This window comes from Schistocerca serialis, chromosome 2 (genome assembly GCF_023864345.2).
Source record: "Schistocerca serialis cubense isolate TAMUIC-IGC-003099 chromosome 2, iqSchSeri2.2, whole genome shotgun sequence".
NCBI classification, from domain to species: Eukaryota; Metazoa; Arthropoda; class Insecta; order Orthoptera; family Acrididae; genus Schistocerca; species Schistocerca serialis.
Window position 1 is genome coordinate 1,055,155,920 of NC_064639.1, and position 72,089 is coordinate 1,055,228,008.

The window sequence follows — 72,089 nt, forward strand, 5'->3', positions numbered from 1 at the left end:
GATCATTCTGAATAAAAAAACGAAAAAATTCTTACCTCATTGAAGTCACCGGATATATCTGCTCTTACAATAAATTTTTCCGGCACAGCTCTGTGCAATGCTGGCCGACCTACCTGTCATTTATGAAAGGGGGCAACTGATTTTTCTATTGCAATAATCGGGGTGATCATGGATGGGAGAAATTAGTAAATTCTTTAAATTGAAATGAATGGTTGTTTAAAAAGTTACTTTTTATGAGGAAGATTATTATTACGAGAGTTTTAAAACATTTACATGCGACTTGGGATAACATTACTACATATGCGCGAGGCTGCTTTTTACCTTATGCAATAATACTCAGGCTCCGGCATCGCTGCACCGCGACCGGGCCAGCCAACACGATACATCATACCAGACCAGAGCAGACTCCAGACTAGCAACAACTTACTGCTACAGCTACACAGTTCCTACTGCAGTCAACACTGCTCTCTGGTCAGAGACCTTGCATATCGCAGGCAGAGCATGAGCAATACATCGAAATTACATCTGCTCGGACCTCTTACAACTTATAAAAGCAAGTGTTCCGGACCAGAATCTATACCAAACAGGTTCCTTTCAGAGTAAGCTGATGCAATAGCTCCATACTACACAATCGTATGCAACCGCTCGCTCGACGAAAGATCCGTACCCAAAGATTGGAAAGTTGCACGATCAGACCAATATTCAAGAAAGGCAGTAGGCATAATCTACTAAATTACAGGCCCATATCGCTAACGTCGATATGCAGCAGGATTCAGGAACATATATTGTGTTCGATCCTTACGAATTACTTCGAAGAGAACACAAAATCAAAATCAACACGAATTTAGAAATTATCATTCTTATGAAACACAACTAGTACTTTACTCACACGAAGTGTTGAATGCTATCGAAAAGGTATTTCAAATGGATGACGTATTTCTAAGATTTCCAGAAGGCTTTTGATACCGTACCTCACAAGCGGCTTGTAATCAAGTTTCGTGCTCATGGAATAATGTTTCAGTTATGCGACTAGATTTGTGATTTCCTGTCAAGAGAGGTCACAGTTCGTAGTAACTGACAGACACTTATCGAGTAAACCAGAAGTGATTTCTGGCGTTCCCCAAGGTAGTGTTATAGGCCCTTTGCTGTTCTTTATCTATGCAAACAATTTAGGAGACAACATGAGCAGCCGTCTTAGGTTGTTTGCAAATGATGCTGTCGTTTACGGTCTGGTAAAGTCATCAGAAGATCGAAACCAAATGCAAAACGATTTACATAAGATATCTGTATGTGCGAAAATAGGCAACTGTGAGTTCATCCAGAAGAGTGCTAAAATGAATCCGTTAAACTTTGGTTACCAGATAGATCAATCAGATCTAAATGCTATATATTTAACTAAATGCCTAGGAATTACAATTACGAAGAACTTAAATAGGAAAGAACACTTACAAAATATTATGGGGTAGGCGAATCAAAGACTACCATTTATTGGCAGAACATATCGAAGAAGCAACCGATCTCTAAAGAGATTGCCTACAGTACGCTTGTCCGTCCTCTTTTAGAATACCACTGCGCTGTGCGGGATCCTTAGACATAGGATTTACGGAGTACATCGAGAAAGTTCAAAGGAGGGCAGCATGTTTTGTGTTATCGAGAAACGGGGGAAAGAGTGTCACGAACATGATACAGACTTTGCGGTGGAAATCATTAAAAGAAAGGCTCTTCTCAAGAAATTTCAATCACCAACCTTCTCCTCCGAATGCGAAAATATTTTGTTGACGATCGTCATAATAAATGTATTGAAGAATTTTTCGTAAATTTGAGTGGCTATTCAGCAGTGAACTGCACTACCCATTGCAAAAATGGTTCTCGCATATTTAGATTTCCAAGTAACTCCGAACGAAGAAAAAGATGGGCCATAAATTGCCGCAGAGACAATTGGGAACCAGGACCTGGCGCTCAGTAGTGTATTATGTTTTAATAATAAAAGTAATTATAAACATGAAACCAGCTGTATACCGTTGCGTTTCTTCTTCCATTCGAAAACTACACTGAAGAGGTTCGTCTCAAAAGTTTTCGATTCCTGTGATATTTTGTATTGGCAAATAGGACAGGAATATTTTTTGCGATGTATTTATATGTCATTATCACAAACATACATATACAAACTGAATAATACTGAAACCCATCTCTTATACAGTTACGGTAGGACGAATAATAATTAAGATATTATTATAGCAGACTGATTATTGTGAGGGAATCTGTACAAGTAACATAACCTGTCCTGACGAACACAAAATGAATGCTGGATAAATGATAGATGAAACTATTAACAAAAGTTCTAAGCAGTGCAACATGAAACTATACTTCTTCCCGCTCTGTACAATAAAAATGCCGCATTTCATAAAGTACCTACGTATGATTAAAAAATAAACACCACTTTTGCAAATGCCTATATTTGGGCAAAAACTAATAAATAGGCACAGGCTGTTACTACATAACAGCCTTATTTGAAGACATTGGTATCTAGTTCTTACCTCATTACATTTAGTATTTACAAACTACCACGCAAGTTCGGAGCCTGTGTTTATATAGCCGTGCAATGTTACATTCAGTTTTTCTTCTATATTAAAATGGCATTCTAAATATCTCTATACACAATAATTACTGTTCAAAACACTTCATACATGTAATATCAAATATTTTATGAGAAATGTTGCAAAAACATGCGTGAATACGTTAACTACCCACTAGGTAAATATTGGCAAATCAGTTTTCGAAATAAAAAACGCCTTCTCTTGCTGTACTGTACTTTATTCTCCCATAGATGTTTCGCATTTTTTCACTTTAAGGTACAGAGCAGAAAAGAAAACCATGTTGAATGATCAAGTACATACGCCAAACAACTCATTGTTTACACTATAGATGAAATAATAAGATTTCACTATAATTATCATAATTATAATAATAATAATAAAAAATAATAGCACCCAACCTCCTTTGCATTCACTTGTCACGCACCTCTTCTCTTTCTCTCTCTCTCTCTCTCTCTCTCTCTCTCTCTCTCTCTCTCTCTCCCTCTCACACACACACACACACACACACACACACACACACACACACACACTCAAAGGCATTAGTTTTCAGCATATTCTTTGTTAGGTTGGCAACATGTACGTAAATAAATCAAACAGGATAAGATACACAGTGAACCCAGGCTAGTTACGTCTTCAAGTTACCGTTTTCGATCAAATGTCTATATTAGTGACAGAAGACTGATAGTGCATCACACCAGCAAGGGCAGACAAAATAAAAAGTGGAAAGAAAAATGTTGGAAACATAAAAACATGCTTATGTTTCGTAAATAGAGCGTTAGTACGACCTCCAGCATATGACCAGATGAGAGGAAATGCAATGCCAACTAAAAACGCAAGTAACTTTAAGTAATCACTTATTTACACAGAAGCGAGATGTGAAATGTTTTATAATGTACGAATGATACATATCAAAAGGAAAGTGTGTCATAACAGTATAATTATACAGCCCACTGATGATGCCTTTAAGTGAAAAAAGGCGAAACGCGTCTGGGAGAATAAAATACAGTTCAGCAAGGGAAGGCTCTTTTTATTTATTTACAAAACAAATATTTCTGTGCTTGCTGCGGAGGATGGCCAAGCAAACAAACTCGTTATTGGCGAATCAGAGTTTGGGAAACATTGACGGACGATTCAGCCTATTATTCAGGAGCTCTAGGTGGAGGGCAACATGACTGCCAGCCCCCAAACAGTCAACCGCATTCCAAAGCGACCGTTGCGCTCCAATTTCTGTCCCGTTAGCTTATTACTTTTAGCTCAGGACAACTGGTGTAGCATTATGCCGGCACACTAACCCAAACCCCCTCCCGTGCTCCCCCCCCCCTGTCTCTCTCACTCTCCGTCTCCCTCCTTCCCTCCCTCTCTATAGAAGATTCGTGACCGAAATCGGTGAGGGGCGCCGATGAGTCACAATCGCAATGGCCCAAGGAAATAAGAAGTGATATGAAAAGTTTTAAGGAGTGTCATTAAGTCTAAGAACCAAATAAACTTAAAACAAGTTAAGCAAGCCGGACTTATTCGTAGAGCGTACCTCACGTTGCGCTAACTCACGAGACAGGGAATTGAGCCAAGCGCAATTAGACTCTATGAGCGCGACTGACAACTTTTTACTTTGTGTACTTGGCAGCACGGGTGGGGTTTTATGTTGTTGTTGTTGTGGTTTTCAGTCCGAAGACTGGTTTGATGCAGCTCTCCGTGGTACTCCAAGCTGTGAAAGTCTTTTCCTCTCCGAATAACTACTGCAAGTACATCCTTCTGAACCTGCTTACCATATTCATCTCTTGGTCACCCTCTACGATTTTTACTACCCACACTTCCCTCCAGTACTAATTTGGTGATCTCTTGATGTCCCAGAATGTTTTCTATCAACTTATCCGTTTTTAGTGAGGTTGTGTCACAGATTTCTTTTCTCCTCAATTCTGTTCAGTATCTGTTCATTAGGTACATGATCTGCCCATCTGATCTTCTTCATTTTTCTGTAGCACCACATTTCAAAAGCTTCTATTCTCTTCTTGTGTGAACTGTTTATCGTCCACATTTTACTTCCTTACAAGGCTGTAATCCAGACAACTACCTTCAGAGAACAGTTCCTAACACTTAAATCTATTTCCCATACTAAAAAATCTCTACAGAAACGCATTTCTCCTCATTGCCAGTCTATAATCTCTCTACTTCGGTCATGATCAGTTATTTTCCTGCTCAAATAATAAAACTAGTGTACTACTCTTAGCGTCTCGTTTCCTATGCTAATTCCCTGATTATTCCGACTACGCACCGTTGCCATTGATTTGCTTGTGTTGATGTTCATCTCATATCTTCCTTTCAAGACGGTGTCCACTCCTTTCAACTTCTCTTACAAGTCCATTGCTGTCTCCGACAGAAGTAGAATGTCATCGGTAAACCTCAAAGTGTTTATTTCTTCTCTCTGGACTCTAATTCCTACTCCAAATTTTCTTTGTTTCCTTTACTGCTTGCTAAATGTAGAGAGTGAGTAATGTTGGGGTTATGCTAAAACCCTACGTTACTCTCTTCTCAGCACCTGCTTCTGGTTTTATGTACACTACTGGCCATTAAAATTGCTACACCACGAAGATGACGTGCTATAGACGCGAAATTTAACCGACAGGAAGAAGGAGCTGTGATATGCAAAGTATTAGCTTTTCAGAGCATTCAAACAAGGTTGGCGCCGGTGGCGACACCTACAACATGCTGACATGAGGAAAGTTTCCAACCGATTTCTCATACACAAACAGCAGTTGACCGGCGTTGCCTGGTGAAACGTTGTTGTGATTCCTCGTGTAAGGAGGAGAAATGCGTACCAACACGTTTCCAACTTTCATAAAGGTCGAATTGTAGCCTATCGCGATTGCGCTTTATCGTATCGCGACATTGGTGCTCGCGTAGGTCGGATTCCAATGACTGTTAGCAGAATATGGAATCGGTGGGTTCAGGAGGTTAATACGGAACGCCGTGCTGGATCCCAACAGCCTAGTATCACTAGCAGTCGAGATGACAGGCATCTTATCATCATGGCTGTAACGGATCGTGCAGCCACGTCTCGATCCCTGAGTCAACAGATGGGGACGTTTGCAAGACAACAACCATGTGCACGAACAGTTCGACGATGTTTTTAGCAAGCATGGACTATCAGCTCGGAGACCATGGCTGCGGTTACCCTTGACGCTACATCACAGACAGGAGCGCCTGCGATGGTGTACTCAACGACGAACCTGGGTGCACGAATGGCAAAACGTCATTTTTTCGGATGAATCCAGGTTCTGTTTACAGCATCACCATGGTCGCATCCGTGTTTGGCGACATCGCGGTGAACGCACATTGGAAGCGTGTATTCGTCATCGTCATACTGGCGTATCACCCGTCGTGATGGTATGGGGTGCCATTGGTTACGCGTCTCGGTCACCTCTTGTTCGCATTGACGGCAGTTTGAACAGTGGACGTTACATTTCAGATGTGTTACGACCCGTGGCTCTACCCTTCATTCGATCCCTGCGAAACCTACGTTTCAGCAGGATAGTGCACGACCGCATGTTGCAGGTCCTGTACGGGCCTTTCTGGATACAGAAAATGTTCGACTCTTGCCCTGGCCAGCACATTCTCCAGATCTCTCACCAATTGAAAACGTCTGGTCAATGGTGGCCGAGCAACTTACTCGTCACTATACGCCAGTCACTACTCTTGATGAACTGTGGTATCGTGTTGAAGCTGCATCGGCAGCTGTACCTGTACACGCCATCCTAGCTCTGTTTGACTCAATGCGGAGACGTATCAAGGCCGTTATTACGGCCAGATGTGGTTGTTCTTGGTACTAATTTCTCAGGATCTACGCACCCAAATTGCGTGGAAATGTAATCACATGTCAGTTCTAGTATAATATATTTGTCGAATGAATACCCGTTTATCATCTGCATTTCTTCTTGGTGTAGCAATTTTAATGGCCAGTAGTGTATTTTATTGTATTCGTGCAAGCGAACATCGTTTCATTCTCCAGTTCTGCCTCTAAAACTGTACATATAAACTGTGAATACCTCAAAATTCAAAACCTTAACTGCAGATCGACGCCATGTACGACGTTGCATAAAGCAGGAGAAATGTCAGGAAGGACATCAAAGTCGCTACCGACAACTACAAAAAGTTAGCCTCTCTTCATATGACAATGACAAATATAAGCATGTGTGCAAGGATTTGAATTAATCACGCCGATGTGAAAAAACGTTTCATTCGTAGCTGTTGTCTGCTACAGGACTCATTCTTCACGATGCTGACAAGGATATATATTTAAATGTACTTCACAACTCTTGTTTCTGTTGCCTGTTAACTTGAACTATATGTCAAGGTCAGCTGTTGGCAGCAACTCGTATCCTAGCAAGAGCAAACTATCTTTCCTATTATTAGTATGCTATTCAGTCTTCTAATTTGCATTATCACAGCAGTTCCGTAATTTCTCGATGTTGTTGTTGTTGTTGTCTTCAGTCCTGAGACTGGTTTGGTGCAGCTCTCCATGCTACTTTATCCTGTGCAAGCTTCTTCATCTCCCAGTACCAACTGCAACCTACATCCTTCTGAATCTGCTTAGTGTATTCATCTCTTGGTCTCCCTCTACGATTTTTACCCGCCACGCTGCCCTCTAATACTAAATTGGCGATCCCTTGATGCCTCAGAACATGTCCTACCAGCCGATCCCTTCTTCTGGTCAAGTTGTGCCACAAACTTCTCTTCTCCCCAATCCTATTCAATACTTCCTCATTAGTTATGTGATCTACCCATCTAATCTTCAGCATTCTTCTGTAGCACCACTTTTCGAAAGCTTCTATTCTCTTCTTGTCCAAACTATTTATTGTCCATGTTTCACTTCCATACATGGCTACGCTCCATACAAATACTTTCAGAAATGACCTCCTGACACTTAAATCTATACTCGATGTTAACAAATTTCTCTTCTTCAGAAACGCTTTCCTTCCCATTGCCAGTCTACATTTTATATCCTCTCTACTTCGACCATCATCAGTTATTTTGCTCCCCAAATAGCAAAACTCCTTTACTACTTTAAGTGTCTCATTTCCTAATCTAATTCCCTCAGCATCACCCGACTTAATTCAAAGTTTTTATTTCTTCTCCATGGATTTTAATACCTACTCCGAATTTTTCTTTTGTTTCCTTTACTGATTGCTCAATATACGGATTGAATAACATTGGGGACAGGCTACAACCCTGTCTCACTTCCTTCCCAACAACTGCTTCCCTTTCATGTCCCTCGACTCTTATAACCGCCATCTGGTTTCTGTACAAATTGTAAATAGCCTTTCGCTCCCTGTATTTTACCCCTGCCACCTTTAGAATTTGAAAGAGAGTATTCCAGTTAACATTGTCAAAAGCTTTCTCTAAGTCTACAAATGCTAGAAACGTAGGTTTGCCTTTCCTTAATCTTTCTTCTAAGATAAGTCGTAAAGTCAGTATTGCCTCACGTGTTCCAGTGTTTCTACGGAATCCAAACTGATCTTCCCCGAGGTCGGCTTCTACTAGTTTTTCCATTCGCCTGTAAAGAATTCGTGTTAGTATTTTGCAGCTGTGGCTTATTAAACTGATAGTTCGGTAATTTGCACATCTGTCAACACCTGCTTTCTTTGGGACGGTTATTATTATTCATTATTGTTCAATGGCAAAAAAAGTGAAATTTTTTGATTATTGTTCCTCTTAATAAATATGGCAGTAACTATCATTGATGTACTAACTTTCATTACCATGAACGTGCGGAAAACTAAGCAGAAGTTTATGTTCCGTATGCGCTTCTGAGACAATTTTGTTGCTTGAGGACTGCCGGAGTGGCCGTGCGGTTATCGGCGCTACAGTCTGGAACCGAGCGACCGCTACGGTCGCAAGTTCGAATCCTGCCCCGGGCATGGATATGTGTGATGTCCTTAGGTTAGTTAGCTATAATTAGTTCTAAGTTCTAGGCGACTGATGACCTCAGAAGATAAGTCGCATAGTGCTCAGAGCCATTTGAACCATTTTGTTGCTTTGTATCATTTGCTGGTGATAATTTTAATGCACATCTCGTGTGTTACGAGAAAGGTTTAAAATATCTACTGCTTTTTCTATGTTTTCTGTCCCTTCTCTCGTGAAGTAGAATAATTATAGCAGTGTTCGAGTTTTGGGAAATTCTCTTCTTTCGAAAACATTCTGTAAATACTAGGTGTGTTAGCCGGCCGTTGTGACCGAGCGGATCTAGGCGCTTCAGTCCGGAATCGCGCGACTGCTACGGTAGCAGGTTCGAATCCTGCCTCGGGCATGGATGTGTGTGATGTGCTTAGGTTACTTAGGTTGAAGTAGCTATAAGTTCTAGGGGACTGACGATCTCAGATGTTCCATAGTGCTCAGAGCCACTTGAACCATTTTGAACTAGATGTGCTAGCTACAACAATTAGTAAAAGAGAGAAAACTATACAATAATTCCAAGATGTTTTAAAATGTTTGTTAGTTCTAGACACGAATCAGAAATGCACATAGTAAATAATGGCATTAATGGAATTCTGAAAGTAATGAAGCGTATAAAACTATTCGAGGTATGTAGAAAAAGAACACTCCCTGAGAAGATAACGTTTCAGTAGAAACAATTAAGATGGGAGGAAAATTATGTAAAACGTACTCACAAAACTATCTGCAGAATGTTTGAGAAAGAAGAAAATTCTAAAACTCGAAGAATGCTGTAACCATTCTACTTGATGAGAGAAGGGACAGGAAAGATACAAAAAGCTCCCGTAATGTGCAAGTTGCTTATTAAAATTATCGCCGGTACGTGAAGCAAAGGAACAAGCTGATCTCAGAAGGAAATACAGCAAAATGCGCCATTTTTAACACCTAAAGGAAGTTACAGACACAAGTATAGCTTCGAAATCAGTTCCAATAAAGCTTTACTGACTGTAAGAGCCGTTGAGAAACAAGACTTAGATTCAGTTTGGTACTGTACTGAAAAATATAGAGATCGTTTAAAAATGAGTATTACAAGGCGTCGTGGCTGGTAGAAAGGTACGATGTGTGCATATTGCGCTAGTAAACGTATGTTCGAAAACGCTTCGTTTGCGTGGTGGCGTCACTGAAATGCGGAGGAGGTCGCAGGCAGTTTGGAACACACAAGCCAGGCATGGAATGAAGGAGACAATGTACACAGTTGTCAGTAAACACCAGTTTAATCCAGTGCTCAGTGTGTACCATCACCACCATCTTGGATACATTTCTTTGCATTTTTTCAACGGTCTCGATTGCATAGTGGTTCATCGTCAGATGGTATATGTTTATCGCATGTTTGCAGCATTGTGGGGGTCATGTAGCTGTGGCAAAACTTATAAACAAAACGTGTGAGCACCGAATGTGGTGAGAATTATTCACATTATGAGATCGATTTAGTTGCACTACTTACAGTTATCAGTATCTGTTGGTTTGTTCTTGGCGCACACATAGTTTTGGAGAACATACACATATTTTCCACTGACATTAATTTTACACCATTTTACAAATTTCGCCACAGATTAAAACTTGCACATGCTTTACAAAACGTAACTAAGATCGAAATCTTGATTATGTTCTTAGAGTTAGTGTTGAAGCAAAAAGTTTCTTTATTCAGCACTTCTATTGCACATTGACAACAGAAAGTATATATCTATTTGTGTTATGTTCATTATTCCAAAAACAACGTGTATTTAAATTACAAACTTGACATGTGCTATTTACAAAATTTACTAAACAATGATTCTGGATGAAATTTCATATACAATTTTAGTGCTGAAGTTTTGCTTGACATTTATCCTACTTTTGAGAAACATTGATCATTACATATGAAATAAACATTAAAGCTCCACATGAAGGTATCTGTGTGTGTGTGTGCACCAGAAGAAGAGAAAGAGTGATGAACAAGTGTGTCAATGTGGAAGGTGGTGCATGTGTGAGATTTTTCGTTCTGCATTGTTTAGTTTTTGAAGTTTAAAGATTCATTGAAATTTTGATAAGAACTGATTGCTTGTTAAGTCAGTTTGTTGATTTAAGAGTGGTGTGGAGTGATTTGTTGTTATGAGTGAAAATCTCAAATAGTTCCAGGAAATCCACCGTTATTCCTTTGTCTGCAATGTGTGGATATGTAAGTTTGTTTTGCTGTCTGTAATTGAACGACTTTTGTACTAGGTGGGCTGGAAAACTTGATTTATATAAACTTTTTAAATGGAATTTGTCTGTGTGCTCTTTAATCGAACTGCAATGTTTCTTCTCGTTTATCCCATGTAGTAGCAGGAGCAGCTGTCACTGATTTTTATATATATATATATATATCAGTATCTGTTGGTTTGTTCTTGGCACACACACACACACACACACACACACATATATATATATATATATATATATATATATATATATATATATATATATATATATATATATATACCAGATTTATGCTGTTTTAGTGTTATGAACTATTTTGTTTTTTATTTTTTCGTTTGTGTGAAAACTTATTTTGACTTTGTGTAGTTTAGTTTTACAAGTTGGTATGAGATGCTACCAATGAAAGGTGTGGAGATACATTTACTTTCCCTTTCCTATTGAGTACTGTGTTGATGCTGTTTGGTTGCTTTTTATTTTTCACCTATTTTATCAACTATAGATGAGTCATAAGTATTGTTGTGGGTTATTGTTTTTAAAATGTTTAGTTCTTTGTGTTTTACATCAGGTTCAGCAAGAATTTTGTTTGAATAGTTGAGTGCTGATATTAAAAATACGAATTTATGTTGATATGCATGATGTGATGTGTTATTTACAATGAAATACGATATCGTTTGTGCCTCATAAGTTTGGAATTTTTTGTTTATTCTTGTCTCAGGTTATGTTTAGGTCAAGAAAATTCATGCCACATTGTGTTTGGCATTCAGTTTTAAAATGTATTTTGGGATGTATATTACTTTCTCAGCTGAGCTTTCTATTTAAGTGTTGTTCAATTGTTTAGTATCAAGGTGTCGTCAACATAACGTTTATAATAAATCATTTCGCCATCTTATGTTTTGTTCACTTTAAAAAAATTGGTTTGTGGATTATTGATATAGGTATGAGCTAATAGGCCAGCTAAGCTACTGCCCATTGGTAAACCATCATTCTGAATATAGATTTTGGTATTAAAGGAAAAGTAATTGTGAGATAGCACCAACTCATTCATATCCATTACTTTGTAGATTTCTATATTGATTAACTTTTTGTGGCACAGTAAGTTACCTTTGATTATTTGAAGTGTTTCTGTTATAAGTATGTTGCTGCAGGGATTAACTGTGTCAAGGGATTTAAACTTAACTGTACTGGGTATAGTGATATCTTTGATGCTGTCAATCAATAACGTAGTTGGCTGTAAACGTGTGAGATTTGCTAAGAATTTCCTTTCATAACGTTTTTAGTTATTTTGCATCGATGGGTGTTTATTAAGTTATCTAATGGATTTTTAGGCTGTTATCTGAGCTTTGAAGCAGTAGAGTTCATTGATATACAATGTTTGGCTTCAGTGGATTTTAAAAGGAAGTGGCAGTTCTTTATCAGGTTTTTCTTGATTTTAACTTGGTGTCTGGGAATGGGATCAGATTCTAATTCAGTTCTGTTGTTATTTTTGAAAAATTGTTAAGTTGTGTTAATGTACTCTGATTCATACGTTATTTAAGCTGTACTGCTTTTGTCTGTCTTAACTACAAGGACACTACCAATCACTAACACTAAAATGTCCTGTTTGTCAGCAAAATTAAGTCAAAATCAACAAAATGCTCTATCACAGGAAGCAAGTAAAATAATAAATAAAAACCTAAAAAACAGAAAAACGCCCACAAGGAAGCAGAAATACTGAAGCATATCAATAATAAACTAACAGTAATAAATATGTACCAACTGATGATAACCCGCTAGGCAATTCGAAACCTGTTATGGAGAATAAAAATTGAAGAATAAAACAAGAGACGACTGGTAGCAGTAATTTGTGGAAAACTTTAAAACAAAAATATCCTAGAACCAACATATCGAAAAGAAGGTAAAAGTAAGCCTAATCGACAATGCAGTCACAGAATCAGTTGAGACGGTTTATTGTTTGAGGTAATTGCAAACAAAAGTGAATGGACAGCAAAGGAGATAGGTAGAGGTAAAAGTGGTCTGCAATTCTTTTTTAAAATTAAATAGGCTGTTCAAAGCTGCGCTTGTGATGTGTCTGCCAGAGGAAAGCTTACAGTTGATGTGTAGTATAACTTTTGACTATGGCGTTCACAAATGGACGACTAATACAAAAGTAGGCCACGTGCGAATGGGCTTCTGCTCTGAGGGTTCTGTACATACTTAACTATGTAGGTGGACAGTACATCCGTACCGGGAATCGCGAAATTAGATAATTTTTACCAGTTATCGAAAGTAATACTGGGAAGATATCAGTCCTGTGAATTGCAATCCTATACAGAATATTTTAATTTTTAGCTCTGAAGTCGGATAACCTACGCCTAAAAAATATTTTTTTCGTGTTGTATAATTACAAATTGACAAACTTCTGATTTTTAACTTTACTTGTACTGTTAAAGGTTGCTTCTTGCCGTATTTCATGATTCTATGGCAACGGAGGGCACTTATAGGTATTGCTGCGCGAGTTTGTATCAAAATACATTGATGAGCCAAAACATTATGACCACCTACTTAATAGTTTGTTTGTCCGTCTTTGGAACGAAATACATCACTGACACAGTCTATCAGGGATCCGACAGTTTCTTGGTAGGTTTGTGGAGGTATGTGCCATTAGATGTCACGCATAGGTCATGTAGTTCGCGTAAATAACGGGCCACTGATTTACGGTGATGGCGCCCAATAACGACCGAGATGGTTTACATAGGACTTACGTCAGGTGAGTTTGGTCGCCGAGACATCAACGTGGTCCAAAAGCTCCTGAAACTACTGTAGCACGGTTCCGGCTCCGAGACAAGGACAATTATATTGCTGAAAGATGACATCGCCGTCGGGGTAGGCGCCAAGCGTGAAGGTTACAGGTGGTTCTCAGCTGTCTGCGTTTCTTCGATTACTACCACAGGTCTCATGCAATCGCAGAAGGTCCTCTCCCACAGCATAATACTGCTCCCACCAGCTTGCACCCCTGAGGCGCTGCACGTTTTGAGTCGCCGTTCACCTCGATGACGGCTTTGTGGAGACTACCTATTCACCCGAAGAGCCGTCACATTTCCATTGATCGACGGTCGAATCCCGTTTGTCCCGTGCCCACCGCAGTCGTAACTGACGATGTCGTTGGGTCAACATAGAGGTCGTCTGCAGCGGAGATCCATGTTCAACAATGTACGTTAAACGGTGTGCTCCAAAACACTTGTGCGTGCACCAGCATTGTGCTCTTTCGGCAGAGACGCCACAGATCATCATCTATCCAACTTCACAGAGCAGAGAAACGTCCGAACCACACGTTCTGTGAAGGGTCATGGACGTCCAACCGTTTAGGGCCTAATGATAGTTTCACTGTCTTCCTACCTCTTTCCGTAGATGCTCACGACAGTAGCATGTGTACATTCGACCAGTTTCGCCGATTTCCAGATACTCGTTCACAGGCTCTGCGTAATAATAATAACCTGCCTTTTGTCAAAGTCGCTTATCTCTACCCGATCCTTAGAAAAAACTGTCTTTAATAGTCGGGCAGATAAACAGACAGCATGGCAGAAGGTCAAGAAAGTGAACCTATAAACCACTGAGGTATGGGACCCTAAAAACTAAACAAAAACAGGTTTATGATGTATGAAGATGGTATCTGTCCTTTCGGGCATGTCCGAAATAACATACCATTATTGATCTTGCAGCTCTCGAAGAATGAAATTACATTGAAATCCAGACCATTAGCTGCTTACAGGCGTTAGTAAATATCAACACGGACAGTTGAAAAATTTGTGCCCCGACCGGTTCTCGAACCCGGGATCTCCTGCATACATGGCAGACGCTCTATCCCACTGAGCCACCGAGGACACAGAAGACAACGCGACTGCAGGGACCCTATCTCTGGCGCGCTCCCCGTGAGACCCACACTTCCAACTTACTGCCCACACACTACATTTGTAGTGCCCCTGTCCACTATACACATTACTCGCAGAAGTCAATCTACCGATTCCCGTAAGTGTTTGAGCAATCCGCACTGAAGAAGATCAATGGCCGGTAAGCCTTATCTACACGAAGATTGTGTCTGTTCTTTCCGACATGTCCATGTGCCAGAGACGCGTCCGAAAGGCGAAGGATGGACCCAACAACGTATTAATGCAATAGTTGTAAGGGTACTTTTGATCAGATAGTGTGCACCTGTAGCGACGCCTCCACAACAATTACCTCCTTAATCATCTCCATCTGAGTCAAGAAACCGACTGCGTGGCTATCGGCACCCGTACAACTTCCCAATTATTTCACTGTCCAGTCTCGCCACTTTCCCGAATGATGATGAAATTTTGAGGACAACACACAGTCACCGAGCGGAGAAAATCCCCGACCCGAGCGGGAATCGAACCCGGGACCCCTTGATCCCAAGGCAGTAATGCTAGCCACTAGACCACGAGTTGCGGACCAAACCAACCGTGCTGGCGGCGTAGTGTCACATTTGAGCCGTATTCGACGGGACGATGGTTAAAGTCGCTGTCTGTCCCTCCAGATTTAGGTTCTCCGTATTTTCCCTAAATCACTTTATGCAAATGCAAGGATAATTCCCTGAGAAAGGACGCGGCCACTTTCTAACCCTATCATTCCTCAATCCTTTTATGTGCTCCGCCCTTAATGCCTCGTCTTCGACGGGACGTCATCCCTCAATCGTCCTTGTCCCCGCAAACGTTTCTATCTATCTCATCAGTTATACAGCTTTTTACCTGCGTGTTCTTGAGTGTGATATTCGCATTTCACTGACGTTGATACATCATAAACTTGGTTCAAATGGCTCTGAGGACTATGGGACTTAACATCTGAGGTCATCAGTCCCCTAGAACTTAGAACTACTTAAACCTAACTAACCTAAGGACATCACACACATCCATGCCCGAGGCAGGATTCGAACCTGCGACCGTAGCAGTCGCGCGGTTCCAAACTGAAGCGTCTAGAACCGCTCGGCCACAGTGTTAGGCCACATCATAAACTGACTCAACACTTAAAATCCTAGTAATTTCGCGAAGTGCTCTCCAAACACAACTATACACACCCTACACAGTTTTCCAGTTAAAAGAAAGCATACCATTCAGTCAGTGGCAGCAGTACCACACCCTACCGCCTACTCTTCAACGAGAAGTATTATTACTATACGACCGGCACAAGACTAATCTCTTTGTATCCTATTTCTGCGAGATCTTCACCAGTTGATAAGCAGGTACCTGTCTTTCATACGGTGGTTAACTGCTTCATTCTATGTCTATGTTCTTTTCGCGAATGGAAAGGAAAGTTTACTTACTATGCTTCTAGTGCTCCTTACACTCACTTACCTCGTGCTCATGAATCTTGCGCGAAATGTTTGACGAAATTAGTGTAATCGCTTTATAATCTACATCGAGAATAATTCTCTATCACACAACAGTTTTTCGTGGAAACAATTATTTGTTTCAACAATTTTCTTTTAAATTTTCCACAGTCTCCATAACTTGCATTACGTACTAAACAGACGTGTTAAAACCCAAACATATCTCACTATTTCCTTACGACACTTTCTTCGGGCCAAATTGACCAGAATTTCAAACACATGACCAGTTGTCACCAATATGCTGTAGAATTATATTGCATGTGGTCTGCTTTACTACCAGTCTTTCTGCAAATTTCTTTGCGCCTTTGAAAACATTTAAAAAAACTGCACATATAGGCAGGCCGAATATGTTTTAGAAATCCATTTACAGAATTTAGAATTACAAAGAGTGAGTTGAAAGTATGACCTGCATCACAAAAATCTTATATCTGATCTGTTAATGTTAGCTTTCACCTTGACTGTCTCTTCACCACGTCAGCATACAAGGACACAACTAAGTGCCTTAAAAACGGTTTGAAATGCTGAACGAGTTTGGTAAAAGAAAGTCCATATATTCTCTTTCACGTTGTCTGTGTCTTCCCTAAATGACTACCAAGAATACTGGTATTGTTCCTTCGGTAACATTGTGGCCATTTACGACTCAAATTCTTGTGAAAGTGAGCTGGAGTACAGTCATTAATTATGCTGACGTCGATGGAACATGAAGCTGTAAGTTTCATTCTTTCATTAGTAATTCATTACTAGTCCTGAGTGGTTTACCCTAATGTTCTATTATAGACGAAAGAGCTTTGCTCCCAAATGTAAAAATGCCCTCATAACCACTAGCTGCTGAAATATCCCACTGGTTGTCGACTCTCTCAGGGTGTATGGGCTACTGTTTCGTTCACCGAGTTCTGCAGAGTGGTCTCACTTCCTGGAGGAAAGTCTCAATCTGCTCCTAATTTCCTCTTTCTGGCTCCAATGTCGACGGTTTTTTTTACTTTATTGGAGGGATAGCACCCACAGAGGAAATAATTCCTTGGAAAATTATGGAGCCCGTTCTGAGACTGAATAATGGATTTCCGCCATTTACAACTCTGACATGAAACTACAGCAGTGTGAAATGTCAAATCATGGGAGTGAAAATGTGGAAGGGTGTATCCGGGCAGCGAGATGTGAGGAAAGCGACGAAAAAAACTAGGAAGAGCAAAAAGTAAATTAATTAAAAAATTAAAAAGTAAGCTAAACCAGAAAGGTAACAACGAGATCAGAGCGAAGCTGTCTGGCATGTACCCAATTTTCAGGTCGACTGATCGCATACTGGTTGCGTGTCACTGTAATTACAGTTTGATACATAACGCGTCGATAATGGTCTGCTATATAGGACATGTTCTGCTTAGATCACATTTTTATACGATCCAGAAAGTACTAGCACTCGAAGTCATTTGTGTTTTACTTTCTGAGCAATATTAGTGGCGTACACATTCGCCGATTTTTCGCTTCTACATCCATACATATTATGAAATAGAGTACCCCGCTGTCATTTCTGTCTGGATTTGAAGGCCAGTCGTCCATGGATTTTATTCATGGATTTTATTATCTGATGCCATTCATTTTATATCTCCTGGTATGAGGTTGTAAATGTTTTTATGAACCTGATGATGGTCCGTGAGCCGAAACTGCTTGTTCAATAAATAAATTTTATCAGCAGCTCTTGGTAGTCAGTCATGTACTTCGCCTACTGTAGGGGTTTTGATAAAGTTTTCACTGATAGGCAGACTGATTGACAACGAAGGTTTTTGTGATGATTTATAATTATAGTAAATATAAGTGTGTTCGAAACGAATGTGGAACTGTTTTTCATCCTCGGCATATTCCAATTTTTTTTATTAAACCACTATCGATCTTTTCCATGGAGAGCTGCATCAAACCAGTCTCAGGACTGAAGACCACAACAACAACAACAATCGATCTTTTCAGCCTTTAATCCACTTACTTGGCACATACGTATCCAGAGCGCGATTTACAGTCTGTCTAAACTTTGCCCATAATTCCTGTACTTCTATCGTACTGGAACTAAATGATGTCTATTCATTGTCTAAGTGGGATGCTAGCAACTGCTTATCTGCTCTTCCTAGCTCTCTTGATTGATTTATTAACTATATTAATCTGATACGTCATGGTCACTAATCCCTGTCTCTATACCGGCACCGTCGATATGATCGGGCCTGCCTGTAGCTACAAGGTCTAAAGTGTTTCCGTTGCTTGTAGTCTGTCCGTCTAGCTGATGAAGGCAGTTTTCGGAAAAGTACTTCACAAGACTGCCTGTCCGCAACCCCGCAATGAATCCGTAGATGTTGGAGTCCATACTCAGTAGGTTAAAGTCGCCTCCAATTAATGTTGTATGACCTGGGTACTTCCGCGCTACTGAGCGTCGACTTTCTTTCAATGGCTCTAAAACTGTCACGACGAAAACGGATGGTCGGTAAAAGATCCAAAAATTAGCTTGATTTTAGTTAGACCTTTTATATGAGTCCAGACACCTTCACAGTCACATTCGATTTGGACCTCTATAGAGATAATATTTTTTTCGACTTCAATAAGCTATCCCCCTCCTGTGGCGTCTAATCTGTCTTTCCGATAGACGTTCCATAACTCGCTAAAAATTTCAGAGCTTTCTACTTTGGGCTCCAGCACGACAAATTTCCTCGGGGGCAGTAAATTCGGGAACTTTATTACGAATATTTGGACAACTTACTGACAAATTTTTTACAAGTGCCTTTACTCTGAACGCGGTCTGATTTTGGTATCTGCGTGTCGACTGGCGAGTGTTTATCAGAGTACCTCAGATTACTGCCTAATCTAATAAAAAATCATGTGCTCTCCACAAGTACTCTGCTAGCTGAATGGCTGATTTCTTAGTGTAGTAAATTGCTGACCTATCGAGGGAAGTCTCACAATTCTCCACCAGATAATGCAGGTCCAGGAATCTGCAGCCAAGACCGCGACAGGATCGGCGAGGACTAAGGTTGCGACTGTCCACTCAGATCGTAATCGAAGGACCCCGTTTAACTCTGGAAACAATGCTGCGAAGCGAGCTCTGCTTGCACCCCTTGCGCGATTCCAGGATTCTTCACCACTTCAGCCAGCCGCCTACATGAACTGATGATGCCGAAGTGAGCCACAATTTGTAGAAGACTTCACCCTGCACGCTCGATAATCCAAGGCTCCACAACTCGGATGACGCCCAACAGCAAATACACCCTGTGCAAATTGGTTTTCTTTCCGGCAGTGAACGTTATTTCCCAAAGGAGCGCCATAACGTGCTTAACATCGGAGCTACCGATAACTGGCAAACCACTCTCCCAGTGTGCCTGCTCGGACCCTGCTGAAGGAGCGGCCAACCGTCCACTCAATGGCCAGTCTATACATTGTCCCTCCACCTCGAGCGGCACTCATGCGTTACCACACGCCACTCCTGCGGTGAGGACGGATCCACCGCATCAGGTACACTGGAAAGTACTCCAAAGATGAATGAAAGTGCCCAAGCGGAATTGGGGTAATTGTAGTGCCTGGGCAGCAGAGCTCTTGTGCGAAACAAGCGACAACTGAGGTTTCCCATGTGCACGCGCCACATTCTCCATCATCGCTACAATCCGAGGCAGCAGCCTGACGACGGTTGACCGTAGCCAAAGGCGCTTTCAGCTGTTCGCGAACTGCCGCCAGATGCTCCTGCATCCGCACACAGAATGCACATAAGTAACACCTGGAAAACACTTACACGAAGAAGTGACAGGATAACAGGACGTGTTCAGATATCAGCTTCCGTGGTACTCTAATGTTGCAAAGGCTTAGAGGTCACAGTTCGCAGTAATTGACGGAATGTCATCGAGTAAAACAGAAGTGATTCCAGGCGTTCCCCAAAGATTATAGGCCCTTTGCTGTTCCTTATCTATGTAAACGATTTGGAAGACAAAAAAATGGTTCAAATGGCTCTGAGCACTATGGGACTCAACATCTTAGGTCATAAGTCCCCTAGAACTTAGAACTACTTAAACCTAACTAAGTACATCACACACACCCATGCTCGAGGCAGGTTCGAACCGGCGACCGTAGCAGTCCCGCGGTTCCGGACTGCAGCGCCAGAACCGCACGGCCACCGCGGCCGGCATTTGGGAAACAATCTGAGCAGCAGTCTTCGGTTGTTTGCAGATGACCCTGTCGTTTATCGACTAATAGACTAATAAAGTCATCAGAAGATCAAAACAAACTGCAAAACGATTTAGAACAAATATCGGAATGGTGCGAAAAGTGGCAGTTGACCTTAAATAACGAAAAGTGTGAGGTAACCCCCATGAGTGCTACAAGGAACTCGTTAAACTTTGGTTATACGATAAATCAGTCTAATCTAAAAGCCGTAAATTCAACTAAATACCTAGGTATTACAATTACGAACAACTGAAATTGGAAGGAACGCATAGAAAATGTTGTGGGGAAGGCTAACCAAAGACTGCGTTTTATTGGCAGGCCACTTAGAAAATGTAACAGACCTACTAAGGAGACTGCCTACACTACGCTTGTCCGTCCTCTTTTAGAATAGTGCAGCGCGGTGTGGGATCCTTACCAGGTAGGACTGATGGAGTACATCAAAAAAGTTCATAGAAAGGCACCACGTTTTGTATTATCGCGAAATATGGGAGAGAGTGTCACAGAAATGATACAGGATTTGGGCTGGACATCATTAAAAGAAAGGCGTTTTTCGTTGCGACGGAATCTTCTCACGAAATGCCATTCACCAACTTTCTCCTCCGGATGCGAAAATATTTTTTTGACACCGGCCTACATAGGGCGGAACGATCACCACGATAAAATAAGGGAAATCAGAGCTCGTATGAAAAGATATAGGTGTTCATTCTTTCCGCGCGCTATACGAGGTTGGAGTAATGGAGAATTGTGAAGGTGGTTCGATCAACCCTCTGCCAGGCACTTAAATGTGATTTGCAGAGTATCCATGTAGATGTGGATGTAAAAATGTGAGGGAGGATGGAGACTGGAATATATCAGGAGACAAAAGGTTAAACGAGTCAGAAGACTTATGAAAAAAATGAAAAACAAGTACGAGTCCCACGCATGTTGAGTGTCGTCTGGATCATGGAAGCCGGCTAGGCACCACTGACGTGTGATGTACACATAATGGAGCTGCTTCTCCACCAGGACGTTTTATTTATTACTTCTTTTTTTATTTTTAGTTGGGTATTATCGTCCAGTGAACGGAACGCAAGTTTACATGAATCTCGAAAACCGGGCACACACTGTTAAATGATGTCATAGACATCAAATATGTCTGTGCCTACAAGAAATACAAGCTGCGACATATTTGCTGATAACACAGTACCATGTCACCTTTTTTCACCGAACTGACGGGTTACAACGAGCACGATGGAAGCGCCAGATGAACAAATGGCGTTAATCATTACACATACATCCCTTAACGGGACGCCACGGGTCACGTAGCCACACACAATGCGCAAGGCAATTTCTTGAACACGCTGATACATAATCTGATAGGATTCGTGTGGGTAACAGATGATTACCTCGAAGTTCTTAATGCATATCAGGCGCCAAGATTGTGATCCCGGCACTAGACATAGCTTATGGCCAAACTTGTACAGCTACACCTTCCAGACACGTTTCTTACATAAGCATGTTTACGCTATTACGTCGTAATGATAATGTTATTTTGATGTGAAGAGATTACATTGCTTCTTTGTCTTAGCATGTGGGTTACATGTTCAATATTTCGAACAGTCTGGTGCTCAGTTGTCCATACCGTTCTTTCTAGGTTGGAAAATGAATGCCGCATAGCTAAAAAGGGTAACCAACGAACACGGGCCGGCCGGAGTGGCCGAGCGGTTCCAGGCGCTACAGTCTGGAACCGCGCGACCGCTACGGCCTCAGGTTCGAATCCTGCCTCGGGCATGGATGTGTGTGATGTCCTTAGGTTAGTTAGGTTTAAGTAGTCCTAAGTTCTAGGGGACTGGTGACCTCAGAAGTTAAGTCCCAAAGTGATCAGAGCCATTTGAACCAACGAACACGGAAGTTCCCTGAAACTCAACACGTCCAGTTCATGACCTTGTGCGCAAGCGTGAATTTCTCCACAAATACTGGCCGTGTAGGCATGTGAAACGGAGGTGCAAGAATATGCGTGGGAAGTAGTAATTTTCGGGGACGAAGATACGATATTTTGTTATAATTTCAATGTACACATATGTTTTGCTTAATCATTCACTCAGGTAAAGAAGCGAAGAGAATCATTCCATCAACAAATGAACTCTACTCAGTCTCTGTGACTGCTGTGGAGCCGACAACTAAACTTTAACGGTATTGTATATTATAAGCTGGAAGAAAAGGACGTGATAAATTCCAAGTGTGTAGGTTGTCAATATTTTATTCTAATTTATGTTTGGACAAAGAAGGCCACTGCATGATAACACAAGATAGAAGCCGGATCTGAAATACCTGCGTCGTTTCACAATGGCCAGCAACATCCTGAGCAAGGAATGTTGTCCGCGAAAGCCCAGCGGTGCCGCGATAACTGACAGGGCAGTTGTGAGTTGGAATCCCGGCGCTGCCGTTTATCCGCACCCTGGCACCAGCGGTAGCTTTCGCTTGTTAATTCACGAGTCTCCCACGCTCTCACGTTCCCGTCCATAACTCATTCTTGTGACTTCAATTGTCTTTAGCGATCGCTTCTGATGCGACCTTAAGATACGACCAGTCTACTAATCATGCGGATGCGTTATGTGTCAAGAGGAAAAATCGCAACCGCTCCTTACAGCAAACAGATCTAGGCCGAAGAAAACAGCATGACTGCGGACTTGAAGGAATCCGTATCTGGGCGTTATCTCTGTCATCCTGTCGTTGAAGCCATAACCCGGATATCAGTCACCCCTAGAGACTGAGAGAGAGCATGGCGAACATCGTTCTTCAGAACGTCTCTGACATGTATCTGCTGCAGAAACCTTAAACATATTTTATATTTGAATATAGTGATATATCTGGAAAAATAGCAGGCATCAACAAGCAAAGGGACAATAACTTTAAATTCAAACTGTAGTTTAGAGATGCAATACGGTACAAGACACGATGCAAATTAGCGTGGTGAATTTCACATTATGCCCCTTGATTACCTCGCTCCTTGTAAACACATTGAAATATTGCTGATAAACCGGGAGAAATAGGCCATCCTGGACGGATAGTTACTATAAGCAACAGAAGTAACTTCTTACATGTTTTACGAAAGCCAAAAAGAGCTCTATGTTGCTAAGTCGGCAGATCACATTACTTGTAGCCACAGAGATTTTCAAATGCCAATATTATCATCAAGCAATGACAAGAATATTCATTAAGAGGTGATTAAGATTTCAAGGAAGTTTGTTGTTGTTGTGGTCTTCAGTCCAGAGACTGGTTTGATGCAGCTCTCCATGCTACTCTATCCTGTGCAAGCTTCTTCATCTCCCAGTACCTACTGCAACCTACATCCTTCTGAATCTGCTTAGTGTATTCATCTCTTGGTCTCCCTCTACGATTTTTACCCTCCACGCTGCCCTCCAATACTAAATTGGTGATCCCTTGATGCCTCAGAACATGTCCTACCAACCGATCCCTTCTTCTAGTCAAGTTGTGCCACAAACTCCTCCCCAATTCTATTCAATACCTCCTCATTAGTTATGTGATCTACCCATCTAATCTTCAGCATTCTTCTGTAGCACCACATTTCGAAATCTTCTATTCTCTTCTTGTCCAAACTATTTATGGTCCATGTTTCACTTCCATACATGACTACATTTCATACAAATACTTTGAGAAAAGACTTCCTGACACTCATATTTATACTCGGTGTTAACAAATTTTTCTTCTTCAGAAACGCTTTCCTTGCCATTGCCAGTCTACATTTTATATCCTCTCTACTTCGTCCATCATCAGATATTTTGCTCCCCAAATAGAAAAACTCATTTACTACTTTAAGCGTCACATTTCCTAATCTAGTTCCCGCAGCATCACTCGCTTTAATTCGACTACATTCCATTATTCTCTTTTTGTTTTTGTTCGTGTTCATTTTATATCCTCCTTTCAAGACCATGCCCATTCCGTTCAACTGCTCTTCCAGGTCCTTTGCTGTCTTTGCTGTTTTTCTTTTGTTTCCTTTACTGCTTGCTCAATATACAGATTGAATAACATCGGGGAGAGGCTGCAACCCTGTCTCACTCCCTTCCCAACCACTGCTTCCCTTTCATGTCCCTCGACTCTTACAACTACCATGTGGTTTCTGGAAGTGTAGAGCCTAATGTATGTTTTTAAATACAAAGAAGGGAAGGAAACCGCAGAACATGCATTGCTAAATATAAAGCAGGCTGAATGAATCACTGCTACAGCCAATCATGTCATCTAACGCATATGAATAACGCCTGCGAGGAGACAGGCGCCGAAGTTGAGCTGGAATAAAATTAGTAACGAGCTTCTAATTGTCAGGTTAAGTTGAACCGTAGCCCACCTAGTTGTAAAAACTAGCTGCCGTCCTCGTAGAGACTTATTAGGGGAAAAAAAACTGAAGTAAAGTAGGACATGTAATACTGAGTAGTATTAATAGTACCGCAGAAAGCTTGTGCAAAATCTCATTATTATTTCGCCATTCACCGTCATTAAACATGATTACCCCCCGGCGCCCAGCTCCTAACTCAAGTCTGGATATAGTGAAACTTTCTTAAAATACGTTTTGATGTGTCCCATGCAGTGCTTCAATTCGGCTATCAGATTACCCCGTAACCTGACTTACTAAAAGCAAACGTGAAGTCTCAACAACTTAATGAAATGTGAATGAATAAGACTAGAAAACTTGCAGCAGCAATGTGGATGCGAAATATGATGTTGGGGCAAATCTGGAGAAGGATTCCATCCAGGAGCCGACAGTGAATAGCGGATGTCAAATATCTGATGATGATTGTGATGATGATGATGTTGATGATGATGATGGGGTGATTCTTTCTCCCTAGAGATGTCAGACAATACACTGCAATAATGCTGTTGTGATGCACAAAGGCTGTGAGCAGCTGTGCTGTGACAGAAAGTTACATAATGACTTAAGGCAAGAATCCTAGGAACAGGACCTTTACAGGTAATAATTCGGAGCAAAGCACGAGGATAAGCCATTGTGAATGATTTTATATGTAGAGTTATCAGCTGAGTGGCCTTATAGCACAGTAATAAGCCGGAGCTAGACGTGTACACCCTCCTAATTAGCCAGGCCCTTTTTCACAGTGCAGTAGGAAATTCAGAATGCCTAAGCGACAACAGAATCAGTCATAAGTTTAATATACAGAAACCGTCAAATGTTCAGAACAACACATTGAAAAATTAACTTTCACGATCCAAAAACAAATTTACGTGACGTTGTTATCTACATAGGTCCGTCACAATAAAAAAGAAATAATCCACTGCAGCTCGATAATCGGAAATAAAATGTAGATGAATTGCTTTTTAACCATCTAACCTGTATCTGACATTTGTCTCCTTTTGTTTCAGGTAAGTCGCTACTTTACTGCGCCAGCTTGTAGAAACCTACTTCTCTACAACTACGAGAATAACTGTGTATCATCGATTGAGAGTTACCTGACCGAGATAATAAAACAAAGAGTCGAGGTAATGTATTTCAATGAATTCAGAGTCCTGGGCATTGATGAACTTCAACATGAAAGCTACGTCACGCCGAAACTCATTACGGAGCATTTGGCGTGGCAAAAACGTCCGCTCTGGCTATATCTTCACGAAAGACAAGAAGATACATTAACATTTTCGTTCTTCGATAGAAGGGTGATGCAAATAAGGTAAAACTTTTGATCTCTTGCAAAGCTTCTATGGGCACTGGACGCAGTTCTTTCACAAACTCGTTACATATGTTAAAACCCGTTTAGGTATCAACAGCAAAAGGCTGTCGACGAAAGAGAGCCATTCAGGATCTCTGTGCAGAAAAGTCACGAACTGCCTAGAACAAATTGATGGCAATAACGAGGGAGTCGTAGGCGGGAAGGGAGCGATTTTCATAGAATTCGCGACCATGAAGCAACTACTCATGGGAAGAACGCTATTGTTCATAGAAAAACTGCAATGTGTTTCACGAGCAAAGGAACCTGCGGTACAGGCAAGGGACAAATAAGCTGCATCACGGAAAGCAAAGCCGCGAGCTGCACCTATGACCTCAGAGGACTGGCCAGATGGGATGGACAGTGGTATTACAATCCTGTACACACCCGACAAACAGCAAACGATTTGCACCTGTTTGCGACTGAAGACTTTTCTGCCTGGACAGTAGTGTAGAGGTAAATAAATAAATACCCCATGACTCTCAACCCGGTGCAAGCTTTGAGATTTGACTTAACTTCGATGGCTTGCGTCCAAATTTTGCTTCTCGTTTTGTCAAGCTCTTTCTCATTTGATCTCGCGAGACTGTGTGAACCCACGATAAGCCGTTCGTATCACCTCGTGCGTAACTCTTGATTCCGTTCTTGTCTGCCGGCCGCTGTGGCCGAGCGGTTCTAGGCGCTTTAGTCCGGAACGGCGCTGCTGCTGCGGTCGCAGGTTCGAATCCTGCCGCGAGCATGGATGTGTGTGATGTCCTTAGGTTAGTTAGATTTAAGTAGTTCTAAGTCTAGGGGACTGATGACCTCAGATGTTAAGTCCAATAGTGCTTAAAGCCATTTGAACCTTCTTGTCTAGAGGAAAATGCCATGGTAGAGGCTATCGAAGAGAAATTCAAGATTTAGAGATCCGTGAATGATCATTTTGTACATACTGCGTGGAGTGATTTCCAGATTAAGACTTGCCTGGTCACAATTTTGACTTTAACTATACTCAACATTTAGTTCGTGTATGGAGAAGTCAGTCTCGCGCTGCATCAAAAGAGTACTGGGCGCCGTCATGAAAGCTTAGTTCCTGGAGAACCTTTTGACACTGAATTCAGAACGAATCCTTCTGTCTGCTACGTCGGAAATTTTCTTACGGTCCGAGTCATTCAGACGAACGGTCAATATCAAATCTACCATCTCACACTACTTCTCTTCTAGGTTCAACGTCCACCTCCTGCATTCCTTCCTAGGGTAGTAACCCTGGCAGGAGGGGCAAGGAGGAAATAGTTAACAGTAGCCTACGGATTGTTTCCAAATCGAATCATTCACCCTGTATCTCAATAACTATGACTCTGAGCGCAGAGACTGTAATAAAAGTAAAGTACAAAGGAATAGGCTTCAACTGCATTATGAGGCGCTTTCAGAATACGTTTGTTCACATAATGCATTTAGACAATCTAGCGTTTGAAAGGTATTCGCAAACAATAATGAAAGTAGTCTACAACAGAGTAATGGCTGCAAACAACAATTTTTCCATCGCTAAGCACAAGATATTTCTATGAACGCAATTCACATTTCTCGTTCCAAATGCCAGCTTTCAATTTTACAAGCAATATCTCACGAAGTTCATATGTATCTCAAAATTCCGATAACCACTTTCAAGCATAATCGGTAAGTTTGTCACCCCACTGCAGAATTTCAACCCAACCGTGGATGTGAAACCTCTTCACGAAATATTATTTGCCGTTCGCAGTAATTTGATGAAAAGTAGATCAAAAAAGTCGTAACTTTACTTTCATAAAAATATTGTTTCAAATAAGTACTACCACCAGTTTCAGTTTGAGAGATCTTGAGATTTAATGAGAGCGACTAATTGGTCTTAAACTGGGCCTATATCAAGATTTACATTTAATGTACATATGGCGATAACTCAGCGGAATGTGTGAATTATTCAAGCTTCAGGTTCTATGAGTATCGGCATGAAGGAAGAGTATCAGGTTTGTGGAAGGAGTCAGAAAGTGAGTTACCTATTATAACTATTTGTGGGGCGGCGGGTTAAATATGAATTTTTGTGGTTGTTGAGTTGTCTTTGTTGTACGCCCTCTTTCTCATGCGAGCCTGCCGACCATTTTTGTGGTCAGCCAGAAAGCGATGGAGAACTTACTGACCACAGTTTCCAGTCTGCACGGCCACATTTTGGTCGAGCCCACTGAAAGAAATGTTTCTATTCTCTTTCAACTTAGCGGGATCAGGACTGTGATTATAAATGAAGGTATAAAGTTCTAGTTCAGACATATATTTATTAAAGTATCTCTCTCACAACACTTTGAAAGTCACTAAGTTCAACTGACAGTAAATCTTTCTAGCTCAAATGGTTCATATGGCTCTAAGCACTATGGGACTTAACATCTGAGATCATCAGTCCCCTAGACTTACAACTACTTAAACCTATCTAATCTAAGGACATCAACCACATTCATGCCCGAGGCAGGTTCGAACCTGCGACCGTAGCAGCAGAGCGGTTCCTGACTGAAGCGCCTAGAACCGCTCGGCCACAGCGGCCGGCTCTTTCTAGCTTAAACAGCACTATTATCATTTCAGAGGCGACCTCTACGGTACGTTTCTACCAAATAGTTCTTTTCTTTGACTACTAATACTCAACTAAATGTTCAAAATAAATGCTCGCCAAATAAGTGGAAATAGTACCGCTTGCCACGCGGATTTGTAATTATCACGGACTGCACACTAACAGTTACTTTAGCAAATATCTAAGCGATCCAGGACGGTGTACAGTCGTCGCGAGTTCACTATCCGTTTTTACCGCAAATACGCGTTTTGTCACAGTCCGTCTGTGACGTCATCCAAGGCAGAGCGCAATCCGACGTTTAACAGACGCGGATCTTATTGTGGCTGAGAGCGAAGTGAACCTTCTGCCTGCCTCTCGGGCTGTATTTATGTATGTACCGCAGTGGACGGCCAAGGGAACATCTGCTGTCATCTGCCTTATGCAAACGGCAGCAGCCTCTGAACGACCGCTTTCTCGGACACATAATCTTTAATAACAAAGTTATTAATTAATTTAGAATCTTATTAATTTTTAGCTGCATTCTGGTAAGGTGTTTGAAATCACAGAAAAAGTTTCAGGTCGCTTGAATAAAAAATTTGCCTACTAGAATTTTTATAATGGAACTAACGGTACCGCTGAACTATAACTTTAATAGACTCCGTATTGGTTAAATCAATGAATTCTAAAATTTGTTATAGCTCTATTACTTAGTAGGTTTTATCAAGTGCTGTTACCAAAATTTTCTACCATTAAAATTACAAGTACTTAATCTGCCACAAATGGGTATATTTTACTTACAAATTTGGTTTTAATTAAATTACTCAAAAACTATAAGACGTAGCTTAACGTGCCCTCTTAGTTATTATTTATAGGTTGACCTGAAGTATCACAGGAATTTTTATTAGCTCCTTCAAGTTTTCTTAAAACGTGTATTCTGACTGTAATTTTTATTCTATTATTTTGAAACTTACACCACTTACTTATGACCTCCATAGGTACATTCTGATCAAATTCTGGCTTTCTAGCTTTATTACTTAGCGCCACTTATTTTTTTCTTAGAACTATATTTTATTGAAAACTATTGATTTAATTACTTTAAGACTTGACATTTAAAACGTTATTACATTAAATTATATGTTGACAAAGTTTGAATTTGAAATTTTGACTTTTAATTTTATACAAATTATGGTGCAATATTTGTGCGCTACGCGCAGACGGCCGGCCGCTGTGACTGAGCGGATCTAGGCTCTTCAGTTTGGAACCACGCGGCCGCTACGGTCGCAGGTTCGAATCCTGCCTCGGGCATGGATGTGTGTGATGTCCTTAGGTTAGTTAGGTTTAAGTAGTTCTAAGTTCTAGAGGACTGATGACCTCAGATGTTAAGTCCCATAGTGCTCAAAGCCATCAGAAAAATGAAAATAAGCAGAATGGCCTGAAAACCAAAAACGAAAGGACGATGCTTTGACTAATTCACAGCCTGGTATAGAACCAAGAACGAAATTCTCGGATTAAAAAGATTGTTAGACAGGGATGCCGTCTTTCATGTACATCGAAGGGCCTGTTGGAAGCAATGAACAGTCTAATGAGTGCAGAATATGGGTTGACAGTAAATAGAAGGAAGATGAATGTAGCAGAAATGAGATAAGCATTAGGCGCACCATTAAAATTTCTGACTACAAAGTAGATGAAGTGAAGGAATACTGCTATGTTGGAAGAAAACTAACACGTGACGGAAATGAGATTAGCGAAGTTAACATTAGTACTGGAGACCACGAAGGAGACGAAGGGATTCTGCTACCCATGAAGCAAAATTACACACGACGGACGAAGCAAGGCAGACCTGCACGGCGAGAGGGAGCATTCCTCTCTAAAAGTTCTCTGATATCAAACATAGGACTTAATTTGTGGTAGAAATTTCTGAAAAGTTGTGGTTGGGCATTGCATTATATAACAATGACTCATGAACTATGGGAAAACAGGAAAATAAGAGAATCTAACTCGTGGAGAAATGGTGCAATAAAATAATGGTGAAAATCAGGTAAACTGATTAAGGTAAGGAATGAGGACGTTCTGCGTGGAGCCGGCGAGGAAAGGAAATTGTGGAAAACACGGAAAAGAAGAAAGAACAGGGCTATACTGTGTGTATTTGGACATCAAGAAATAACTTCCACGGTATACAGGTAGGTTAAGACGGTGAAAACTGTTGGGAAGGACAAATATGGGCCCTAAATAATGAGAAGTGTGGATCATCCACATGAGTGTTAAAAGAAAACCGTTAAATTTCATTTAAACGATAAACTAAATAACTAGGGATTAAATTCACCAACAACTTAAATTGGAACGATCACACAGCTAATGTTGCGCGGCAGGTGAAACAAAGACTGCATTTTGTTGCCAGACCGCTTAGAAGATACAAGAAATCTACTAGACTGACTAGAGTACCGCTGTGCTGTATTGAATTCTTACCAGATAGGACTGACGAAGGACACCCAAAAAGTTCAAAGAAGAACAGCTCGTTTGTATTAGCGCGATATAGAGGCGAGGGTGTCGCGTGTATGATACGTGAGTTTGGGTGACAATCATTAAAACAAAGATGTTCGTCGTTTCGGCTAGAACTTTTCACAAATTTCAATCAACAACGTAATTCTCTGAGTACGAAAATATTTCTTGACGCCCATCTAGTTAGTGAGGAATGATCATCATAATAAATACGAGACATCAGAGGTCGGAAGGAAAGATGTAGATATTGGAATAAATCCAACAATTATTTGAGAAAGCGGCTGGTCCCGGCGGAGGTTCGAGTCCTCCATCGGGCATGGGTGTGTGTGTGTTTGTCCTTAAGATAATTTAGGTTAAGTAGTGTGTAAGCTTTGGGACTGATGACCTTAGCAGTTAAGTCCCATAAGATTTCACACACACACACACACACACACACACACACACACACACACACACACACACATATTTGAGAAAGTGGAGTGCAAGCAATACTCTGAGACGAAGATTGCCACAGGACGGGAGAGGAATCAAAAGGAGAGGAATTCGTGAGGGGCAGAATCAAACCAATCAGAAGAGCGACAATCCCACCCTCACCTACTCCCAAAGAAGAAATCGAATTTAAACAATATCGCACCCACCCCTCACTACCCCAATATCCCATTCCATCGTAGACGTATAGGTTTTTTTTTCAGTAACTGTAAAATTTTACCATGAGTGAAAAGCGTGGGCTCTGTCGTAGGTTTGTGAGTAGTAGATTACAATGTGCGATTTGTTCAAAGTATTTTCATTGGGGGGAACGCAGTGGGGAAACCAGTGGTCAGTTTAGGGAGATCCTCTCCTGGGAATGTAGAATCTGTAGTAGAAACAAATTAATAGAGGAGCAGGAGCGTAGGATCTGTGCCCTTCAGGTGCAGTTACAATGCGCAAAGGAGGAACTTGATAGGTTGAGGAGGGTGAAGGGTGGTGGGGAATGGGAACTGGCAGTTGGCAAGAAGATAGCTATGAAGAGAAGGTATTCAGACAGTCTTACTTTGCATACGTGCAATAGATACGACCAACTGTCAGAGTTGAGTGGAGAGGAGGCTCGTGTAGCTGTAGATGTAGGTAACTTGCAGCAGTCCTCAGCAATTAGGAGGCCTAGGTTAGTTGCAAAGTCTAGCAGAAAGAAGGTTCTGCTGCTAGGTAGTTCCCACGGTAGAGGTGTGGGCCTGTAGTTGCAGGAAGTGTTGGGGAGTGAGTACCAGGTCACCAGCATTGTGAAGCCTAGTGCAGGGTTGGCTCAGGTGACTGAAAGCATAGGGGAGCTATGTAAGAATTTTACAAAGGAGGATAAGGTAGTGATAGTGGGTGGAGCAGGTAACAGTCTCGATAGGGACGGGGAATATGATGTCAGTGGTGACTTGGTTAAGATAGCTACTGAAACTGGTGGCACTAATGTGCATTTCGTGCAACTGTTTCAGCGTCATGATCGGCCTCACCTTAATGCGACTGTTAGGGGTGTTAATGTGGGGCTGGGGAGGGCACTGATGGCGGAGGGCATGGATCACATCTCAGTGGTGCCAGTTGGGTCTATTCATCAAAATATAGGAGGTATTAGAGATAAAGTTAGTGAACTGCTAATAGATGTTAACTCTGAAATTATTGGTATATCAGAGCACCACTTAAATAATTTGATAATTCAGAGGCTTCCTTTACCAGGCTACAGATTAACTGGCTGTTTCTCAAGGAGTTCTTTGCGGGTGGGGGAGTGGCTCTGTACGTAAAAAACAGAATTTCATATGAGTCCATAGACGTACCACGACACTACACTGAACATATATTTGAAAGTTGTGCAGCATTAGTTGGATTTAGTGAAACTAAACTACTAATTACTGTTGTTTATGGGCCCCCTAACTCCTACTACAGAGTATTTTTGCTTAAGCTAGAGAGTGTTCTTGATTCACTTTGTAGGAAGTACCAGAAAGTAGTTCTATGTGGTGACTTCAATATCAATTTTGTACATGATTGTGCAAGAAAAAGGATGTTGGTAGAGCTCCTAAATTCATATGATCTGATGCCAACTGTGTTTTTTCCAACTAGGGTGCAGGGCAACAGTAGCACAGTCATAGACAATATTTTTATTCATTCTTCATTACTAGATGGGCATTCTGTTAGTAAAAGGGTGAATGGCCTTTCAGGCCATGATGCACAAATTTTAACACTAAAAGGTTTTTGTACTCTAACCAATGTCGTATTTAATTACAAACTACGTAGGAAAGTCAATCCAACAGCAATAGAGAGTTTTTCAAAACTTGTCAAGGAACAAGAGTGGCAAGATGTTTATAGTGCCGATAATATAGATGATAAATACAATGCTCTCCATAACACATTTCTCATGCTCTTTGAGAGTTGCTTTCCATTAGAACATTCTAAACGGGGTACTAGCAGTAATGGACAGCCCGGTTGGCTGACTAGTGGGATAAGGATATCATGTAGAACAAAGCGGGGATTATACCAAAATGTTAGAAGTAGTCGCAATCAAGCTACAGTAGCCCATTACAAACAGTATTGTAAGGTGCTTAAGAATGTTATTAGCAAGGCAAAAAGTATGTGGTATGCAAATAGAATAGCTAATTCAGAGGATAAAATTAAAGTCATATGGTCAGTTGTGAAGGAAGTGTCTTTTCAGCAGCACAAGGTCGATGATGTAAAGTCAGTTCGCAGTAATAATATTTCTATAATTGATAAATCAGATATATGTACACTATTTCACAATCATTTTCTGAGCATTGCTGGTGAATTAAATAAGAATTTAGTTTCTACAGGAAATCATATAAATTTCTTAGCAAATTCCTTTCCGAGATTGGCGTCTGAAATACTCCTCTGTGATACAGACAAAAGGGAGATTGAGTCAATAATTAAATCACTGAAGACTAAGGACTCTCATGGTTATGATGGAGTGTCTAGCAGAATATTAAAATACTGTGCTGCACATGTTAGCCCTGTATTTAGCCATATTTGTAATTTTTCCTTTAGGAATGGTCAGTTTCCTGAGCGATTAAAGTACTCAGTAGTAAAGCCGCTTTATAAAAAGGAAGAAAGGGATAATCTAGATAATTTTAGACCTATTTCTATGCCATCAGTGTTTGCAAAAGTTATCGAAAAGGCTGGGTATGTAAGGTTAATTAATCATTTTATATCACACGATTTGCTATCAAATGTACAGTTCGGCTTTAGAAGTCGTTTGACAACTGAAAATGCTATATTCTCTTTTCTCTGTGAGATACCGAATGGGCTAAACAAAAAGTTTCGAACGCTTGGCGTATTTTTTGATTTATCAAAGGCATCTCACAATATTGCTCCAGAAGTTGGACCATTACAGAAAAAGGGGAGTAGCTAACAATTGGTTCACCTCTTACTTTAGCAACAGGCAGCAAAATGTCATTATTCACAATATTGATAACGGCTGTCATGTGCGATCTGAGTGGGGTACTGTCAAGTGGGGTGTGCCCCACGGATCAATGTTGGGGCTGCTCCTGCTCCTTATTTATATTAACGATATGCCCTCTAGTATTATGGGTAACTCTAAAATATTTCTCTTTGCTGATGACACTAGCTTGGTAGTAACGGATGTTGTGTGCAACATTGAATCGGTTTCAAGTAGTGCAGTACATGACCTCAGTTCATGGCTTGTAGAAAATAAACTAACCTTAAATGACAGTAAGACTCAGTTTTTACAGTTTATAACAAACAATTCAACAAAACCTGACGTTTTAATCTCACAGAACGGGCATATGATTAGTGAAACTGAACAGTTCAAATTTCTCCAGATAGATAGTAAGCTGTCCTGGAAAGCCCACATTCAGGATCTTGTTCAAAGACTTAATACTGCCATTTTAACTATTCGAATGGTATCAAAAGTGAGTGATACTTCGACACGTAAATTAGTCTGCTTTGCTTATTTTCATTCACTTATGTCGTATGGTATTATGTTTTGGGGTAACTCCTCCAAATCTAGAAGGATATTTTTGGCTCAGAAACGGGCGGTCCGGGCAATAAGTGGTGTTTGTTTACGAACCTCTTGTCGACCTCTGTTCACGAGTCTGGGTATTTTGACATTGGCCTCTCAATATGTATATTCCTTATTGTCGTTCCTTGTTACCAATATTAGTTTATTTCCAAGAATAAGCAGCTTTCACTCGGTTAATACTCGGCAGAAATCAAACCTCCATTTGGATCGGACTTCCTTAACTCTTGCGCAAAAAGGTGTGCAGTATACTGCTGCATCCATTTTCAGTAAGCTGCCACTCGAATTCAAAAATCTTAGCAGTAATCCACGCGCTTTCAAATCGAAAATGAAGAGTTTCCTCATGGGTCACTCCTATTCTGTCGAGGAGTTCCTTGAAAAATTAAGCTGATTCTTATTGTATTGCTGATAGCGTTAACTTAAACTTATGGACTGACTTTTTTTCAGGTTCATGAACATTTATTTTTATCTGTCATTACTTTTATGTTGTAAGTTCATGTACTGACACGTTCCATGACCTTGGAGATTTGCTCCTCAATTTGGTCCTATGGAACTTGACGTGTAATTAATAAATAAAAAAATCGCTTCCCTCTACAGGTCTCATGATTCTTTAGTCGCCCCTGTAGCTGTGTACAGCAAGATAAGCTTTGTGAAATGAAATGTGTTATTGAGACACACCGTCTACTGGAAAGGTACACTGTGTTCATCTAATGCTTAGATAAGAGCCAATAAGAACAGGAAAAAGACGAAAAACACAAAAGTGACCAAACACGATCCTATAATTTGAAATAGTAGGATAACCTAAATGTGCTGCTAGGAAACATTAGACGACTCATAATAAAATGTGTAAAACTAACATCTTTTAAATTTATAGACCACTGATGACTCCAAATACGAAAAGATGAAACAACTTTGATTGAAAACAAACATTCAGTTGCAAATGATTGATAATATTTATTCTTAGCTACGAAATGAACATAACACAGGGTGTCCATAAAAGATGTCCCAGTTATAAATTTTTATAATACCAACTGTAAACGTTGTACGGTGTTGGCTCAAAGTCACAATTAAAAAGTAAGTCAAACAGGTTTACACAAGCGCATGCGTGAGTACTGCTTTGTTGTTTTCCACCTGCAGCGCAACATACAAAAAACTTTGATTTCTGAGCGTAAATCGATCTGTGTTCTGCAGTTTGCAAGAGCGAATCTGTAATTTCAGTTCGATGAGCGTTCCTTTTAAAGTTTAATTGTGATGCTTTAGCCTATGGTATGGGAGTTAGAAACGATCAGGTGTGTACGTAAAGGGAAAAGCATGGAACGATCAAAGGTGTCTGAAGATGATATTGACCCTGTCAGAGCATCTTAGCTCCACAGTCCTAAGAATTTTGTTCGGGAAGCAAATATGGAACATCATTTGCCAAATACGGCAGCATGGAAGGTCTTTAGAAAAGCTTTGCACATGCGCTCTTACCGGTTACAGTTGGTATATTCTCTAAAGCCAGATGACTATGGTGCACTTTATAACTTCGCAAATGAAATGCTGCAGCGGGAAGTTCACTTTCTTGATTGTGTGATGTTGCAACTTTTCATCTCTAAGTGGGAAGGTAAATACCCAGAATGTTCGCATCTGTTGATCAGAACATAGTCATGAGCTAGTAGAATATCAGAGAGATTCCCCAAAAATATAAGTTTTCTGCTCTGTGTCCCGACGTCAAGTGTACGGACAATTGTTTTTTCGCTGAAGTTGCTGTAACAGGGATGGCGCACTTGGATATGTTGCAAGAATAGGTCGTTCCCCTTTATAAGGTGAATCTGATACCTTTATTTGGCAACGAGATGTAACCCCTCCCCACTGTCATCTCTTTGTACGAAGTCCCTGAGATGACCTCAGACGTTAACTTCCTTAGTGCTTAGAGCCATCTCAACCATTTATTTGAAGTGCCTGACTGTTGGATTTTTTAATATTTTTTTTACAACTGTCCATATTGGCATCTTTATTCACACATAGCAGTTGCACAACATCTTACACTGAGGAGAATGTTTCTCACCAGCTCCCTAAGACATGTACACAATTCATCAGTGAACACAGCCTAGTCTGTGTACATGGTCCCTAACAACCATCAGCTAAACACTTCCACAAGTGCAGAATGAGTACACAGGTAAACACAGCTTGAAGCATTGTTTCTATGAGACTTACACCTCCTCAGAGGTTGCCAAAAATTGCCACAGAGACGGTATTTCACGTCCCTCTGGCGGGGTATTGGTAAACGTTTTCAACTAGTAATAATCGCACCTCAGTTATACTTCATTTTTTTTAAATGGGCCTCCTTCCTCCCCTATAGCCCTACCTTTTCCTCTCCAAAAATGCCGCCATCCTCTAGTGTCGACGCAGCACGTAAAGCAGGGTGCTGTTTGTAGCAAGACTCATTGCCATAAACCGAAAAGAAAAGCGGAGGCATACTCTGCTATGACTCAGGGGCCGACGACACACTACACAGAAATACACCTCTCTCTGCAGGTGTGAAGCAAGTGATGAGTTTAGAAACTAAAAAGGAAGAAATAAATAAAGACAGAAATGAAGGCAAATTAAAAACGGGGACGGCAGCACACACAAATGAAAACGAAAGTGGCGAGATAATCCCATCGGCCATAGAATTAACGAAGTAATAATCCTCTAAGATAGATTACGTGTTTTCTAATTTTCCAATAATTTTTCATACAAGGTTCACACAATTCCCATGTTACCAATTGCCATATTATCAGTAGCATAGAAACGTCTACGCTAGTGATGCCCAGAAGGCCAATGTCAAATCTTGGGTATAGGCAAGTCAAGGATAGTTTGAAAGTCCGAGTGACATAGATCCAGGGGTAAACTCAGGCAATTCCTGGACGGGGTGCCTTAGTCAACCCGGAACACCTTTTGATAACCATGAACCATTGCAACTTTCAGAAATCTTGCAAGAGTAATGGTATATTTCCGGTCAGATTCTGCCAGGCGATGCTGGCTCCACAGGTAGTCCATGAAAGAGACAGCATCGGTGAGGGAAAGGTCATAGATCGTGAAAATGGTGTGGCCCAAGAGCCACACCATTGCGTTACGTCGTGTTCGGGGGTGGGTCTGAATATCAGTTGTAAGGAACCAGTCGATGGACACATTGTCTGGTGTCGTCCCACCGATCAGCGCTAATAGCACACGTGCAAGGTCCCATACTTCTGTGACGTGAGGGCATAAGAGACGATTCTCTCTGGTGTCTACGTCACCACATCGGCCGCAAGCAGCCGAGGGCCGTAGGCGGATGGCCGCCAGGCGATGATTAGTGGGTATTAAATTGTTTACGACACGATACCATAGCGCTGAAACTTCCGTGGGAAGGGCTGGGTTGTTGATATTAGCCCAAGCTTGGTGCCAGATGACCGACGGTCGTCTGTCCTTTAATTTACGTGGTGTGGGCTGGCCTCGAAGTGCCTGGTAAAGGCGCTTCGGCGTGCGTGCCTTGTCAGTGGCCACTGTTAGTACGTAACTTTGATTGAGGTAATAGTGCTTGACTGTCGTCATCCGGAACGGAATATGTGTCAAACATACTGGTGCACGCGCCGATTGTGGGCGATAACGGTCGAAAAGAACCGCTGTTGTCCCACCTGGGTCAGTTTCACGCAAAGCGGCGATACGGTGAATCAGGAGGGCCGCACATTTGCGGGGAAAGTCAATGAGTCCAAGGCCACCATCGACCTTTGGCAGTGTACAAGTCTGTGCATCGACTTTGAACAGTGCATGCCGCCACAAGAGCCAATATACTGTTTGTGAGATGGCTCTGCCGGTTTGTTTCGGTAGCGTAAGAAGTTGTGCTACATACCATGCCCGTGATAGGATGTAAGTATTAATCAGTTGGATTCGTTGATGGAGGTCGAGTCGTCGATCAGCGTGACTCACGCAAAGTCCTCTGATGCGCGTGAGAAGCCGCCTCCACGTGAGTGTTAACATGCGCTGCGGACAGGCGGTCACCTCAAGGCCCAAGATACGTTGTTCCCCCACAACTCGGTACCATGGGCGTTCGATGGTCAATGATCATGGTCCTAGCGGGATCAGCACCGTTTTGTTGGAATTTAACATGGCACCAGATGCTCGTTCATAAACGTTGAGAACTCGGCGAACTGAATCGATGTCCCTGGCGTTTGCGACGAACACACCGACATCATCCGCATATGCCGCACTGCGGAAGGTGACGCCTGGGAGAGCGACACCATCGACCATCCGTCCGATGTCACGCAGCATGGGGTCCAGCGCTAAAGCGAACAAATACATTGACAAGGGACACCCTTGTCGAACTGATCGTCTGATGGGAATTGGTCGTGATCGGCAGCCGTTCACAACGATTGTGGAATTTGCTCCATCCAAGAAGTGCCGGATGATTCTTATGAAGCGCTCCCCAAAACCCATCCGCGACATAACGGCCAGCAGATAAGGGTGGGAGACCCTGTCAAAGGCACCGGCGAAATCTAGGGAAAGAATTGCAGCCGGGGTTCGAGGGTCAGCGGTGAGTAAGACAGCATCACGGTATATACACTCCTGGAAATGGAAAAAGGAACACATTGACACCGGTGTGTCAGACCCACCATACTTGCTCCGGACACTGCGAGAGGGCTGTACAAGCAATGATCACACGCACGGCACAGCGGACACACCGGGAACCGCGGTGTTGGCCGTCGAATGGCGCTAGCTGCGCAGCATTTGTGCACCGCCGCCGTCGGTGTCAGCCAGTTTGCCGTGGCATACGGAGCTCCATCGCAGTCTTTAACACTGGTAGCATGCCGCGACAGCGTGGACGTGAACCGTATGTGCAGTTGACGGACTTTGAGCGAGGGCGTATAGTGGGCATGCGGGAGGCCGGGTGGACGTACCGCCGAATTGCTCAACACGTGGGGCGTGAGATCTCCACAGTACATCGATGTTGTCGCCAGTGGTCGGCGGAAGGTGCACGTGCCCGTCGACCTGGGACCGGACCGCAGCGACGCACGGATGCACGCCAAGACCGTAGGATCCTACGCAGTGCCGTAGGGGACCGCACCGCCACTTCCCAGCAAATTAGGGACACTGTTGCTCCTGGGGTATCGGCGAGGACCATTCGCAACCGTCTCCATGAAGCTGGGCTACGGTCCCGCACACCGTTAGGCCGTCTTCCGCTCACGCCCCAACATTGTGCAGCCCGCCTCCAGTGGTGTCGCGACAGGCGTGAATGGTGGGACGAATGGAGACGTGTCGTCTTCAGCGATGAGAGTCGCTTCTGCCTGGGTGCCAATGATGGTCGTATGCGTGTTTGGCGCCGTGCAGGTGAGCGCCACAATCAGGACTGCATACGACCTAGGCACACAGGGCCAACACCCGGCATCATGGTGTGGGGAGCGATCTCCTACACTGGCCGTACACCACTGGTGATCGTCGAGGGGACATCCAAACCGTCATCGAACCCATCGTTCTACCATTCCTAGACCGGCAAGGGAACTTGCTGTTCCAACAGGACAATGCACGTCCGCATGTATCCCGTGCCACCCAACGTGCTCTAGAAGGTGTAAGTCAACTACCCTGGCCAGCAAGATCTCCGGATCTGTCCCCCATTGAGCATGTTTGGGACTGGATGAAGCGTCGTCTCACGCGGTCTGCACGTCCAGCACGAACGCTGGTCCAACTGAGGCGCCAGGTGGAAATGGCATGGCAAGCCGTTCCACAGGACTACATCCAGCATCTCTACGATCGTCTCCATGGGAGAATAGCAGCCTGCATTGCTGCGAAAGGTGGATATACACTGTACTAGTGCCGACATTGTGCATGCTCTGTTGCCTGTGTCTATGTGCCTGTGGTTCTGTCAGTGTGATCATGTGATGTATCTGACCCCAGGAATGTGTCAATAAAGTTTCCCCTTCCTGGGACAATGAATTCACGGTGTTCTTATTTCAATTTCCAGGAGTGTAGAAGCGGCGGTGAAGATGGTTCGATTCGAAACGTCACATGGTTGAGCGGGGCAAAGTACCTTATTCATGACCTATTTAAGACGAGAAGCCACGCTTCGTGCCACCAACTTATAATCAGTGTTAAGAACGGTGATAGGACGCAGGTCTGGTCGTTATGGACAATACGACGCAGCTCTTTTACGCTGGCGTCCTTATTCGCCTGACCTTATGCCATGCAATTTTTACTTTGGAACTTTATAAAAGATCGTGTCTACGTTCCGCCACAATCTAATGATTTGCCACGGTTGAGACAACAACGGAAGAGGCCGTTGCTTCCATTACTTCGGACTTGTTAACGAAAGTGTGGGAAGAATTGGACTTTTAGGTCGGACGTGCGCACTTATGGAACATTTGCAAGAAAAACTAGGTCAGTTTACCTTCAATTTGATGCATGGTTTGTTGTAAATAGTCTAAATTAAATTGTTGTAATATGCCATTGAAACTGGGACATTCTGTTATGGACACCATGTGTTAATGGAGGTGGCTTCTTAATTCAGTTTTCCTCGAGTAAGTACGCTAATAGTCACAGGCTGCCTGTATTTGCCGATTGTGTATGTAACGAAGATTTATTTCTGGAAACCTGTTTCATTAAAGAAACACATAGGATGTCTACCAACAGGCTATGAATTATTCTTTACTTTGTTTGTTCGTTTTCTGATTCTCGTTTTTCTCAAGTTATTATTCCCACACAATTCAATTTCCTCTTTGTATTCTTTCTTCTTCTTCTTTTTTTTCTTCAGACCACAAATGCCATGAAAACTTAAGTACTTAACAACGTATCCTTTGGGACTCGCAGTTACTATTATAGTAACTGCATTGTACGAGTATTTGTCACTTATTGCTCTGTTTCTCTGTCAAAGAAGACTGTTTGTATGTTACGTAACCACTGCCTCTGACGAGGAACACGGTTAGTTGTTATTGCATCATCGTCGTAAAGGCAACACGTCTGAACCTCCCACGTTTACCTACATGCCTGCCTTCCTAGCTCATACGTTTAACGTAGTCGTGACGACATTAAATGAGAGCAGATATTCCTTTTGACGAAGTGCTCTTCTTTATTGTAAACTAGAGGTGTGCTCGGTCAAGCGTTCGTTAGCTTGGAGGTAACTAGTTTTAACCTAGTGGCGAAAGAATTGGGCTAACAATGGGAGACGAAGTGGAGGCATTTGTTGTTCTTGTTGTTGTGGTCTTGAGTCCGAAGACTGCTTTAATGCAGCTCTTCATGCTACTCTGTCCTGTGCAATGCTTCTCGTTTGTACACACCTAGTGTAATCTATATCCTTCTGAATTTGCGTACTGTATTCACCTCTTGATCTCCCTCTACGATTTTTAACCCCCACATCTCCCACCAGTAGTAAACTGGTGATTCTCTGATGTCTCAGAATGTGTCCTATCAACCGATCCTTTCTTTTAGCCAAGTTGTGAGGCAGATTTATTGTCTCCCCAATTCCAATCAGCACCTCCTCATTAGTTGCGCGATCTACCTATCTAGTCTTCAGCATTCTTCTGTTGCACCTCACTTCAATTGCCTCAGTTCTCTTCTCGTAAAAACTGCTTATCGTCCACGTTTCCTTTACATACGTACCTACACACTTAAATTTAAATTCGATGTTAACAAATTTCTGTTCTTCAGAAACGACTTTCTTCCCATTGGCAGTCTACATTTTATATCCTCTCCATTTCAGCCATCATCAGTTACTTTTCTCCCCAAATAGTGAAACTAATCTACTACTTTTGGTGTCTCGTTTCCTTAGCTATTTCGCTCAGAATCACCTGATTTCATTCAACTGCATTCCATTAGAGTTATTTATTTCTTTTTTAATGTTCATCTCATCTTATATCCTTCTTTCAAGACGCTGTCCATTCCGTTCAGCTGCTTTTCTAAGTCCTTTGCTGTATCAAAACAGTATTGCAATGCCATCGGCAAACATAAAAGATTTTCTTCTCCCTGAGCTTTAATTCCCACTCCAAACTTTTCTTTGGTTACCTTTACTGCTTGCTCAGTGTATAGATTGAATAACATCGGCGAAAGGCTACATCCCTGTATCACTCCCATCTCAACCACCGCTTCACTTCATATCCCTCGGTCCCTATAACTGCCGTCTTCGCACGTTCGAATCCTGCCTCGGGCACGGATGTGTGTGATGTCCTTAGGTTAGTTAGGTTTAAGTAGTTCTAAGTTCTAGGGAACTGATGACCTCGGAAGTTAAGTCCCATAGTGATCAGAGCCATTTGAACCATAACTGCCGTCTAGTTTTTGCACAAGTTGTAAATAGCCTATTGCTCAGTGTATTGCATCCCTACAATCTTCAGAATTTCAAATACAGTATTCCAGTCAACATTATCAAAAGCTTTCTCTAAGTCTATTAATGCCATAAACGTAGGTTAACCTTCCCTTAACTTATTAATAGAAGTCGCAGTGTCAATATTACCTTGCCTGTTCTCTCCATTTCTCCGGAAGGCTGACTGATCTTTCCTGAGGTCGGTTTCTACCACTTTCTCCATTCTTCTTTAAGAAATTTTTGTTAATATTTGGAACCGTGACTTATTAAACCAAGAATTCGGTGCTATTCATACCTGTCAGCACTTTCTTTCTTTGGAATTGGTATTGAAATGGGCTTTCACGGTTTGTTAATACCACCCAAGTGTGAATGACGGAAGGTGTGGAGCAAAGGGATTTGAGGCACTTCATTCACTGTTTATTTTTTTTACAACACACTTCTTTATTAATAACATTGATAATACTTTTAAAAGGAAACAACACAACAGGACTTGTAAATCGCCTAACTGCAGAAATGAACTACTAAAAATAATCGTTAATATGTTTAGGAACACAGTAAACTTGATCTCACAAATAGCATCCAGTTATTTACTAATTAATTAAATGTCTGTTCAAGGCAATTTCCCCACATAATCAACACAACTTAAAACCAGAATTCAATACACTTCCTAGCTATTAAATGTCTGCATAAATTAATGGCCATACATAGTAACCTCTGAACAACAATTCAATTGACTTAAAAAAAAAAAAAACACAACCACCTAAACATGTTTACAGAATTATGGGAAAGAAATGCATATACACCTTCTGTTTAGCAAATGAACCACTTTCGGCCTGAGCCAGCAACATAAATTGTTCTCATTACCCACATAGAGCCACTCCGAGGCACTGGAAGCAAAACATAAGTCTTCCACGTGTACACCAAAGGCACGGTTTCCCAGACTGTAAGCCGTAATGACTGGGTGTTGTCTGATGTCTTTAGGTTAGTTAGTTTTAAGTAGTTCTAAGTTCTAGGGGACTGATGACCATAGATGTTAAGTCCCATAGTGCTCAGAGCCATTTGAACCATTTTTTTTTTTTTTGTAAGCCGTAAGAAATCGGTCAACACGCTCCCGCCACCAAGTACAGGAAGGCGTCGGGCTAGTAAACAACGCCCGCTACGTTGGGCGGGCGCGACTACGTAACTGCTTGCTACAGTGGGTCGATTCCTCCCGCAGCCTCTGCGAAGACCGGTGGCGAAATTAATTAAATTATCACCACCTGCGACACAAAGGGCAAGCAACTCACCAACGTAATAAGGACGTAAATTATCTGCATATACAACGTGTCCAAAACAGCTGTCTATCAACTACTTCCAGCACCTCACAGGACACCACTTAACACACTGAATTCAGAGTCATCTAAACATACCTCGCAATCTGCGCAAGACCGGCCGGGGTGGCCGAGCGGTTCTAGGCGCTACAGTCTGGAACCGCGCAACCGCTACGGTCGCCGGTTCGAATCCTGTCTCGGGCATGGATGTGTGTGATGTCCTTAGGTCAGTTAGGTTTAAGTAGTTCTAAGTTCTAGGGGACTGATGACCTCGGAAGTTAAGTCCCATAGTGATCAGAGCCATTTGATTTTTGAATCTGCGCAAAACCACATAAACTTCCGCATGAGCGCACTAGGCTTAAAATAAGGAGTATTAACACAACATACAACTTCTAAATCTCCGGGTGACTGGCCTGGACTCGTGAAATGGATTTACCAACACATCATCATGGCCAATAAACCGCCTCCGCTCTCCACTTGCGAGGTACTAATAGGACATGTCCTGCAACACACTGATTAAAATATCTAAAACAGTGTTCGTTACAAGATTAACACTCAGTGTCAAAGGGAAACATTAATCAGAAACAGATATCGGTTCGTTACAATAAACGCACAAATTACGTGGCTGAAAAACACAACCAAGTCAGTGGCACACAAGAAGGTCAGTAATAGTAAGGCCCTTTATCATTTTCCCATTCAGAGGGGCGTATAACAATAACACTTAAGCAGAGAAGTACGAATGCATTTGGGCAATTCAGTGACTGACAACAACTAAGTTTTTAAATGCAGTGCACAAGTCCTCACAGGATAAACGCGGCCTTATGCGATGGACTCCTAATAGTAAGGTCAAGCGTCCAAAGCACACTGCTCAATAAATACACCACAACGGCAAGCACACTCAGTAATCGCCAGAACGATAGACACTGAGAACAAAATGCTGCTTATATCCAAACCAACTGTGCTCGCAATGGCATCACATCAGTCACAGCGCCATAGAGACGAGAATGTAGTCACTAGAAGCAAACGGCAAATCCATCATAAAGAAGGAAGCAGCATGTTCCCGACAGCATCGGCGCCTCTACCCACCAAGTCCGCCGCAAACGCCCAAACACAATCAGGTAACGTGGCAAACTTTCCTCTTGCCACCACACACGGCGTCGGCAGACACAGCTTCACGCACCGCGCACTACTGCCTATCTCACTGTTTCTGCTCGCCCTCCAAACTCCAACTACTCGACTGTCACAGGTGCCTCGCCGACTTCCCCCACTAGGGGGCGCCACTTCTCTCTTTCCTCCGCGATACAGCGATAATATTACACGCCGTACGTTCGATAGATCAAACCCGAGCCGCCACGGCTCAGGAATTATGGAATTATTACATTCTTCTTGAAGTCTGAGGGTATTTCGATTGTTTCCTACATCGTGCACACCAGATGGAATAGCTTTGTCATGGCTGGCTCTCCCGAGGCTACCAATAGTTTTAACGAATGACATATAATCCAGGAGCCTTGTTTCGACATAGGTTTTTCACTGCTTTGTCAAATTCTGCCCACAATATCATAGCTCGCATCTCATCTTATTCTACGTCCTCTCTCCTAACATTGTATTCAGTTTCATATCCCTTGTACAGATCCCCCCATATAATCCTTCGATCTTTCAGTTTTACCTTCTTTGCGTAGTCCTAGTTTTCGATCTGAGCGCTTGATATTCATACAGATGCTTCTTTTTTCTCCAAAGGCGTCTTTCGCTTATCTTTAGGTGATATGTACACAGGGTGAGTCACCTAACGTTACCGCTGGATATATTTCGTAAACCACATCAAATACTGACGAACCGATTCCACAGACCGAACGTGAGGAGAGGGGCTAGTGTAATTGTTTAATACAAACCATACAAAAATGCACAGAAGTATGTTTTTTAACACAAACCTACGTTTTTTTAAAATGGAACCACGTTAGTTTTGTTAGCACATCTGAACATATAAACAAATACGTAATCAGTGCCGTTTGTTGCATTGTAAAATGTTAATTACATCCGGAGATACTGTAACCTAAAGTGGACGCTTGAAACCTCCGACGTTCAGTTGCGTGTTGTAACAAACGCGGGTCACGGTCGGCGAGCAGCATCTGCAGGGACATGTTTACGATGACGACCGTGTTTCTCCTGATCTTACACCTCTGGACTTCTTTCTGTGGGGTACGTTAAAGGAGAATGTGTACCGTGATGTGCCTACAACCCCAGAGGATATGAAACAACGTATTGTGGCAGCCTGCGGCGACATTACACCAGGTGTACTGCGGCGTGTACGACATTCATTACGCCACAGATTGCAATTGTGTGCAGCAAATGATGGCCACCACATTGAACATCTATTGGCCTGACATGTCGGAACACACTCTATTCCACTCCGTAATTGAAAACGGAAACCACGTGTGTATGTGTCCCTCACCCCTCATGGTAATGTACATGTGCGTCAGTGAAAAAGACCAATAAAAAGGTGTTAGCATGTGGACGTAATGTGCTGTTCCAGTCTCTTCTGTACCTAAGATCCATCACCGTTCCGTTTGGATCCCTACATAATTCGGTGCTCTTCGATACACACGATCGAACAGCGGAGTAGTGGTACTCAAGCGTCAACTTTAGGTTACAATATCTCTGGATGTAATTAACATTTTACAATGCAACAAACGGCACTGATTACGTATTTGTTTATATGTTCAGATGTGCTAACAAAACTAACGGGGTTCCATTTAAAAAAACGTAGGTTTGTGTTAAAAAACATACTTCCGTGCATTTTTTTATGGTTTGTATTAACCAATTACACTAGCCCCTCTCCTCACGTTCGGTCTGTGGAATCGATTCGTCAGTATTTGATGTGGTTTACGAAATATATCCAGTGGTACTGTTAGGTGACTCACCCTGTATTTCGTCTAGTGACATAATCTTCTATGCCCTTACATTTGTCCTCTAGCCATTTCTGCGTAACCATTTTGCACTGCCTGTCAATCTCATTTTTTTAGACGTTTGTATTCCCTTTCACCTGCTTCATTTGCTTTATTTTTATATTTTCTCCATTCATCAATCAAATTTAGTATGTCTTGTGATGTATAAAAGGGCTTGTCTTTTTACATACTTGATATTCTACTTACTGCCTTCATTGTTTCATCTCCCATAGGTACCCATTGGTCTTCTACTGTATTTCTTTTCATTGTTCTAATCAATGTTGCCTAATGCCCCCTCTGAAACTCTCAACAACCTCTGTTTCTGTCAACTTATCCAGATCTCATCTGCTTAATTTCATACCTTTTTGGAATTTTTCGAGATTTAATCTATAATTCATTACCAATAGATTGTGGTCAGAGTACACACCTGCCTTACCAGTTGTACGTCTCAGTTAAGTGATAAACAGTACTCTCCCATTGTGTTGGTATTCCAGAGGCCCTGATACCATCTTCCATCAGTTTGATGACGTGATAAAAGCGCTCAACTTGCTCACTTCAGTCACCCAAATTATTACTGAAGAAATAAAGATGGCTGTTCAGTCAATAGCGGTTCTAGGCGCTTCAGTCCGGAATCGCGCGACCGCTACGGTCGCAGGTTCGAATCCTGCCTCGGGCACGGATGTGTGTGATGTCCTTAGGTTAGTTAGGTTTAAGTAGTTCTAAGTTCTAGGGGACTGATGACTTCAGCTGTTGAGTCCCATAGTTCTCAGAGCAATTTTTTGAAAGATTTTTTACAACCTCCTTGAATATTTCAAAGCTTCCCTCACACTCAGATTCCGACTCAAATTTGAGCTCGCACATCGCTTCTCGACATTCAGGTCCAACAAATTAGCCGGCTTTCTATTTCGCTTGTCATAGTAACACAGAATAAGTACCGAAGAGCTTGTCCTAGTCGGTACAGTTTACAGAGTGTCCCAAAAAACACCGACAAACTTTAAGGAGAGATTTCTTATACAGAAATATCTATAAAGTTCAGTAAACATGCGCTCTAAAATTCATACATTAAGGGATATGAGCACTTTTCCGTCTTTGGTATTAGGAAACGGATCTCTTCTATTCCACAGTCTTTGCTTTCCCTATTTTGGGAGGAGGAAGAACTGACCAAAACGAAAAAAATGACTAATAAACATGGGCTGTTGAATGTATCCTTTAAGAGCTATAAACATCTTTTCAGCTTCGCTGGTGTGAAACACATTGCATCTACTGAACAAGTGCTCAAAGCTCTGAAGGTATACACTTTAGAGTCCATGTTTGCTAGTCACTCTTTTCTTGTGTTGGTGCATACTGCCTCCTCCTAAAATATGGAAAACAAAGAGGTTGCAGTAGAAGAGATGTGTTTCCTAGTATCGAAGAGAAACAAATGCTCATGTCTCTTAAGGTATGCGTCATAAAGCCCTTGTTTACTAGGCATTTTTTTTCTTTTTTGGTGAAAGGAATTTGTCGCTAAAGTTTGTTGGTTTTTATTTGGGACACCATGTATACCAACGAGTGCAACATCTGTCCATTTCATGTCCATATGCTAAGTGAAACAGAGTGTGAAATGTACAACATTAAAATTATTAAAAAGACATTTTTAAACAGTTTGTGATGATTTAAGAAGAGTGGTGTGTCATATGGTTTCTGTTATATTGAGACTGATGATGAGGTCCCATATTCCGATTAGCGTAGGGGACGATGGGGGAGACCCTCTGGTATGATTTTTTTTTTCCTAGCAATTTAATTGAAAGCTTTGTTGCTTTGGTAAAAATAAAATTGGTTCTTTTTGTCGTGACAGAATAAATTACTATTAATCACACCAGATTTGTCGGAGAACAGCAGCAACATGTGTAATTGACCCAGCTTTAAGAAATTCTATTACCTTTTAGCGGAAAATTTGTGCGGTACTCACCGACGTTAGAAAAGTCGTGGTGTTCCGTTCGGAGCAGGAGGCGGCTGTCTTTTCTCCTTCGCGATATCGAAAATTACTAAAAAAAATGAACAGAAATTTTTTTTCGGAGGAAGATCGCGCGGAGAAAACAGACGGAAGTTACATGAAAGAAACCTAAGGGACCAACTAATTGGATTTGTACGAACATATAAACGGAACTGAAAGAACTTGGAATAAATACTATAACGATGTCGTCACGACAGCCTCCTGTTCCGACAGAACACACGCTGGATCATAAGCTGCATAAATCTTTTAAACAGAAAAGATTATCACAAGTATAATTAATGAAAATAAGGTTGAGAGATTTTCTTTGAAATTAAATAAACTTCAAGGCTTCAAGTATTATATTATGAAACGGAAACTTACATTAACATGGCCACCCATTGTGGCGATGGAGCGAATTTTCACGATACACATTCTCGCTTGTTTGTGGCTACATATATTTTTAATCACTTAAACTCTTAAATTTACAATACAATGATTATATCAGTATGGAGCACAATACTTTTGCGTCCGACTCGCAACACATTCACAGAACAGCTAGACAGCGGCGCGGCTCCCTGAAGAAGTAAAAACTGGCAATTGTTATTTTGAAACATAGGTGCATCGGTTTTTTTTTTTTTTTTTTACTGATCGATAGCAGCGTATAACAGTTTATAGCTATCGTGATATTCTGCGCTTTTCAGGAGCGCGGCAAAGATATCTGGTTACAACATTCATTGGTATATGTTAGAAGTTCGCACATACTGACGCAAATACAGAAAAAATCTTTTACATGTTAAAAATCGCAGTGATAAAGGCTGTAATGTCACAATGCCTCCCATGTGAGGCATGATGATTCCGGAAGGATCATCAGGACTCACATGTAGTTTCAAGACATTACTGTGTTTTATCATCTGTTTACTTTAGTTCTAACATAAAATTGGAATGAGTTTGTCATCTAGTTATTTTATGCTTCCAGTACAGTTATGAAAACAAATGTCTTTCAGTGTCTTTTGTGCACTTTGGCACTTCTCTCAGTTCATTGTAAGGTGTCCTTGCACTGTCATCTTAATTGCTGTTACTGTGAAACAAAATATGACAAAAAACAATCTTAAGTCTAACACACACAAAGATAAATGAATAATACTCTATATAGGAAACAAAACATGTCAGTAGACAAACATACACAGATACATTGAAATAATTATTTAAACAGTCCTCTAAAATTGTCTGTGACCTGTTTGGTCTCGGAATGTTTTTTTTATCCGTTTCATTAGATTCTCTTAGAATGTCGTTGTTAATCAGGACGTTTCACTTGACACTACACTGTACACTTTTATTTGTCACGCGCTCACTTAACCGGAGTCTGCAACGTCTATTCTCGTTCGGTGAGCGGCGTCGTCCGAGAGGTCACGACCCTGGGTAGCGTCATTTTTGTGTTCGCTCGTGTTGCCTCTCTAGTGTCTCGCATCAAGCGTCATGTCGTTTACATGCAAATAAACAGAAAGAAACCTGTGTTAGGTTCGTGCTATAATGTAGACTTACAGGTAAAGGTTTTATAGGATTCTGGACAGGATTGATAACCTTCCCCTCCAGTTAACGTTTCAGTGCTCAGTAATGCCTTGTCTTTATTTAACTATCTATTGCAAAATATCTGACGTGACTGATTAAATGGAAATTAATTTGAAGCTAAGACTTCTCTTTTTACAGAATAAATAAAGTTCATAATTAAGTTTCACTGTGATAGCTTTAGCAATGTCTCTTGCGTAGTTGTGAGACGGAAACATTCTAAGGTCAATGACACGCCTCCACAGCGCGCGCGGCGGTTGTGTTTCAAATGTTAATTGTTGAGTTCAACTGCAAGCAGCTCCGAGCTGTTGCCGGTTACTAGTCCAGTGCAACACGCGCTCGTGTATGCTCGTATGAAGTTTAACGTGTGTCACTCGCGCTCTGCTAAAATGAGAACACGCGGAAAAGACACGTCTAGTGTCCTTTCTCCATCGTTGATCGGCGAATCGAAAACTTGGGTAGAAAATACCACCGTCTGTTTCGAGGATTTCACACGACAGTCCCTGCGACCTGCCATGCTGCTTACACACAGGTAAGTGAAGCCAACGTTTTACATAGTTTGCAAAATGCTTTGCTGTGATCTACCTGCTGTCACTACCGGCACTTGCGTGTACACATGTCACTGCACACGTATTTTGTACACTTTATCACTCGCATTTTGTTTAGAACGTCTTAGAGTGTCTGCAAATTCACATCTCCCATCTCACATTGTGATTTCACAGTTCAAGTTACTCACAGGTAAATACATTACAAGATTAAACAATGTCCATAAATTACATACAGACATACATTTCTTAAGTTTGCTTACAGTCACAAAATTCTGTTAACCTTTTCAGTCACGCCACGCCGGATTAGCGTATTGAATACCACTACTTGTGCATCAAGGCACGATTATTTCGGTTATTCTCTCTCCCTTTTACAAAGGTAAAAAAATTTTTTTTTAAACAAATCTTTTAAGCAGCTTGTTATTTCGTTTCTCTTCAAAATTTAATGTCACTGTTTATGTAGAGCACAGATTGAACAAATTCTGTCTCTACTGGTCGACCATACTCATGCATTTCTCTCCGGAAGATTCATGCTTCATAAAGTTACTGGCTGCAAGTACTACTCGCGGAATGTATTATAATCTCTCAACATTGCTACTCGCGATACGCGATTAGAACAAAACTTTCGCTAACGGATCTCTCCCACAAATTTCGTTTCCACATCAACCGTCTAAAGAGCACTCAGATGAGCCTGTCAAATTCTAATCCTCACTTTTTTTTTAATGGGATAGGATGGGGAAGTGGAAGAGGAGAGGATCAAGTATGAACATAAATACACTATATACATATACAAATTCTAGCACAACTACACTAGGATATTTTTTTTTTACCTTAGATGCATGACATGCGTCACGTGTGCCTTCAAGTGGCTATTCTTTAATCTAATATCAGATCTTAGTTTTATTATTATAATGTGAGTCATATCTGGTGACAGCTTTCTAGTTTATCACGCTTCCTTCTGGGCGCTTGTCGGGCTTGGCTGTGAAATAACTAATTACTTTAGTGCACCTTACATGTTTAAAGAAGAAACGTTTACCATCAGGAATACTTCAGGCTTGTCAGTACGACTATATGTTTCGATGTAGTGGCACTCTCGACTACATGACCTAACAGCTGTTGTAAAACACAATAAAGGAAATGCTTTGTTGCTTAGCTATTAAATCTTTATGAGGCTTACTGTTCGTAGATGATACTTTGAATCTGAGATTGAATCTCCTGAAAACTATCAAATACTGCTTTTGACAGTTCAAACACTTGGTTACACAAATCTGTTTAATTCTAAAGATCGCGCTAACAAAAGGTACAGTTCATGGCGGTGTTACAATAACGCACAGTTTACACGCAATAGGCTGTACTCTGTACACTTAAAGACTAACATTCCATTGAGGGCTGAAAAAGAAATTGCTTAACCTAATATTTCACATACATATATATTCATTGGAGTTGGAAGGTGGCAATCTGCTACTTCCTTCCGTATCTCCTTTCACTAATAACGGCATTCCTCAATGCCAACAGCCAACTTGGGCTGCTTACACCTATGACTAACTTAAAACTAACTGAGAATCTGTCCTCTCAAATGGAATGTGCTTTCTTTTTCGTACGCCATAATAAATCAAATCTTCAATTACCTCCATAGTTTTTTTTTTCGCCAAAGTGTGAGTACTCGTATTGGTGTGTTTGAATACCGAGGTGTTTCACAGGTTAAACCTTAGGCTAATGTTCCTTTGCTCGTTACTTTGCCTCGTTATACTTCTTGAGATCCTGGTGGTGATACAATCCTTTAATTCTGCCAGATGCTGGATCCGCTATTAGATAACATCCTGTATGTGGTTTTCTAATTACTACAAATGGTCCGTCGTACAATAGCCTCCATTTCCGATTTCTCTTCAACAACTTCGATGGCTTAAAATGTGTCCGTAAAAGCACCTTTAGTTTTCCGCTTTCTTGTGATGCGACTGATTTGATTCTTCTGTCACATCACTTGACCATTCTCGCTGGTTTTTTACCCATTGTGTGTGTTGATTTGTATCAAACCCTTGTTGGTAATGCACTTGATTACCAGGCTGAAAAATCGGTACATTACTTGCCTGCGTAAAATATACCGGTGGATTGTATTGTTTCCTTGGTTTATTGTTATTGTATCTAAAGTCCTGTTGTGGTGGCGTGTACTGTTGTTGTTGCATGAATGGTTGTTGCTGAGGCGTGTATTGCTGTTGTTGCTGGTGTTGTGGCTGCCCATAGGGTTGTGGTGGAGGTAGCTGACCTCCGCAATTTTGATTGTTGCAACGTTTACCCTTGTATTTGTTCCCATTCTGGTAGAAGTTACTACCGTTATTGTTTGATTGGTATGGGGCATTCCCGTAATACTGTTGTTGCTTGTTGTATATTGGATTGTACCGTTGGTTGCCGTGATGCTTGTTTTTGTGTTTACCATTACGGTAACCATTGTTTCGGCCTCTATTGCGGTTATTGTACTGTTTGTTTCCGTATTGTGTTTCGTGTGAACCATTTCCATTACTACCGTTTCCATTCGAATACGTGCCTGCGTTGTTGTTCTTACGGTTAGCATTCGCACGCGCGTCTTCGTGTATAAGATCGAGCGAATCAAGGACGGATAAAAATGCGTCCTGATCTTCCTCTGACACGTTCACTAATTTTTCGCGTATGGAAATGGGTAGTTTTGACTTAAGAATCATAATAACATCTTTTGTTGTTATGGGAGTGTCCCAATATTGTATCTTTCTCAAGTACTTTTCAAAGTACCGGCGAAGTCCGCCACTGTTCGAATGGAAAGGTTCGGCGTTATAGACCTCTTTGCGTAGGCGTTGCTGAACACCTGCGCTCCAAAATTTGCTTAAAAAGTTCTTCTCAAACTCGCTAAATGTTTTGCACTTATCAACCATCTCGGTTCCCCATATAGCACTTTCTCCTTGTATGTATCCGGTAATGAATTGTATTCTCTGTTTGTCATTCCAGGCAGCTGGAAAGACTCCTGAAAAGTTCTTTAGGAAAACGACTGGATGAATATTTCGCTTTTCCGGTTGGAATGGTTGAAAAACTCTGTGTTTCAATACACTCTCCTCTTTCATGAGGGTTGTGAGTGTCAATTGTTCAGTGTCGTTGTGTTGTCTGGTATTGATGTTCATCTGGCTCAGAAGGTAGTGAGTGTTTCCCGTCGCTCTGGTTATCATACTGTAGTGTTTGAATTTGCTGTTTCAGGTCGGATATCTCATCTGTTACTTGCTTCCGCCATTCCGGCAAATCCCGGGTAAACACTCGTCTAATTTGGCCTAGTTCAGTACAAACAGTGTCTCCTGAACTGCCGGGTGCAGATAATATGTCTAAGGTTGCGGATTTAACAACATCTTTCAAGTCACGTGTAACCTTCTCCTCAACTAGCTTCTCTTGTACATCAATCCATTCTTTGTAATGTTCGGTAAGTGCTTTAGTGTGCGAAGCAACACTACTGTTAACTCTTTCGTCAATAGTTCGGTCCGAAATGTCATTCGCCATTGCACTTACTTTTGATTCTACAGTGGCTACCGCTGTCGCTAACTCGTCTACCTGTCGTGCAACTGTTTTATACGCAAGTTTTACCGAATCGGTTTCTTTGCGACACGCTTCGATTTGAGTTGTGAGATTCTGACCAATGTTATCAATTTTGTTATTCAGAGTGCTTATCTGGGTTGTCAAAGTGGTTACTTGCTCTGTGACGTCACCCTTAACCGAATCTATCTGTGCCGTGATGTCACCCTTAACCGAATCTATCTGTGCCGTGACGTCACCCTTAACCGAATCTATCTGTGCCGTGACGTCACCCTTAACCGAATCTATCTGTGCTGTGAGAGAGCCTACTTGCGTAGTGAGGGTACCTACTTTCGCATCAATTATGGTATTTACGTCATTCCTAACTGAGTCAATCTGTGTTGTCATATCCGTTTTCAGCTCTGATAAAAACTTGTCTCTGTCTTTCTCACGTTGTTCGCGATCACGTTCGCGCTGTTCCCTCTCCTGTCTGTCTAGTATCAATTCCTGTAACATTTTGACAATGTCAACTGATACCGTTATCGGGGAGGTGGGTGTTTCCTGCTGAGTGTCGTCCACGTTAGCTACCTCTTGTCTGTCGTCTGTCCTGGCCGTCGTTCCGCGTGAGCGGAGTCGGTAATGTTTGTTAACAGTGCCGTCGCTTTCGTCTGCAGAGTTCGCGCTCGATTGTCCGTCCGCCATAATGAAATTCAATTATTGCCAACTTAAAATGGGTACTGCCAACTGAAATTCTGATTGTCAATTATTCTTGCCGCGCAAGTTAAAGTCGCGGCGCGTTCGTCAAATGTCTAATGTTACGTGGGTAATAACTGACACACGTCTGTAGCAAAAAGACAAGATGGAGTCAACGCCATTGAAACAATTGATTGCCAACGCTGTTACACAGAAAAGACTGAAATGGCATCCATCTTGAACTTACACGAGAATACTAACTACAGTATAAAACAAATAGGCCAAGCAAAAGGTTACAGAAAATGTTCAAATATTTACATAGAAAAAAAATGGTTTTTTACGTTAAGCTACAGAAAGGATAGAGTGAGGTCGAATTTGAAGGTCAATGAGCTACTCTTTAGACAGAACTATGGCGAACGAAAATTTGGTACTCACTCGGCGTTGTCTTCAAAACTGCAAATCTGCGTCTTATTAAATCCCAAGATATTTGTGTACATACCGCGTCCTTCAAGATTGCGTACATTTATTGCTCATCCGTAATTTTATGCAGCATTGGGTTCCAAAGAGCGATACATGAAATAAGACAATCATATATTAGTACCGTGACACTTTCAATATTTTAGTCATGTCCCTGTTCGGGCGCCAGATCTGGTATGATTTTTTTTTCCTAGTAATTTAATTGAAAGCTTTGTTGCTTTGGTAAAAATAAAATTGGTTCTTTTTGTCGTGACAGAATAAATTACTATTAATCACACCAGATTTGTCGGAGAACAGCAGCAACATGTGTAATTGACCCAGCTTTAAGAAATTCTATTACCTTTTAGCGGAAAATTTGTGCGGTACTCTCCGACGTTAGAAAAGTCGTGGTGTTCCGTTCGGAGCAGGAGGCGGCTGTCTTTTCTCCTTCGCGATATCGAAAATTACTAAAAAAAATGAACAGAAATTTTTTTTCGGAGGAAGATCGCGCGGAGAAAACAGACGGAAGTTACAGGAAAGAAACCTAAGGGACCAACTAATTGGATTTGTACGAACATATAAACGGAACTGAAAGAACTTGGAATAAATACTATAACGATGTCGTCACGACAGCCTCCTGTTCCGACAGAACACACGCTGGATCATAAGCTGCATAAATCTTTTAAACAGAAAAGATTATCACAAGTATAATTAATGAAAATAAGGTTGAGAGATTTTCTTTGAAATTAAATAAACTTCAAGGCTTCAAGTATTATATTATGAAACGGAAACTTACATTAACATGGCCACCCATTGTGGCGATGGAGCGAATTTTCACGATACACATTCTCGCTTGTTTGTGGCTACATATATTTTTAATCACTTAAACTCTTAAATTTACAATACAATGATTATATCAGTATGGAGCACAATACTTTTGCGTCCGACTCGCAACACATTCACAGAACAGCTAGACAGCGGCGCGGCTCCCTGAAGAAGTAAAAACTGGCAATTGTTATTTTGAAACATAGGTGCATCGGTTTTTTTTTTTTTTTTTACTGATCGATAGCAGCGTATAACAGTTTATAGCTATCGTGATATTCTGCGCTTTTCAGGAGCGCGGCAAAGATATCTGGTTACAACATTCATTGGTATATGTTAGAAGTTCGCACATACTGACGCAAATACAGAAATAATCTTTTACATGTTAAAAATCGCAGTGATAAAGGCTGTAATGTCACAACCCGCACCGCCGTACTAAATGGTTCAAATGGCTCTGAGCACTATGGGACTTAACATCTGAGGTCATCAGTCCCCTAGAACTTAGAACTACTTAAACCTAACTAACCTAAGGACATCACACACATCCACGCCCGAGGCAGGATTCGAACCTGCGACCGTAGCGGTCGTGCGGTTCCAGACCGTAGGGCCTTTAACCGCTCGGCCACTCCGGCCGGCTCCGCCGTACTAGGCAAGGTCCTAGTGGAGGTGGTTTGCCATTGCCTTTCTCCGACCGTAATGGGGATGAATCATGACCATTAAGACGACACAACAATACCCAGTCATCTCGAGGCAGGAAAAATCCCTGACCCCACCGGGAATCGAACTTAGGACCCAGTGCGCGGGAGCGAGAATGCTACAACAAGTCCACGAGCTGCGGGTTGACATTGAGATTCGCCATATTAAAAGCAACGATGTTTCATTTCTCCGTTGAGCTGAAAAATATTTTTTCGATGGATATGTCTTTACTTGTTGCATTCATCGATGTTTGGTGAGTTTACATGACGTCTTCTGTGTACCTCATGTTCATCATCGCCAATGAAACTCACATGAAACAGACACAATCTATGATTGCCTGCCTACTCAACATTTGGAATTAAGCCGAGTATATCAATGTATCAATGTACAATGTAATGATCAGGAACTAATTGCCACCAATTTTGCTGCTATTTACAGCTAGATGTTCGCGCTGAAAATTTACTCTGCCTCCAGCCTAAATTCACATTCTGGCCTTGAGTCTACTCATTTGCAAATGAAACACGTACAGTTGTCCAGTGGTTGTCAGTAGTTACAATGTTGTCACTGGGTGCATCCATTGCTGAAGTATTTTGCAGGATTTAAGCAAGGTATCGATTCCGTATGGTAGGTATACAGGATATCGATAATTTAAGTTCCAGTTTCAAAACGCTGTAGGAAGAGAACCAACACTGAGAATGACATCAAATTTGAACAGCATATTATTGACGCACGGAGAAACGTCATGGAAGAAAACTAAAATTTTACCAAAACACGGCGGTGTAAGCGTAAATGGGGTTGGCTGCAAATGATGAAAATCACTATACTACAGCTAAGGTTTGAGTGTCGCGTTACACCATGCACAAGTTCGGCATTCAATAATTGTGGCATTGTTATCTAGGAAAGCCCAGGTACCAGGGTAAGGTCTCACCACATTGGTTTTTAATCGACCTGAAGTCAAAAACGGTATAAAAAGCAAAGTGATATCGGTTTTTAATTGTCCTGGGGCCAAAAACTGCATAAACAGCAAAGTAACATGGATTTCTAGTTGACGGGAAACTGGCGAAGATACGTTCCATAAGCTGTCCACTACTTTCTGCCACGAGTTGGAATCGAGAAACTTCATGTTTCACAAGAGATCGGAGTGTCCCGGGGATCACGTTCAGAATGCGTTGCACAATGAGTGCCTTCATTTTAGCAACGTTTGTAATTGGAGCACTAAACACAACATCTTTCACATAACCCCACAGAAAGGAGTCACATGGAATAAGACCGTGTGATCTGGTCGGTTCGCTGTAGGGAAAGGACGGCTGATACTTCTGCAGCAGCCGCTTCACTGGTCGTGCAATGTGGAGAATGATCATACCGACAGTTCCACACTGTTGAAGCGCTGGAATGACGTTGGTGTGCAGAAAACTTTTTTAGCGTTTACCAATGACGCTACAGGTAACAGGATCTGCGGGACTGATCTCCTCGAAAAAATACCGCCCCACGATAAACGGTGCACCGCACAGTCACATTTGCAGAATGAACTGGTACCTGTTGATGTGCACGCGGATTTTCCGTTGCCCATATTCTGCAATTCTGCGTATTGGCGAGTCCTTGGAGACGAAAATGGGCTTCGTCTGCCCACAGAGTGTTCCATGGCTATTCATTGTCCACTTACATGCGAGCAATAAATTCCAGAGCGAACGTTTGTCTTGTTGGCAGTTCAGCAGGAAGCAATACCTGAACACTGGTGGTTTTGTACGGATAACAATGCAGGATGTTTTGAACTATATTACGCACTGCACTTGAGCATGTCCAACGTTCGAGCAATTCCCCATGCACTGTATGTTCACAGACCACTGCTCGACCCCTCCTGCAATCATGTGATCACATCTTCGACAGACATGGATCAGCTACTTTCTTCTCTGTGCCACAATACCCTCCAGAAATTCTGTCTTTTTCAGATTTTGTAAGTGCAGGGCTTCTGGCGCAACTGTCTCCATTCTTGCCGAAGGGTTTTACCAGTAGCACGTCGTCCTTCATGGAGGCAGTCATGCTGGGCATCTTGGACGCAAACTAAGGAAAACTCTGTGCCGTGCGTCTGTTAGTGTGCATATTCTGACGCTTAAAGCGCAGTCTATTTTTTATTGTTTTTTTCGTGACTTTTCCCCCTCTTCAGTAATATACTGTTCAGTACATTGTTCAAATTTGGCGTTGTTCTGAGCAGTGATTCTCTTTCTACAGCTTTTTCAAACTGGAACTTTAAATTGTAGACAGCCTATGTGCAGAGGTGTAGCTGGTATAAGGGGAGATATTTTTATATGTGGTACCTTAATAGGTACACACATCAGTGTGTTGGTTGTCTTTTCTCTGGGTTGAACAGTCCTCCCACAAACACGTCACAAAGTTTACGACCTGGTGTTTCTTTGGGTGGTCATTACTGCCCCGCTAAGTGGACTACGTACGTCAATACAGACTAACCGCGTTGCGTCCATATATCTACACTGTAAAACCTGATCTACTGCTCAGTGTAAAATAAGCATTAATGGTTTGCTCTTACCACATGTACGCAGGTACTACCCAACCTGAAAGTATACCACTCGTAAAGCTATAATTATTTGTGTGTAAAAGATGTAAATACTGACGTATTTACCATACACCGTCCTCAGCCACCAATAGAAATATCTCACTTCTACCCATCACACCCTGTATATAAAAAAATCAGCTTACTGCCCACTGCTATGCTCACGTATTCTGTATGGTCTGCACATTTTTTTAAAAAAAATTTTCTTTAATCAAATTTTTTATTGTTGACAAATTACAAAGCCTTCTAAGCTTTGCGTACTAATTAAGAACATAGAATGCTGTACTTCTGACCAAAAACCGATTCTGGTTGCTAGAGTCCAAAGCTTTTTTGAATCATGCCTTTCGCGTTCCTGTGGTGATATTTCCATAGGAGCTTACATCCCCTAACATGTATTTCTTTATATCTAACAGAGGGGTTAAAATTCCAGTTTTCATAAATACAGCATTAATTTTTTTATATAATGAAATATTTACTTTAAAATTTTCACCCCCTACTTCACCGCCTAAGGGATTGAATTTTCAAAAAATAGCGAAATATGTATTGTTTAAGAGAAGCCAAAAACCAATTTTCATTGATTTAGCTTTGAAAATGATTTCATAAATAATTTCATAAGACTTTTCATGCCCTATTTCACTCCCTTAGAGGGCGGAATTTCCAAAATCACTGAAATACATATTTTTTCAATTCTAACCGAGAAGTCAAATATCAGTTTTCAGAGCTGTAAAAATGCTTTAGTAGTTCTTTAATAATGATTTATTTCCAAAAAAATTTCATCCATTATTTTACCCTCTTAACGGTTGACTTTCCAAAAATGCTGAAATACGTATTTTTTTTATTTTCTGATCCAGAAACAATATACCAACTTTCGTATTTCTGTCTTCAAAATTGCCTTAATAGCGACATACTATCAGATGCCTTTCATCCTCTATTTCACCCCCTCAGGAGTGGAATTTCGAACAATCGCTTCTTAAGCGATACGTACAGTAAAATGTCCACACCCTCTCCAAATTTGAAGTTTCTATTCTTAGCGGTTTGGGCTGGGCACTGATTAGTCAGTCAGTGAGTCACACAGTCGGAACAGTGCTTTTCACATAGAGGGAACTGATATGCTATTGAGACAATCAGTAACAGTTTAGTACGCAATTTAGAGGAACGTAAGGTAGACAGTGAGGCAATATGAAAAATTCAGTGATAGAATTGCTCTCCTCAGAATCGACAGCAAACCACAGCAACATCAATAGCTGACGTATTCATGTCTATGTTGCAAGCAGAAGACGAAGAGATGGAGAAAATATGTGAGGATTGTTCGTGGGTAATTCAGTATTTAAACGGAAATGAAAATCTAAAAATCATGGGAGACTGAAACACGGTAGTAGGGGAATGGAGAGTTACAGGACAACATGGGCTTGATAATAAGAATGAGTGAGGAGAAAACCGAATTGAGTTATGTGATAAATTTCAGTAGTAACAGAAAATACGCTGTCAAGAATCACACGAGGAGAACGCAAACTTGGAAAAGGCTTGGAGACACAGGAAGTTTTCAGCTGGATGATCAGGTACAGAGTCCAATACCAGGTATTGGATTTCAGAATGTATCCACCGGTAGGTACAGACTCAGATAACAATTTAGTAATAGTGAAGAGTAGACTGAAATTTAAGAGACTCGTCCGGAAGAATCATGTGGAAAGAAGTAGGATGATGAAATACAGAGGAATGATGCAACGCTTGTTGAGTTACCCAAGGCTGCAGATATTGCGACGAGTAACACAGACCGCGTTTTAGTTGAAGAGGAATGAACATCTCCAAGAAAAGTAATCACAGAGGCTGGACAGGCAAAACATAGGTATGGAAGGTATTGTGAAGAAACTGTGGATAGTTCAGTTGATCAACGAAATAAGGAACTTTTAAAAAGTTCAAGGAATGGCAGGAATACAATTTAGGAATGCGACAAATAGGAAGTTCAGAGTAGGCAAGACGAAATGGCTGCTGAAAAAATCGAAAACGAAATGGGCGTCGGAAGGACTGGTTCAGTGTATATGAAACTCAAATCATCCTTCAGTAAAACTAAAAGCAAGGGCAACAACATTCAAGTGCAACGGGAATTCCACTGTTAGGCTCAGAGGAGAGAGCGGATAGGTGGGATGAGTACACTGAAGGCCTCTTTTTTTTTTTTTTCAAAAAAGTCTTATGGGACTTAACTGCTAAGGTCATCAGTCCCTAAGCTTACACACTACTTAACCTAAATTATCCTAAGGACAAACACACACCCATGCCCGATGGAGGACTCGAACCTCCGCCGGGACAAGCCGCACAGTCTATGACTGCAGCGCCCGAGACCGCTCGGCTAATCCCACGCAGCAGAAGGCCTCTATGAGTGGGCTGACTTGTCTGACGGCGTGATAGATGAAGAAATGGGAGTCGATATAAAAGACTTAGGCTTAAGAGCTCCAGTGACAGAGCCAGAGCTTAGCTGAACTTTGAAAGACATGAGATCAGGTAAGACAGACAGGGTGGAGGACTAGAGCCCCTCGGAATTTCTCACATCATTAGTCTGAAATGGCAAACAACGGCTATTCACGTTTGTGTATATAATGTACGAGACGATATACATACCATCAGACACTGGGAGAAATATCATCCACACAATCCCGAAGATAGCAGGAACAGATAAGTCCGGAAACTATCTCAGAATCAGATGAAAAACCCATGCGTTCAAGTTGCTGACGAGAATAATATACAGAAGAATGGATAATAAAACTACGAGGTGCGACAATAAAGTAATGAGACTGATGTGAAAAAAAATGTTGCTTACTGTTTTAGTCAAGTTTAGTGTTGTCTCCTTCAAAGTAGTTCCCTTCTGATTGCACACACTGTTTCCAGCGCTTCTGCCATTGATGGTAACATTTCTGGAACTCATCTTCTGTAATATCCACCAAGACCCTCGTCACAGCTTTCTGGACATTTTGTTTGAAAATGGTGTCCCTTGACCGCCGTTTTGACTTTTGGAAATAGAAAAAAGTCGCACGGAGCGATATGTGGTGAATAAGGTGGCTGTGGTAGTATTGAAATTTGTTTTGAGGTTAAAAGTTGCTGTACTGACAGAGCAGTATGGGATGGCGCATTATCTGGATGCAGAATCCAATTATCAGCAATATTGGCAGGGACACGAAGAACTCTTTCACGAAGTCTTTCTAAAATTTCTTTGTAGTAATATTGATTAACTGTTTGTCCAGGAGGCACCCACTCTTTATGAACAATTCCCTTGGAACCAAAGAAGCACATATGCATGCATTTCACTTTTGACTTTGACATGCGACCTTTTTTTGGTCTGGGTGATCTCTTTGAGCACCTTTGCGAACTTTGGCGTCTTGTCTCTGGATCGTACTGAAAAAAAAAAAACAACTTTGATCACCAGTGATAACTCGGCTTAACAATTTTGGATTGATTTCCGTTTGCTCTAACAGATCGGCTCCCACCTTTTTGCCGTGTTTCTCGCTGTTGTGGTGTGAGATTTTTGGGAACCATTTTTGCACAAATCTTTCTCATACCAACATAATCAGTTATTATTAGACGAACCGTTTCTCGATTGATGTTCAGTTCTTCTGCAATCATTTTCACAGATAATCTTCGATCAGATCGTACGAGTTCACGCACCCTGGCCAAGTTGGCATCCGTCTGTTAGGTTGATGGTCGTCCACTACTGTCTTCATCTTCAACACTCGTTCTGCCTTCATTAAACATTTTATGCCAACGAAAACCTTGAACTCTTGGCATAACCTCCTCTCCAAAAGCCTTCTGAAGCTTACTGTAATTTGTCGTCGCGTTTTCACCCAATTTAATGCAAAAAGAAACGGCATACCGTTGCGCATTATTATGCGGTTCCATTTCCGTGACGAGAGACACAAACACATGTTAACTTATTACAGCACAACTCACGACTGACCAGTTGCATCGATGTGTCGCTTGGACTAGAAGCAGCTTATAGAACAAGGTCAAAGATACTGTGCCTACGCAAGCCTGAAGAGTTGCCACATCTTGCAAAGAAAATCAGTCTCTACTTTATTGTTGCACCTCGTAAATAAAGGTAAATCCATCAGAGAGGCAGTCCTGTTTGATAACGGAAGCAAGATGTAAGAAAGGTCAAACACGTTCATAGGATTTATAGGCCTAGAAAAAGCATTCGACAATGAAAAGTTGCAAGGTCTTCGAAATTCTGCGAAATGTAAGAGTAAGCTGTAGGGAAATACAGGTAATATACGATATGTACAAGAGCCAAGAGGGAACAATAAGAATGGAAGACACCGGACGAAGAGATAGCATCGTACATCGAGAAAGCAATTACGGAATTATAAAAAAGTTTGAAAGGTGGGATTAAAATTCAGGGTTGAAGAGTATCAGTTTAAGATTCACTAATGACAGTGCAATCCTCAGTGAAAGTGAAAAAGTATTACAGGATCTATTGAATGGAATGAACTATCTAATGAGTACAAAATGAGGAGTGAGAGTAAATCGAAGAAGGACGAAAATAATAAATAGTTGCAGAAATGAGATTATTGAGAAACTTATTAAAAAAAGTGACCACGAAGTAAACGAAATTAAGGAATTGTGCTCCTCTGCAAGCATGACCTACGAAGTGAGGAGGATATAAAGAGCAGACTAGCACAGACAATTAGGGTATTCCTGGCCAAAAGAAATCTACACAGGCCTTCATTTGAGGAAGATATAGCCTGAGAATATACGTTAGGAAGGCAGCATTGTGTGATAGTGAGTCATACCCTTTGGGAAAAACCGTAAGAGATGAGAGTCGAAGAGTCTGAAATGTGGTGCTGTAGAAGGATGTTAAAAATTAGGTGAAGTGATACAATGAGAAATGAGAAGAGTCTCTGTAAAATCAGCGAAGAAACGAACATATGAGAAACACGGGACGATAGTACATCTGTTAAGACAGCAAGGAGTAACTTTCATGGTGCTAGGTGGAGCTGTAGTGGGTAAAAACTAAAGGGAAAAACTAGAGATTTGAATACATTCAACAAATAGTTGAGAATGCTGGTTGTAAGTACTATTCTTAGATGTAGACGTTGGCACAAGAGAGAAATTCCTAGTGGGCCCCATCAACCGAGTCGGAAGACTAATGTCTGAAAAAACTGACATTTGTACAAATGATATTCCGTGTAAATGCAGCAAATAGTTGCACGCAAAGAAGCGAGAGCCTCTTACTACAATTCATTAGTATAAGTTCTGAAGTGGGAAGACATGAAATTGTTTATAACGTACAAATTATTCAAGTAATTTGCAGTAATACTAATTCTAGTAGCGTATATTTCTCTGGTATCTTACAGAGTTCTAATGAATAAAATATTTTTGTTGTGCTGGTGACGTACTGACAGCAAAATTAATATTTATTTGTTTTTGATTAGGTTGTGAGCTACTATTTCTTCCTAGTTCAACGTCACTTAAACGTCAGAAGTAAAACAAAAGATACCTTTAAAAGATTTGGCGGAGCACTTACTGGTGGCACGAGTTTGGTTTGTCCAGAAGAAAACCTTCAGAATATAGCGTGGCTCTACGACATTCGTACTGGTGGAACACACTCCCTGTCAGTACCATGTCCAGGAGATTCTCAGAAATTTACGTCGGCGTTAAACATCGACAGTGAGTTGCAATTATCGTTCGCTGAAGTCAATATTCATTGCGAAAGCGTCGCCTGGTGTAACTCAAAGCCTCTTTGACATCAGTTTCCAGGGAAAGTCAACCACTTAAGAGACTCCACGAAGTCATCCCTGAAAACAGTCTGTGGCGCAGATTCGAGAGCAATCGCCGGTTTTGTCTGAATTTTTGAGATAAGCGTTTGTTGTATATCTGTTGGCGGATGAAGCTACTCCGTAGATAGCACCGTTTCCTGCTGTTGCGTTTGAGAATTACGGCTGTATCCGGCGGATTCTGAGTGGGTATTATTCACCGTTAATGGTACACATTTCTGCTTAGTCCAATAACGTAAATGAAATGCATTGTGTCAAAAAGGAGAGGCAACGAGGCATTTGATTAACCTTATAGTAATACCAGGGTCTCCTATGCAAACAAGTTAACTTTACAAAATTTCGAGGAACTTCGAAATGAATTCCCCGTTTCAGAGCGACGTCTTTGGGTTTCATATATTCGAACTGCGACAGTCGTGGGAAATAAACTACCATGCTAAAAAAAATATAGACCCATTGCATTATGTACTACATTATTACTGTGTTGCAATAGACTCACATATGTTCTCAGTTCTGACTGCGAAAAAAAAAAAAAACTGTCAGACAGCTTTGGATGACCGGTAAGAATGTGTGCAGAAGGCCAGCAACATGCCTTAGAAAATAGTCTAACGCCTGTAAAACCAGTTATTCGTGAAATGCTGCATTGTGTATGACAACACAATAAGCCGTACGAGTGTGCGAGGCAATACAGTGAATTAAAATTATACATTTCGATGATTTCGGAGATCAGGCTTAGCGATTGCTGGATTTGAGACCTGTCATGTTCACTCATACCATTAACATCATAACAGATGAAAACGCGTGAAACGCTGATGAACTTATTCGCAAGAAACTCAGATCATATTGTGCGCGTGTGTCAGTAATGGATCTGTTTTAATTATATTCAAATGGGGGGGGTTAAAGAAAAGTTGTTTCACTGGGTTCAGTGGCGCTTGGGACGGACCGTGATGCAAACATGAAACAACGCGTGATTTTGCGCGGAGCTTTATGGATTCCCCAAGTGTGATTAAGCCTGGCTGATTAGTTTCAGTTCTTGACAACAAAAGCCAATCGATAAATCCGTGAGTTCAACCTCTCCGCATTGAAAGATACCGTGGCTTTCCAGGTCACGAAGTAAAATTTGGTACCATGGGAAAGGTCTGATTGTTTCAGAGTTTTGTCGTGAAAAGCCATTACCGAAATAACAATGTAGTTTGTCCTTAAACAAGTTGAAATATTCAATATAAAAAGGTATACGAACGTGCATTCGTCTCATAGAAACACAAGTAGCTACCGAGCAGTGAATAACATACATCATACGCTATAAGACAGAAAAAAGCACCACAAAGGAATAGTCCGAGTGGGGCGGAAAGCAGTACATCTACATCTACATTTGTACTCCGCAAACCACCCAACGGTATGTGGCGGAGGGGACTTTACGTGCCACTGTCATTACCTCCCTTTCGTGTTCCAGTCGCGTATGGTTCGCGGGAAGAACGACTGCCGGAAAGCCTCCGTGCGCGCTCGAATCTCTCTAATTTTACATTCGTGATCTCCTCGGGGATATAAGTAGGGGGAGGCAATATATTCGATACCTCATCCAGAAACGCACTTTCCCGAAACCTGGACAGCAAGTACACCACGATGCAGAGCGCCTCTCTTGCAGAGTCTGCCACTTGAGTTTGCTAAACATCTCCGTAACGCTATCACGCTTACCAAATAATCCTGTGACGAAACGCGCCGCTCTTCTTTGGATCTTCTCTATCTCCTCTCTCAACCAGATCTGGTACGGATCCCACACTGATGAGCAATACTCAAGTATAAGTCGAATGAGTGTTTGTAGGTCACCTCCTTTGTTGATGGACTACATTTTCTAAGGACTCTCCCAATGAATCTCAACCTGGCACCTGCCTTACCAAAATTTAATTTTATATGATCATTCCACTTCAGATCGTTCCGTACGCATACTCCCAGATATTTTACAGAAGTAACTGCTACCAGTGTTTGTTCCGCTATCATATAATCATACAATAAAGGATCCTTCTTTCTATGTATTCGCAATACTTTACATTTGTCTATGTTAAGGGTCAGTTGCCACTTGCTGCACGTAGTGCCTATCCGCTGCAGATCTTCCTGCATTTCGCTGCAATTTTCTAATGCTGCAACTTCTCTCTGTACTACAGCATCATCCGCGAAAAGCGGCATGGAACCTCCGACACTATCTACTAGGTCATTTATATATATTGTGAAAAGCAATGGTCTCATAACACTCCCCTGTGGCACGCCAGAGGTTACTTTAACGACTGTAGACGTCTATCCATTGAGAACAAGATGATGTGTTCTGTTTGCTAAAAACTCTTCAATCAAGACACACAGTTGGCCTGATATTTCGTAGGCTCTTACTTTGTTTATCAGGCGACAGTGCGTAACCGTATCGAACGCCTTCCGGAAGCCAATGAAAATGGCATCTACCTGGGAGCCTGTATCTAATATTTTCTGGGTCTCATGAGCAAATAAAGCGAGTTGGGTCTCACACGATCGCTGTTTGGGGAATCCATGTTGATTCCTACAGAGTAGATTCTGGATTTCCATGATACGCGAGCAAAAAACATGTTCCAAAATTCTACAACAGATCGATGTCAGAGATATAGGCCTGCAGTTTTGCGCATCTGCTCGACGACCCTTCTTGAAAAGTGGAACTACCTGTGCTCTTTTCCAATCATTTGGAACCTTCCGTTCATCTAGAGACTTACGGTACACGGCTGTTAGAAGGGGGGTAAGTTCTTTCGCGTACTCTGTGTTGAGTCGAAGTGGTATCCCGTCAGGTCCAGTGGACTTTCCTCTGGTGAGTGATTTCAGTTGCTTTTCTATTCCACGGACACTTATTTCGATGTCAGCCATTTTTTCGTTCGTGCGAGGATTTAGGGAAGGAATGTGTAAATACATGTACAGAAAGAATGTGTAAATACATGTACAGAAAAAGAAATGATTATAGTTCCAGGAAAATTTAATGGTTTATTCAAGAGAAGGAGCTTTACAAATTGAGCAACTCAGTAACGTGTTGGCCCACCTCAGTCCCCTATGCAAGCTTATTCGGCTTTGCATTGATTGATACAGTTGTTGGATGTCCTCCTGTGGGATATAGTCAAAATCACGCGCTCGTGGGAGGGGCCTGATCATAATGCTCTAAACGTTCTCAACTGGGGAGAGATCCAGCTACCTTGCTGGCTAAGACAGGATTCGGCAAGCATAAAGACAAGCAGTAGAAACTCTCACCGCGTGCGGGCTGCCGTTATCTTGCTGAAATGTAGTCCCAGGATGGCTCGCCATGAAGGCCAACAATACGGGGTATAGAATATCGTCGGCGTACCGTTATTCTATAAGGGTGCCGCGGATGACAACCGAAGGGGTCCTGCTATGAAAAGAAATGGCATCCCAGACGATCATTGCTGCTTGTTGGGCTCCGTGGAAGGCGACAGTCAGATTGGTACACCACCGCTGTCCGGGGCGTCTCCAGATAAGTCTTCGGCCTGGAACTTCATTGACTGGAGTACAGTTGCCTTGAGTGATGAGTGCCACTTGGAACTGAGCCACGATGACCAACGAAGGCGTGTCTACGGACGCTCCGGTCAGCGGTAGAATACCAGCCTCACTGTCGCTCGCCGTAGGCCCAACAACCAGGAGTGAAGGTCTGGTGTGGCATTTCATTTCATAGCAGGGGTCCTTTAGCTGTCATCCGTGGCACCCTTACAGCACAGCGGTACGTCGACGATATTCTACGCTCCATTTTGTTGCCCTTCTTGCGTTTACGTTTCAGCAAGATGATGCCCGACCGTAAACGGCAAGAGTTCTTACTGCTTGTCTTCGTGCTTTTCAGACGCTAACTTGCCCATCAAGGTCGCTGGATCTCTCATGAACTGAGACCGCTTGGAGCATTACAGGCAGGGCCCTCTACCCAGCTCAGGATTTCGACGATTTGGCCCCACAGGGTGGTCCATTGATAGTAACCGGGCCAAATATCTCACGAAATAAGCATCAAACGAAAAACTACACAGACCGAAACTGGTCTAGCTTGAAGGGCGAGACCAGATGGCGCTACGGTTGGCCCGCTAGATGGCGCTGCCATAGGTCAAACGGATATCAACTGTGTTTTTTTTTTTAAATAGGAACCCCAACTTTTTAATACATATTCGTGTAGTACGAAAGGAAATATGAATGTTTTAGTTGGACCACTTTTTTCGCTTTGTGATAGATGCCGCTGTAATAGTCACAAACGTATAAGTACGTGGCATCACTTAACATTCCGCCAGTGCGGACGGTATTTGCTTCGTGATACATTACCCGTGTTAAAATGGACCGTCTACTAATTGCGGAAAAGGTCGATATGGTGTTGATGTATGGCTATTTTGATCAAAATGCCCAACGCGCGTGTGCTATGTATGCTGCTCGGTATCCTGGACGAAATCATCCAAGTGTCCGGACCTTTCGCCGGATAATTACGTTATTTAAGTAAACAGGAAGTCTTCAGCCACGTGTGGAACGTCAACCACGACCTGCAAAAAATGATGATCCCAAGTAGGTGTTTTAGGTGCTGTCGCGGCTAATCCGCACATCAGTAGCAGACAAATTGAGCGGGAATCGGAAATCACAAAAACGTAGGTGTTGTGAATGCTACATCAACATCTATTGCACCCGTACCATATTTCTATGCACCAGGAATTGCATTGCGACGACTTTGAAGGTCGTGTACAGTTCTGCCACTGGGGACAAGAGAAATTACGGGACGATGACAGATTTTTGCACGCGTTCTATTTAGCGACGAAGCGTGATTCACCATCACTGGTAACGTAACCCGGCATAATATGCACTATTGGGCAACGGAAAATCCACGATGGCTGCGACAAGTGGAACATCAGCGACCTTATGGGAGGAACGATAATTGGCCGCCATTTTATGGATGGCAATCTAAATGGTGCAATGTATGCTGATTTCCTACGTAATGTTCTACCGATGTTACTACAAGATGTTGCACTGCATGACAGAATGGCGATGTACTTCCAACATGATGGATGTCCTGCACATAGCTTGCGTGCGGTTGAAGCGGTATCGAATACCATACTTCATGAAAGGTGGATTGGTCGCCGAAGCACCGTACCATGGCCCGCACATTCACCGGATCTGACGTCCCCGGATTCCTTTCTGTGGGGAAAGTTGAAGGATATTTGCTATCGTGATCCACCGACAACGCATGACAACATGCGTCAGCACATTGTCAATGCATGTGCGAACATTACGGAAGGCGAACTACTCGCTGTTGAGAGGAATGTCGTTACACGTATTGCCAAATGCATTGAGGTTGACGGACATCATTTTGAGCATTTATTGCATTAATGTGGTATTTACAGGTAATCACGCTGTAACAGCATGCGTTCTCAGAAATGATAAGTTCACAAAGGTACATGTATCACATTGGAACAGCCGAAGTAAAATGTTCAAACGTACCTACGTTCTCTATTTTAATTTAAAAAACCTACCTGTTACTAACTGTTCGTCTAAAATTGAGAGCCATATGTTTGTGACTACTACAGCGCCATCTAAGACATTCATATTTCTGTACGTACCACGAGAATATGCAATAAAAATGGGGGTTCCTATTTTTAAAAAACGCAGTTGATATCCGTTTGACCTATGGCAGCGCCATCTAGCAGGCCAACCACAGCGCCATCTGGTGTTCCCCTTCAAGCTAGACGAGTTTCATTCTTTGTATTTTTTCGTTTGACGCTTATTTCGTGAGATATTTGGCCCGGTCACGATCAATGGACCACCCTGTATATCCCTCAAGAGGACATTCATCAGTCCTGTCAATCCGTGCC

General features: G+C 41.7%; 1 non-coding gene across 1 annotated transcript; it reads right to left on the bottom strand.

Moving 5' to 3' along the window:
• Positions 1-37,292: 37,292 nt before the first annotated feature.
• LOC126458738 (U4 spliceosomal RNA) lies at positions 37,293-37,434 on the bottom strand. The gene has a single exon (XR_007585708.1). It is a non-coding gene; the product is annotated as a U4 spliceosomal RNA (small nuclear RNA).
• Between the last annotated feature and the right edge of the window lie 34,655 nt (positions 37,435-72,089).